Here is a 72,089-nt window from a genome sequence, read left to right as displayed (position 1 = left end):
CTAGTGGGCAATCATTTATCGAGTACAAACTAAACTATCTAATTGCATGAAATGACATGTTTACTTACTCTAAACAACCAAACTAATTACATTAGTTAGCATGGGGGTGATCCTAATTTACCAAACTAATTCCATTAAACACCATTAGTGGATTTTAGGAACTAGATTAATTATTCTTTAAAGAAATGGGGTCATTATTATTAAAAACTTGTGTTTTTTATCAAATAATCAAACCCTAATTCAGGAGTGATTACTAATACTACAAAAACTAGTATAAACAGACCTAATTGAAATAATCTTATCCTTAAATTTTCAGAATTATTTTATGCAGTAAATAAATTAGAAGAAATATTTCAATTAATTAGCACGTTGAAAATGTTTTATTTCTACAGAGCAAACCACTATAGTACTAGAGCTATAAATTTAATTGAGTACTGGTGAGGCTTGAATAAAGGTTCTATAAATTTATCAGAATTTTATCTCCACAGGAACAGTGCTACAAAAATAAACAAACTTGGCACTATTATTTCAAGATCTATTTATATCTAGAGTTCCAGATAGATTTAGGTGCTAAAACTTTATGAACATGTTAAACAACTCAGAAACATTATTCAAAAATATTTTTATAATTTTTCATGAACAGAATCTAGCACAAATTAATTAACCTTAAGATTCTTGATAGACCCCTAGCTTTTCGCAGAAAAGACCCTAACAAGATTGAAATCAAAGCAATCAGATCCTTGGCCGGATTAAAAGGAGACAGGGAGGGCAACGGTAGCGTTCTGGCGAGGCAGCTCACCGGCGGTGGATCGGAGGTGGGGGAGGAGCTTCAGGGGGTCGAGGCAGTTCACAAGAGCTGCTTGGCGGGGGCTAGGATGGCCGGAAAGGCTGGTCCCCACGGCGACCTGGGACGGCGGTGAGAGGGAGCTTGAGGGTGAGGTGGATTCGGTGCTCAAGGGCGGCGATGGAGGGGCGGGTGAGCTTCATGGAAACAAGGCGAAGCTGCTAGAGGGGTTGGTGTGGATCAGGAAAAGGCGGGGCATCCACGGTGGCGCGGAGCGACGGCAACGGAGTTCAACGGCGGGGGTGTTCTGGTGGCTGGAGTGCAGGAAGGCGGTGAAGAAGTGGCTAGGAAGCTTCTTCAAGTAGATGTAGTGCTAGTGGTGAGCTCGGTGAGATCCAAGAGGGGACGGAGCGGCGGGACGACGGTGAAGTCAATCGGCGACGGTGGATAGAACGGCCGGCGCAGCATTCTAGTGGCGCGAGCGTGAGGGAATGGAGAAGAACTCACTATGAAGCCTCAGTGGGGTGTAGTGGTGCCGGTGGAGCACGGAATTGTGGGTTTGGGGCAGCGGAGGCGGCTGACGACGGCGAGCAGAGAGCGCGGCGGTGGTCTGGCGTGGTGCTGAGCGGAGGGGAAGCCGAAGAAGCAAAATGCGGGCGCATGAGCGGATAAAAGAAGTCGAGAAGGACTCCTAGACATGCGGTAGATCCAAGAAGAGGCATGGGCATGCTGGAGCAGTTGCTGTCAACCGGCGGCGTGACGTGGCGGCTTCGGGCGATGGCTGATCGGCGTGGCATGCGCGGGAGAATAAAGCGCGGAGGCGCTAAGGCGGTGCTAGAGCTTCCTGGCGACGCGTGGAGTGGCGCTGGAGTAGGAGTTGGCCTCGGGCAGCGCAGCAATGGCGGCCAGCGGTGGTGCTACTGCGCGGCAGAATGGGGGGGAGATCCTAGGGTCCTATCTGCAGTTACAAGAACTACAGGGACTTCACTGTAAAACAAAATTTTCCACTATTCTAAAGCTCAAATGAGAAAATGGTCAAAATAAAAGTTGTAGAACTTTTTAAAAACTACAACTTTGCTTTAAGGTTCAAGTTCAAAAACTTAAATACTAAGGTTTTATTTTTGAACTCTTGGACTAAATTCAAAATTATCAAGTTTTTGTCCTATTGAAGGCAAATTTTATTAGGTTTTGGACCTAAAGGCAAGTTTTTATGCAAGGTAATGATGACTAACATTCTTACACTTTGACACCTAGTAGAAGTGAGAGTTACATTTGTAATTCAAAACCTTTGCACAAAAGGACTTGTATTTTTGAGAAATTGCACATAAACCCTTATTTTCACACACTTCACTCAATTTCACATAATTCAACACCTACATTACAGCTTCTCCCTCTGTTTGCTACATTCAGACACCTAGGGTGTCACAACCTTCCCTCCTAAAAAGAATCTCATCCCGAGATTACAGAAATGATACAGCTTGGAAGATAGATACCTAAAGAGTTTTAAGGAATTCGGGGAAGTTCTTCTGAAGATAGTCTTCAGTTTCCTAGGTGGCTTCTTCTTCACTATGATGATCCCACTAGATTTTATACATCTTAATCTTCTTTCTTCTACTGGTTCTCTCCTTGGTATCAAGAATCTGAATGGATTGTTCGGCGTAAGATAGATCATGCTCGATCTTGATGGCTTATGGTTCAGGAATCTCAGTAGGCACTTTGATGCACTTCTTGAGTTGAGATATATGGAAGACATCATGAATGGTAGCTAACTGAGAAGGAAGATGAATTCTGTAAGCCACTAGGCCATAGGCTTCGGTGATTTCGAAAGGTCCGACATATCGAGGTGCTAACTTTCCTTTTATGCCGAAACGTTGAACACCTTTGGTAGGTGATACTCGAAGATAGACATAGTCTCCTACTTGGAATTGCAATGGTTTTCTCCTTTGGTCTGCATAACTTTTCTGTCTAGACTGGGCGGCCTTAAGATTTGCTTGGATAATCTTAACCTTATCTTCAGCTTCGGTAACTAAGTCTGGTCCGAAGATTTTGCGTTCACCGGTCTCAGACCAACTCAAAGGAGTTCGACATCTTCGACCATACAACACCTCAAATGGAGCCATTTGAAGACTGGACTGATAGCTGTTGTTATAAGAAAACTCAGCTAAGGCTAGACATTTGTCCCAGTTCGTACCATAGTGAATGATACAAGCTCGGAGCATGTCTTCAAGGATCTGATTAACTCGCTCGGTTTGTCCATCAATTTGTGGATGGTATGCAGAGCTTCGAATCAGCTTGGTTCCGAGAGATGATTGCAACTGCTCCTAGAAGTGTGCAATGAATTGTGCCCCTCGATCAGAAATGATTGTTTTAGGATACCATGCAGATGAACAATTTGATCGAGATAGACTTCGGCATACTTCTTAGCAGTATAAGTTGTATGCATAGGGAGAAAGTGTGCTATTTTGGTGAGTCTATCAATAATTGCCCAGATGGAGTCATGCTTCTGAGATGTGTTGGAAAGACCAACGATGAAATCCATACTGATGTCTTCCCACTTCCAAAATGGAACAGGCAGTGGTTGAAGTGTACCTGATACCTTCAGATGACTGGCTTTGACTCTCTGGTAGATATCACATTCAGATACATACTTAGCAATTTCCCTTTTCATCCTAGTCCACCAAAAGTTTCGCCTAAGGTCTTGATACATTTTAGTACTACTAGGATGAATAAAAAACTTGGACAGATCTGCTTCATCAAGGATTTGTTTACGTAGTTGACGGTTTTTAGGTACAACAATACGATTGTTGAACCGTAGAACTCCTTGATGATCTGTGTGGAAACACCTATATTTTGCTTCTCCCTGAGATAGTTTTTGTTTGATAATTTTAATACCTTCATCATGCAATTGCGACATGATGATTCTATCTTGAAGGGTAGGTTCAATTGATATAAGATTCAGACTACCTTGAGGAATAATCTCCAGATTAAGTTTCTTCATTTGATAGCAGAGGGTTTTACTGAAGACTTCTATGGATAAGCAATGACAATGTGCCTTGCGGCTAAGTGCATCCGCAACCACGTTAGCCTTGCCGAGATGGTAGTGTACTTCAAGATCGTAGTCCTTGATCAATTCAAACCAGCGCCTTTGCCTCATATTTAAGTTAGCTTGAGTGAAGATATATTTGAGGCTCTTATGGTCAGTATAAATATTACACTTGGTGCCCATAAGATGATGTCTCCAAATCTTGAGGCATAAGCAATAACCCGGTTGTTTTGCATAAGCACACAACCAAGTCCGGTTCCGGAAGCATCACAGTAGAAGTTTTCTCAGTATATGAAATGCTTCTTCACATTTATCATCCCAATGGAATTTAATCTCCTTCTTTAGTAGCTCCATCATAGACTTGGCTATTTTAGAGAGGTCTAGAATGAATTGATGATAATATCTTGTCAATCCAAGGAAGCTACAGATTTGATGTACTGAAGTTGGAGGCTTCCAATCCATAACTTCTTGAACTTTAGTTGGATCAACCGATATGCCTTCACTAGAGATAGTATGCCCTAGAAATCTCAAACTATCAAGCCAGAACTCGCATTTAGAGAATTTAGCATAAAGGTGGTGATCATGTAGTCGTTGAAGAACGACACGTAAATGATCCACATGGTCTTCTTTAGTCTTAGAGTATATCAAAATATCGTCGATGAAAACCACGACAAATTTATCAAGCTCCGGCATGAAGACTGAATTCATAAGATACATGAAATATGCCGGTGCATTAGTGAGTCCAAAAGACATAACTAGATATTCATAAAGTCCATATCTGGTCGAGAAAGCCATTTTTGGAATATCACTAGGTTTGATTTTGATCTGATGATAACCAGAGCGTAGATCAATCTTAGAGAAGACTTTGGCTCCAGCTAGTTGGTCAAACAAGATGTCAATACGGGGAAGAGGGTACTTATTTTTGATAGTGACCGCATTGAGTGGACGATAATCGACACATAGCCTTAAGCTATTGTCCTTTTTCTTTACAAAGAGAGCAGGGCATCCCCAAGGTGAAGCACTTGGGCGTATGAAACCCTTGTCAAGAAGATCTTGAAGTTGGATTTTTAGCTTGGCCAATTCATTTGGTGGCATTCAATATGGCCTCTTGGAAATAGGAGCTGTGCCAGGTTGGAGCTCAATAACGAACTCGATGTCCTGATCTGGTGGCATCCCAGGCAAATCGTCTGGAAAGACATCGGGACACAAGAGTAGAAGTACTCTTGTTGGGGTAGATAGAGGGTAGTGGCTCCGTTATATGCTGAGTCAATCTCAATAACTCGGGAAGAGATATCTAACAACACTTTATGTTTCGTCATCCAATCCATCCCAAGTATGATATCCATACCCTCTAAATGGAGCAAAAGCAAATCAGTTTTTATTACCTTACTACCCAACTGTATTGGCACATATCTAATGAGTTGACTGGAACTAATCTTCCCCCCAAGGGTAGAGATCATATACGACCCCTTGGTTTAACAAGAATCAAGTCCCACTCGGGCACCACACTTATCGCTAATGAAGCTATGGGTCGCACCGGAATCAAATAGGATAATAACGGGTTTATAGTCGATAGAAAATGTACCCGTCATTATGGGGGCTCCTTATGGAAGTTCTGCAACAGTGGCGAAGTTGACTCGCCCTTGCCGGACTTGCGCTACTCGCTTCTTGCCCTTACCCTAGTTGTTATGATTAAAACACTACCTTGAAAAGGCTTCTTGGGTCGAGGACAATCCTTGATAAAGTGGTCCGCACTTCCGCAGTTGAAACAGCGATTAGTGGTGCTCCCCTGCTGAAACTGTTGAACATTTGGACTTGGGCCAAACTGTTGCGGCTGTTGCGGAGACACTGAAGGTCTATATCCTCCTTGCTGTTGAGGCGAGCGGAAAACCAATCTGCCAGGTGGGGCATTCCGCTGCGACGCTCTGAACCGTGCATTGAGAACAAAACGATACCTCGGTGACTGAGCACTCGAGGGTCCTGTGGGGGCCTTTCGTTTCTTCTCGGCACGATGTGCCATGATGCAGTCCTCCTAGGTTAGGGCCATATTAACTAGCTCACTAAAAGTATTAGCCTTAACAAGGTTTAGGCGTTCCTTGAGCTTGGTATTAAGGCCACGACGGAAATGATCCTGCTTCTTGGCATCATTGTCAGCGTGATAACTCGCATATTGGCACAAATGATTGAAAGTCTATGCATACTGCAGTACTGTATGGGTGCCTTTGGTGAGTGCCAGGAATTCATTCAGCTTCTACTCCAACAGTCCTTCAAGAATGTGATGTGCCCTGAAGGCAGTTCGAAATTCCTCCCAGGAGATAACATGTCCAGCGGGCTGCATGGCGCAATAGTTATCCCACCAAATGCGGGCAGCGCCACGAAGTTGTTGGGCGGTGAAGTGAGCTTTACTCGAGTCCGCACAAGGTATAGTAAGAAGGTGTAACACCCTAATGTAATTTTCCCTAATTATAATGAATTTATTTGGGCTTAAATAAATTTTCCAGGCTTTTCTTTAATTTTTGTGGCATTTAAAGTAATTTTATAACGCAAGTAATTAAAATTTATTATAAGGTCAACTTGCTTGTGCATTCATGCTGGTGCATTGTTTTATTTGTGCTGGGTTGAATTCAAATTTATTTGAATTCACACGGAATTGTTTGAATAGCTTGAGTGTAGGAAAGGAAAAGAAAAGAAGAAGAAGAAGAGAGCAGCAGTCCAACAGCCCAAATCCCCTCTTTCTTCCCCGTGGGCCTTTTTCCTCTTCCTCCCTCAGCCGGCCCAGCATCCCCGCGCTTCTCTCCCTCTCTCACTCGCTGCCACACGGGCCCGCATGTCGGCGCCACTTCTTTCCCCAGCTGAGCCGCGCCTTTCCTCCCTCCTTTCTCTCTGGCAGCGTGGTCCCGCGTGTCAGTGCCCCCTTTCCTCTTTCTTCTTCCTTCCAACGCCCGACTCTCCCTCCCCTGTTTTCTCCCCGCCGGCCCAGCCGCCCCGTCTCTGGACATGGCCCCGCTTCACTGCTTCCCCTGGGCCCATCCCACCGCACCGTACCCCGCCTAGAACTCTCTGGAAGTTACCCGAGCTCGGATGGGGCCGTGCTGCAACCGCCCGCGGGATGCGCGGCATCCGTTGGCTCGGCGACCCGCACGCCGAGGCGGCTTGGCCCTCCTCTTATCCCCGGCGCCTCTCGGGTCCACCTAAGTTGCAGCGGCCTTCCTGAGCGCGCCCTGAGCCCTGCACCGAACGCCACTGCTCGGATTGGAAGGCACCGCCATTGTTGGCCACCGTCGGTAAGTGCCGCCGCATTTTGGTTCCCCGCCACCGGTGCACTTCAGGCCTTCCTAATCCCCTAGCCACCTCCACAGGGACTCCCCGGATCGGTCCCCGCAACCCAGAAGTCCGGGGCACCCCTACAGCGGTCTCCCCACGATCACCGACCGTCTCCGCCGCCCGCCCGCCGCCGACGGCACTCTTTCGCCGCGTCCTCGCCCGTCTCGAGCCCACGGTGAGGAACACCACCACCTCCCCCTCGGTGATAATCTAACTAGCGTGGTTTGTGGCATGTTTCCGAGGTCGGAACGCTGTCCCGGCGAGCCCCGTCAAGCAGAGCCGCCCCTCACCGTGGCAGGGCACGGTTGAGCCCAGACCAGCCGTCCTGAGTACCCAGACGCGCTCGTCATGCCCCTCCGGTCCTCCCAGGCTCAGGCCCCGCTCGGATAGACCTCCGGAGGATCGGATTTGGCCTGCGCCGGCGAAGCGCCGCCGCGGGATTTGTCACCGGAGAGGCAGCGCCGCCAACTGTGTCCCCAAAACTCTCCAGCCGTCCGATCCAAAGTGGGCAGTCGGGATTAGATCGGGCTGGGCACGAGTCAGGACCACCGGATCTGGATCCAACGGACGGGATCCACGCGTACCCCTTCGCTTAGTGGATCTAATCTCAGCCGCACGATCAAGATCCGAGGGCCCAGAACAGGAGATACCGGTTCGGTCTATTCTTTTTGCTAAAGAGTCCTCGGGTTTTCCGGGAATCAACCCGCGCTCCGGTGAAGTTCAAAGATAATTGCGGATAAGTCCTGTTTCATGCGTTTAGACCCCTAGCCTCTCTGGAAATCTAACCCGCAGTCCGTGCCGTGTGTTTTCACATGCTAGCCCCCGGGTCTATGCTTTATTTACGTTTAAGTCCTCGATTTTTGCGCAGAACCCCTTAGGATCTCCAGTTTTCTTGCAAATAAGCCCCTGGATCCTGTTTTGAGCGCAGTTTTCGCGTTTTAGCTCCGTTTTAGGTGTTCTTTATATGCACGCGATCGTTGTAATGCGTAGATTAGTTCTAGGCTAGTTTTGTGTGCTGTTTTATTGTATTGGTGTACTGTTTTCTTATATTTTGCTATTGTTTGCATGTGTGTGCATGTGTGGCCCATGTATTGTTGTTACGATCATGAGTAGACGCGGAGCCTTTGGACCAGTACCAGGAGCAGCCGTCTTCCGAGCAGTTCGAGCAGCAGCCGGGAGAGTACGAGGAAGGCAAGTATAACATGAATCTCCTATCACTTTTAAATACAATTTCATACTGCATTTAAATTCTGTATGCCTATAAGGATTTCCTAGCCACTTTATATCCTATATATATATCCTTTGGGTTGCATTGTGGTTAGTTGTGCTAGGTTGCTGCGCTATAACACACTTGGTCCTTTTTAATTAATTTGTTAATGGTTATATGCAACTTAATTCTGGAGCCGACCCTCTGTGCTGTGTGCTTGAGTGGTTTGTGCGTCCTTAAAAGATGTTTTTGTTAGAAACATGGTTTAGGGGGCCAGCACGGTGCTTAGTGCTTGGTTGGCCACTCTCCATAAGGACCGGTTCATAGAGCGACAACCTGGGACAACCGCGCAACCACAAGACTGGAATGGGACGGTCTTGACTTACTAATTAGGTTATTTTGGTTCGGGAGTAACTTACCTGCGTGGGCAAGAGGGGTGGTAAGCTTCAATGGTCCCTGCTCCTCCGGCTTGGTCTGTGCTGTGTGTCTTGTACCCCCGGAGGTGGGCCCCATCGTCGCTGATCCAGAATCCTTAGCGGTTACACCTTACCAACGTGATCCTCTGTAACGGTCTCGTAGTGTGCTTGCTAGCCATCTCACCTAAGGAAGTGTGATGAACAACTAGCGTAGCTCACGACTTGTGGGTAAAGTTGTGCAACCTCTCGAGAGTGTAAAACTGATATATCAGCTGTGCTCACAGTCATGAGCGGCCCAGATCCTCCTTTTGATTAGTGGGGTTATCAACCTTTGACGAGGGCGATTCCCCGGGTGGTTTTGGTTTGGATGGTTCTCAGTAGTTCTTAATTAATATTGATTAATTCTTATGCAATTTGGGTTATGGTAACTCATCCACTTGTAGTAATTAGCTTTAATAAAATTTGCCAAGATTAAAAGCTAATGCAGTTGAGTCAGCTAACCTTAGAGCCTCATGCTCGTGTTATACTTGTTGAGTACGAGTTTGTACTCACACTTGCCTCTCTACTCTTCTGTTCTATTTTCGGATATCTTCGACTGCTGCTCAGTGCCCGGCAACGTGGAGGACTACGTCAGCGGCTTCGACGACTTCTAGGCGTTTGTCTCCCAGTCGACGTCCCTGTGGCGCCCAGTTCATCACGTATTCATTTTACGCTTCCGTATTCCTTGAACTGATTCTTGATTCAGTTGTAATAAAGATTTTCATATATTAATTTATACGCTTTTATTCGTGACATGTGTTGTGATATCTTGATAATCTGTTGTATATATGCGTGACTTGATCCTGGCGCATATATGATTGCTCGATTTATGTTCTTATAAATCGGGTGTGACAGATTGGTATCAGAGCCAGGTCGACTGTAGGACGAAGCCTAGGTAGAATTGGTCAAGTTTAGGACTTCTTTTCTCTTGCTTGCCTCCGCAAATCCTCAACCATCATGATTCCGCTTCTATTCCTTGAGTCTTAAGCCCTCGATTTGCTGTTTTCCCCGCCTTTTCTGAGAAATAGCTTGAGTCTTCCGTAGACGTTGGCCTGAGTCGCCTAACCCTGTAATTTATAAGTTTAGGTTGTCCCGATAAAAAAATATATACGCTAGAACGAGTGTGTTGGTCGAGTAGTGTGATAAACTCGACTAAGTTGTGAATATTGAATGATTGTTATTGTGCAAATGTTTGATTTGGATTTTTGGTTGATTGCATAGGCTAGTAGTTAAACTTGTTCATGCAAAATGATCCTAACCCCACTTGAACTAAATAATAAAATTTGATTTAGATTGTTGGGGGTAAAACCTATAATCCTTTCTCTCTGTTATATCCTATCGAAGTTTCATCTCCTCAGCGGCACCATATCTTATTCTCATAAATTTCGTTGTTGCAATCAGATGGTGAACACCAGGCGCACCGGTTCCGGTTCTGACCAGCAGGAGCAGAACAATCAGGGTACTGGTCAGCCGCTGCCGATGCCGCCACCACTGACCCCGGAGCAGTTCTTCCAGCTCCAGATGCAGATGATGGCTACCCTGAACAACACCGTTCAGGCTCTGCAGCAGATCCATGCTCAGCCACCGCCTCCTCCGCCGCCTCAGCCCCGTGACAGGCGTGCGGATTTCCTGAGAGGTCACCCGCCGACCTTCTCTCACGCCACGGACCCACTTCAGGCGGACGACTGGCTTCGCTCGGTGGAGCGCCAGTTGGTTGTTGCGCAGTGCGACGACCGGGAGAGAGTCCTTTATGCAGCAGGGCAGCTGCGAGGCTCCGCTCTCGACTGGTGGGAGTCCTACCCAGCTCGGGATCGTGAGGCCCTCACGTGGGACCAGTTCTGTGAGCGTTTCAGGAACCATCATATTCCTGAGGGCATTATGAAGATGAAGCAAAAGGAGTTCCATGCTCTTAAGCAGGTAAATTTGAATGGAATTCTCTACAGATTCTTTTGAGCTTGATCTATCCTTGATTTCTTTCGTAAAACCTGACCAATTGAGCGATTTCTATCCTTGTTATCTGTGTTCATCATTTCAGGGACCGATGACGGTGACGGAGTACCGTGACCGTTTCCTTCAGCTTGCCCGCTATGCCCCTGCCGACGTCGCTCGTGATAGCGATAAGCAGGAGTACTTCAAGGAGGGGCTGGATGATCACATCCAGTATGCGCTGCTGAACCACCGCTTCGACAACTTCAACCAGCTGGTTGATGCGGCCCTCAACACCGAGCGCAAACGCCGGGAGATTGAGGATAAAAAGAGGAAGATGGCTCCATCCTCTTCGGGCAGCAACACTCATCCCCGAAATCAGCATCCACCACAGCAGCAGCAGAGGCCGCCCCAGCAGTACCAGCAGCGGCAGCAGCTTCCGCCTCGTCCTCAGCAGCAGCAGCAGGCGGGACAGGGTCAGAGGCTTCCGGCGCCTCCGGCTCCACCAGCTCAGAGGCAGGGAGCGCCCACTCCTCCTCCTGGGCAGCAGGCCGCTGCATTTCCGCGAGTGTGCTTCCACTGCGGCGAGCCGGGGCACTACGCCAACGTCTGCCCTCGGAAGGCGCAGGCAGGACAGCAGGGACGTGCAGCACCGCCCAAGGCCCCAGCTCAGGGCAGGGTGAACCACGTGACGGCCGAGTCAGCGGCCGAGGCTCCCAACGTGGTTATTGGTATGTTCATGGTTAATGCCCATCCTGCTACAGTGCTTTTTGATACTGGTGCTACGCATTCTTTCATCACCCAGTCTTTTGTTGAGCATCATGGTATTCCTATGTGACACTCAGGTAATTAGCTAGGTCATACCTCAGCATTTAAGTATGCTCGTATGCTCAAAGTTTGGCAAAAATGTATTTTATGTATGCAATGCTATGGAAGAAGGGATGTTTATGCAATTAATATTGACTAAAGGTCCTTTTATGCAAAATGGATGGAAATGAGGGAAAAGTTTAAAAGCATAAGGGTTATTTTGCAAAAAGTAGTATCTGTGGTCAAATTTCAAAAATATATGTGAAATTACCATAGGATATATGTGCAAAAGTAATTTTACTTAAGGATTTACACAAAATGTGAAATTATTACTAAGTCTATGTTATCTCCAAAACTATTGCTCAAATGCAGGTGAACCTTAAAGAGGAGTTGTAGGGTTTGAAAAACCATGCACTTTTGATTTTTGGACCATCTTCATTTGAGCATTGGTTTAAAAGTTACAAGCCCTTTTCAGTGAGGCCCCTGCCTTTCTCTGAAATTACAGATCAGTCCTTGAGTCAGTTCACCCCCCTTCTTCCTCCCTGCGTTCTGCCCCCCCCTGCTCTGCCTTCTCTGTTTCCTCTGTCGCCGGAATTATGAGCCGCCCTGGCTCACCGCCGGCCATCTCCCCTGCCCTTCCCCATCCACGTGTTGCCCGCTGCTTGGCCCCCGCTCTACCCCCCCCCCTTTTGCTGGCGCCCCGCCCGTGTGCCACGGGTCTGCATTGCTCGCCGGCGCCGCTTCTGCCGCCGCCGCAAATTCCGCGGGCAAGCCTTATCCCCTCCCCTCTCTTCTGCCCAACGGCACCAGTGGGCCGCAATCACCCCGTTTGGCTATAAAAGAACCGCCCGGAGCACCTCGCGCGCGTACAGAAACCGTCACTCCACCATTGCCGCCGCCGTGAGCTCGGGTCACCGTGGGACCTCTCCCTCCGCCCTTTCCCTCCCCAAATTGACTACACTAGCAGCTTCCTCGTGCCCCACTGCACCTTCCCCGCCCGTTCCTCCCCTTCCCCGCACGCCGGAACCACCCCGCCGCCGAGCGCCTCCGGCCGCCGGCCCGGCTCACCGTGGGTAGCCCAAATCCGGCCATCCCAAGTCCCCCCGAGACCACCCACAGGTAGCTTTAGACCTCCTCATGCTTCCCCTCCCTTTTCCCCTCACCGCCGGCACCCTCCCCTGCCGGAATTTGGCCGGACCAGAACCTCTCCCCGCCGGCCATGGCCATGGACCCAATTGCTTGGGAGCCTTTTCTTCCAGGGGGTTTTCTGCTAAAAGTTAAGGGCTGTTCTGTAAAGGATAGTTGTTATTTCATGTGAGAGCTTTTCCTGTCTTGTAAAATCCGTAACAATTCACAGAAAAATTCAAAAATAGTAAAACCAGTTTTGTTAGAAAGTAGATTCCAAACTCTATGACTTTTGTTAATAGAGTTTAGATTGAAACAAAATATTCCTACCTGTATTTTAAATCCAAGATTAAGGGTAATGTACACTTAACATTGTCATTTTATGTTTAGTAACTTAAGCAGTTTGGCATAAAGGTTTCATGAGCTCTAGCTAACTTTGTGTAAAGTTGCAAACTTAAAACTTGAGTTAAAGTTAACTTCTTTTATTTGAACTTTCAAATTTGAAATATTCAATAAACCTATTATATAACCTCTTCTCAATTAACTCTATTGTTAATCTCTAATGTGATATTTTATAAGCAAATTTCTAAAACCTATGATCTTTTAATTAAAAGTTTTGAATATAAATTTTAGTTCATTTTAAATTCAATGTAAATATTTTAGTTGGTATTACAATAAACTCTACTATATCTATATAAATAAGTGTTTGAAATCTAAAACCTCTTTATTTTATGTAGATTTGTGTGTTATTTGAATGAGTTATACTATTTGAAATATGAAATTCTAAATTTAAATTTCACCTTATTAACTTATTGCATTTCATATAGAATCAACGACACTCGACGACGGAGATTACGAACTGGTCTTAGGGCAAGACCAAGGCTTTCCAGAAGATCCAGCGCAAGTCGTCGAAGGGCTAACTGAAGCTCCGAACCCGAGTTCGGAAATCCCTGACACTCCTACCCTCACCCCCACTCCAGAAGGCAAGCCCCGGACATATCCCACTACTTTATTTACACTGTAATCTATGTCTATCTATATTATATCTTGCATTAGGTCTAGGAGTTGAGGTGAAACCCTAGATGCAGGAATCCTAGGAATCCAATGTAATGCTCCCGAGTCCTTATCGGATAGATGCTCCGCTAATAGGACCGGTAGAAGTCGGGTGATTTCCTGTCACTCGCGCGATATAGGAGTTGCATGTTTACATTACTGCAACCACTATAAGGATGACGGACAGGGTCATGTGCAGTGTCATGACCTGGAAGTTTACCCTGTCTGTTTCGGTAAAAAGTTTTAAGGCCGAAATGTTTGGTAGTGGTGGCTAAGTTTTTGAAAGTACTAGCCACATGCCGCGAAATATGGTAAGCGGTAAGCCTAGTACCCGATTGGCCCGGCAAATGGACGCGCTCCCACCAGTCGACTTTTATTTTATGTTTACACGCACCGACGTGTGGGAGTACGTTCTGCAAGGCAGACAGGAATACGGGTTTTGTAGTCGCGCTACAGACGTATGTCCTGTACACATTGGGTGTGCGTACGGTCCTGCAGTCGCTTGTGGTGGCCCCGATCCATAACCCGGAATATGAGGGAAACGGTTGCTTTGGAATGCCCTGTTGGTATTCCAAGCGTGTGTATTAGGTTTACCTTGCAAGGATAAATTCGATTCGAATCGTCCGCCTCTCACGATGCTTGAGACTGCTTATCCCTTTTACCACATTGAGTAAGAAGTGAAACTAATGATGGATAAACTTGATGGATGATAATCACTACCTTGCTTGTTTAGTCTAGGTGCTAACCTAGGATGGCTAATCAAACTAGAATCCGGCAGCTAAAACTTAAAAGTAGTTCATACTCTCTGTTGCTTTTCAGCTGAAAATAAACCCAGAGCCTTACAAAGCCTGCATGGGTCTAGTTACGGGCTAAGTATACCCAGCCCCGGGTAAGCCTTGCTGAGTATTAGAATACTCAGCCTTGCTAATGTCTTTTCAGGTATAACCCACGAGAACCCCACGGACAACCTTGGGTGGCCAACGTCCGTTCCGTTTGGCTGGTCCGTGGAGTGGGACCCGTCCCCGGCCAGCACAGACCCTCCGGAGTGACACCAAGCCCTGGGCTAAGCTTGGCGTTCGCCTTCGCGACGTGTGTAGTCGCGTAAAACTTTGTCTTCCGCTGTGAGTTTAGACAAGCTGTTACGCTTGTCAGTTTGAACATGGTTGTATAAATTTACTTCTCTTAAACTCGTTTTGTAATAATATAAATATATATGGCTGTAAATTAAAGTTGATGAGCTATTCTGTGATGTGAACTCGCCATCGTGCGAGATAAACCTACTTCGATCCTGCTGAACCGTGGTTGAATCGGGCGGAGACCCGACAGACCAAAGGATTGTTCCGTTTGAAGTGCGTTAAGCTGATTGCAGTTGTACGGCGATCAATAGCGCACTTGAGCCGGAATAATTCGAGCGGTTCTGCCACAGCTGGTATCAGAGCTGTAGGTTTATCTTTACATCTAGAATAGCTCTTAAAAGGTGTTTTCTGGATAAAAGTTTGCCAACAAATGAGTTTACAAAATACGTTGGATCCGTCAAGGTTGTGCTTAGAACGTAAAGCCCTAAGGGTTTATATGGGAAAGTATCAGGTGGCTGGTATCTATATATGTATAGATAGTTTTGACTTGCAGCACTACTTTCTGTCAAAACTTAAATTTCTGCACAACCCCAACCTTACTTCCTGTAACGACATCTACGTACGGAGGTAAGAAGGTAAGGATCCTCAGCCAACTGAGGGAGCTTGGCCTTCCCGTCGGTGATGCGAACCGAACGCTGTTTCTCAAGCAGTGGCCTACTTGAGATGCTGCCAATATACCAACTTAGGTTGATTATATTAGGAGTATATGGTTCGGCGCAGGGTATGGCGATCGCTGTTCATACCCCCGCATTTTGCGGTACCCCCCGTGAATACGTTGTTTCGATAACGTATGTTAACGTTGTCTGTACGGCGGTAATTGTACGGATGCTGTTCCTATAGTGAACAGTAATGTTTGGGGACGCTTTCATGTCGTGCTGCCATGAAAGGTTCATGAGATATAAATATGTATATCTGTGTGATCTTTTGCAGGTACACTAACCACGTTTACGCTATTAGGATGCGTAGGGTTTATCGACTAGTTATATATAGTGAGAGACGTATGGTCATGCCACCGGAATTAACTACGTAAGTCCGAAAATATTCGGCAATTGTTTTGGTTGTGAGGACGAGTAGCGCGTGCATGCATCTTTTGTCAATAAAAGAATTTTATACATCATGGACCTGTTGTTTGTTTTTGGAATGGGGTAATGAAGAGTTAAGGACAGCTTTAAGTTGGGTATCTTATATGGGATCTTAGCTTTCCATCTGATTTCCAGCCCTTGCTGTTAACAAAATTGGTTATCTTGATCTGATTATCTTGTACTCTTCTAACAAGATAACAAGTTTTACCATTTGCATCCTGGTCGCAGATGGCAGCACCTTCCAATGTTTTCTGGGATCCGGAAGGGCATCTCCACACTAATGCCCTTCACTGGGAGGGTTTCCCCCGCTTACTATGGGAATCTTTGCAGGCTTTCCATTATACAGAACCTCCTCAGTACGACGCTGTTGAACATGTGGAAGACGGAATCCATAGGGCCTATGTCAGGATGAGTATACCTCAGCATCCTTTCCGTTCACAATGGCAGCCTATTGAGATCAGTACGACGGGCTACAGAATTATGGACGCCATTGAAGCAGCGGCCCTAGAAGCCATTTATGCTTTTTGCAGTCAACACCCCGAGGAAGTTGTAGGACAACCTATAGGTTTGTTTGCCACAACAGATCCTGGTGAAGCGGAGCGAGACCTCGGAACAATTCCTGAAAGTCATAGACTGGAAGGATTCCGGGCAGGACAACCTAGTAGTTCCCAGCAACCACCACCACCACCTCCAAACCTGGCCGAGGTTATGGCCCGGCAAACCGAGCTTCTAAATCAACTTGTACAAGCTCAGATGGGCCATTTCCAGCAGCAACCTGGAGGTCGAGGTGAACCTCTGTCGGCCAACTATCAGGACTTCCTCAGCACCCAACCTCCTTTATTCCACAAGGCCGATGAGCCTCTGGACGCAGATGCCTGGTTGCGGACTATCGAGTCCAAGTTCGCTTTACTGTCAGCTCCATGTTCAGAGGAGAACAAGGTGCTCTTCGCAGCCCAACAACTCCGAGGCCCTGCACGTCTTTGGTGGGACCAGTTCCATGCGATGCAAACCGCTGATCACGTCGTCACCTGGGATGAATTTCGGACTGCATTCCGAGCACACCATATACCAGCCGGACTCATTGAGCGGAAGCTCAATGAATTTTTGAGTTTGACCCAGGGTACCCGCACTGTTATACAATATGCCCAGGTTTTCAATCACCTGTGCCAGTATGCGGGATCACATGCGGACACTGATGCCCGCAAATGTGATCGCTTCCGTCGAGGCCTAAACACCAAGCTCAAAGAATGGTTGAATTTAGTGAAGGCCAACGATTTCAATGAGTTGGTCAACATGGCCATTACTCAAGAAGATTGTATTGCCGCCCACAGAGCGGAAAAGAAACGGAAGACACCCACAGGACCTGCAACTCCACAGTCACCTCGGTATCGGCTGGTCCCGAGTAATGCCCCTCGAGCCCCGCCTCGAGGCAATATATATGGCAGATGGGTAGCCCGACCTCCCCAACAAGTACCATTCAACCGGCCACCCCTGCCACAAAATCAGCAACAACCCCAACAAGGTCCACGGCCGAGCTTTCCGCCAGCTACTCCAGGAAACAGCAATTATCGTTGTTTCAATTGCGGAAGCCCGTCCCACTTCATTAAGGATTGCCCTCAACCTAGGAAATCATTCCAAGGGCAAACATCTAATCCGAACTATAAAGGCAAGGGTAAGAGACAAGTGGTACAGGTCCGACAAGGGAGGGTGAATCTCACTACACTCTCCGAACTCCCTGAAGGGGCACCAATATTAACGGGTACATTTTCTATCAACCATTACCCCGTTACTGTTCTGTTTGATACTGGTGCTACCCATAGTTTTATCAATACAAAGTTAGGGGCTAAGATAGGCTTGGAAATTTGTCCTGTTAATGGGATATATATGATAACAACTCCTGGTGGTAATATCTCTGCAAATTACGTCTGTAGAGGCGTACCGATTCAAATGGGTAACCACCTAATGAGGGCAGATTTATTATTGTTGGATCTAAAAGGAATGGATGTTCTTTTAGGAATGAATTGGATGACCCAGTACCACATATCCATAGGTATCCCATCCCGTATAGTGGAGATAGGTTCATTGGAGCACGAACCTACTTTTCTTTATCTTCCACCACCAAAGTCGTTCAATTCTTACACCTATGCCGTATCTGGGGTCAAGCTAAAAGATATCCCTGTTGTCTGCGAATATCCGGATGTTTTTCCAGACGATTTGCCTGGAATGCCTCCGGACAGAGATATCGAGTTCATCATAGAACTCCAACCTGGTACAGCCCCTATCTCTAAGAGACCCTACCGAATGCCTCCTAATGAGTTAGCCGAGTTAAAAACTCAACTCCAAGATCTTTTAGACAAAGGCTTTATTCGTCCAAGTGCATCACCATGGGGTTGTCCAGCCTTATTTGTGAAAAAGAAAGACAATAGTTTAAGGCTTTGTGTTGATTATCGTCCTCTCAATGCGGTAACCATCAAAAATAAGTACCCTCTACCCCGCATTGATATCCTCTTTGATCAATTAGCCGGAGCTAAGGTGTTTTCTAAAATAGATCTTCGTTCCGACTACCACCAAATTAAGATTCGGCCCAGTGATGTTCCAAAAACAGCATTCTCCACTCGGTATGGTCTATACGAATATCTTGTTATGTCATTTGGTCTCACTAATGCCCCAGCCTATTTCATGTACCTCATGAATTCGGTTTTCATGCAAGAGCTCGACAAGTTTGTCGTGGTCTTCATTGATGACATCTTGATCTATTCTAAAACTCCAGAAGATCATACTAAGCATCTCCATGTCATCCTTCAGCGATTAAGAGACCACCACCTGTATGCCAAATTCTCTAAATGTGAATTTTGGCTGGATACAGTCAAATTCCTGGGCCATACCATTTCTGGTGACGGAATATCCGTCGATCCCAGTAAAGTACAAGAAGTGATGGACTGGAAACCTCCGACCTCCGTCCATCAAATTCGTAGTTTTCTCGGTCTAGCTGGCTATTATCGCCGTTTTATTCCTGACTTTTCCAGAATAGCCAAACCTATGACCGAACTACTAAAGAAAGGTGTAAAATTTTCCTGGGATCAAAAATGCGAAGATGCATTTCATATTCTCAGAAATCATCTTACGACTGCTCCAGTCTTAGCTCAACCAGATGTCTCAAAACCTTTTGACATCTACTGTGATGCATCGGGAACTGGACTTGGTTGTGTACTTATGCAAGACAACCGAGTAATTGCATATGCATCACGAGCACTTAGGGTTCATGAACAAAATTACCCTACTCATGATCTTGAGCTTGCAGCCGTAATTCATGCTCTAAAAATCTGGAGACATCATTTGATGGGCACGAAATGTCATATTTATACCGATCATAAAAGCCTCAAGTACATCTTTACCCAGGCAGATCTAAATATGAGGCAAAGATGCTGGCTAGAACTAATCAAGGATTATGATTTAGAAGTATACTATCATCCCGGCAAAGCTAATGTTGTTGCCGATGCTCTCAGTCGCAAGGCGCATTGTTTTTGCCTATCCATTGAAGCATTCGACAAAACTCTCTGTTGGGAAATGAGTAAGCTCAACTTAGAGATCATTTCCCAAGGTGACTTAAACCATATCTCGATTGAAGCCACACTCAGAGATAATATTGTTCTAGCACAACAGCGTAATGAAGGGGTCAAAATCATTAAACAAAAGTTAATCCAAGGTGAAGGAAAGTACAAATGCTTCCGAGTAGATCCTGAAGGAGTTTTATGGTTCAACGAACGTATTGTTGTACCCAAGGACCATAAGCTCCGCAGGCAAATAATGGACGAGGCCCACTTGTCCAAATTCTCTATGCATCCTGGCAGTACGAAGATGTATCAGGATCTGAAACAGAACTTTTGGTGGACTCGTATGAGGCGAGAAATTGCCAAATATGTGTCAGAATGTGATATCTGTCAAAGAGTCAAAGCCAGTCATTTGAAGACTGCTGGTATCCTTCAACCTCTACCCATTCCCTCGTGGAAGTGGGAGGATATCAGTATGGACTTTATTGTTGGCTTGCCCAACACTTCTCGGAGGCATGACTCTATTTGGGTAATCGTTGATCGATTAACCAAGACTGCACATTTCCTTCCCGTGCATACCACGTATATTGCTAAGAAGTATGCCGAGATCTATTTGGATCAGATTGTTCGACTTCATGGAGTACCTAAAACGATCATTTCTGATCGTGGAGCACAATTTGTTGCCCGGTTCTGGGAGCAACTCCATGATGCTCTTGGGACTAAATTAATTCGAAGCTCCGCCTACCATCCCCAGACGGATGGGCAAACTGAGCGAATAAACCAAATTCTGGAAGATATGCTCAGAGCTTGTGTACTCCAATTCGACAAAAATTGGGATAAGTACTTGTCACTAGCAGAATTCTCTTACAACAATAGCTATCAGACAAGTATTAAAATGGCCCCCTTTGAAGCATTATACGGTCGCCGATGCCGAACTCCTCTGAGTTGGTCACAAACCGGCGAGCGTAAAATTTTTGGACCTGATCTAGTTGTAGAAGCAGAGGATAAAGTCAAGCTTATCCAGAACAATCTAAAAACTGCCCAATCTCGACAGAAAAGCTACGCGGATATACGAAGAAGACCATTACAGTTTTACGTTGGAGACTTCGTATATCTTCGAGTATCGCCTATCCGAGGAGTTCAAAGATTCGGTGTAAAGGGGAAACTTGCTCCTCGATACATCGGACCCTTTGAAATCCTTGAAATTTGTGGACCTGTAGCTTATCGTCTCCAACTTCCTTCTCAATTAGCGGCCATCCATAACATCTTTCATGTATCCCAACTCAGAAAGTGTGTTAAAATCCCCACCGAAATCATCGATTCCCAAGCTATCGAAATCGAACCAGATCTGACCTATACAGAACATCCCATCCGAGTCCTCGACACGAAAGAAAGAAGTACCAGAAGAGAGACCACCAAAATGTACAAGATTCAATGGAGCCATCACACAGAGGAAGAAGCAACATGGGAAACCGAATCTTATCTCCAACATAACTTTCCCGATTTCTTCCAAACCAATCTTCGAGCTTAATCTTTCTGTCCCATCCTGCTTCAGAATCTCGGGACGAGATTCTTTTTAGGGGGGAAGGCTGTGACACTCAGGTAATTAGCTAGGTCATACCTCAGCATTTAAGTATGCTCGTATGCTCAAAGTTTGGCAAAAATGTATTTTATGTATGCAATGCTATGGAAGAAGGGATGTTTATGCAATTAATATTGACTAAAGGTCCTTTTATGCAAAATGGATGGAAATGAGGGAAAAGTTTAAAAGCATAAGGGTTATTTTGCAAAAAGTAGTATCTGTGGTCAAATTTCAAAAATATATGTGAAATTACCATAGGATATATGTGCAAAAGTAATTTTACTTAAGGATTTACACAAAATGTGAAATTATTACTAAGTCTATGTTATCTCCAAAACTATTGCTCAAATGCAGGTGAACCTTAAAGAGGAGTTGTAGGGTTTGAAAAACCATGCACTTTTGATTTTTGGACCATCTTCATTTGAGCATTGGTTTAAAAGTTACAAGCCCTTTTCAGTGAGGCCCCTGCCTTTCTCTGAAATTACAGATCAGTCCTTGAGTCAGTTCACCCCCCTTCTTCCTCCCTGCGTTCTGCCCCCCCTGCTCTGCCTTCTCTGTTTCCTCTGTCACCGGAATTATGAGCCGCCCTGGCTCACCGCCGGCCATCTCCCCTGCCCTTCCCCATCCACGTGTTGCCCGCTGCTTGGCCCCCGCTCTACCCCCCCCCCTTTTGCTGGCGCCCCGCCCGTGTGCCACGGGTCTGCATTGCTCGCCGGCGCCGCTTCTGCCGCCGCCGCAAATTCCGCGGGCAAGCCTTATCCCCTCCCCTCTCTTCTGCCCAACGGCACCAGTGGGCCGCAATCACCCCGTTTGGCTATAAAAGAACCGCCCGGAGCACCTCACGCGCGTACAGAAACCGTCACTCCACCATTGCCGCCGCCGTGAGCTCGGGTCACCGTGGGACCTCTCCCTCCGCCCTTTCCCTCCCCAAATTGACTACACTAGCAGCTTCCTCGTGCCCCACTGCACCTTCCCCGCCCGTTCCTCCCCTTCCCCGCACGCCGGAACCACCCCGCCGCCGAGCGCCTCCGGCCGCCGGCCCGGCTCACCGTGGGTAGCCCAAATCCGGCCATCCCAAGTCCCCCCGAGACCACCCACAGGTAGCTTTAGACCTCCTCATGCTTCCCCTCCCTTTTCCCCTCACCGCCGGCACCCTCCCCTGCCGGAATTTGGCCGGACCAGAACCTCTCCCCGCCGGCCATGGCCATGGACCCAATTGCTTAGGAGCCTTTTCTTCCAGGGGGTTTTCTGCTAAAAGTTAAGGGCTGTTCTGTAAAGGATAGTTGTTATTTCATGTGAGAGCTTTTCCTGTCTTGTAAAATCCGTAACAATTCACAGAAAAATTCAAAAATAGTAAAACCAGTTTTGTTAGAAAGTAGATTCCAAACTCTATGACTTTTGTTAATAGAGTTTAGATTGAAACAAAATATTCCTACCTGTATTTTAAATCCAAGATTAAGGGTAATGTACACTTAACATTGTCATTTTATGTTTAGTAACTTAAGCAGTTTGGCATAAAGGTTTCATGAGCTCTAGCTAACTTTGTGTAAAGTTGCAAACTTAAAACTTGAGTTAAAGTTAACTTCTTTTATTTGAACTTTCAAATTTGAAATATTCAATAAACCTATTATATAACCTCTTCTCAATTAACTCTATTGTTAATCTCTAATGTGATATTTTATAAGCAAATTTCTAAAACCTATGATCTTTTAATTAAAAGTTTTGAATATAAATTTTAGTTCATTTTAAATTCAATGTAAATATTTTAGTTGGTATTACAATAAACTCTACTATATCTATATAAATAAGTGTTTGAAATCTAAAACCTCTTTATTTTATGTAGATTTGTGTGTTATTTGAATGAGTTATACTATTTGAAATATGAAATTCTAAATTTAAATTTCACCTTATTAACTTATTGCATTTCATATAGAATCAACGACACTCGACGACGGAGATTACGAACTGGTCTTAGGGCAAGACCAAGGCTTTCCAGAAGATCCAGCGCAAGTCGTCGAAGGGCTAACTGAAGCTCCGAACCCGAGTTCGGAAATCCCTGACACTCCTACCCTCACCCCCACTCCAGAAGGCAAGCCCCGGACATATCCCACTACTTTATTTACACTGTAATCTATGTCTATCTATATTATATCTTGCATTAGGTCTAGGAGTTGAGGTGAAACCCTAGATGCAGGAATCCTAGGAATCCAATGTAATGCTCCCGAGTCCTTATCGGATAGATGCTCTGCTAATAGGACCGGTAGAAGTCGGGTGATTTCCTGTCACTCGCGCGATATAGGAGTTGCATGTTTACATTACTGCAACCACTATAAGGATGACGGACAGGGTCATGTGCAGTGTCATGACCTGGAAGTTTACCCTGTCTGTTTCGGTAAAAAGTTTTAAGGCCGAAATGTTTGGTAGTGGTGGCTAAGTTTTTGAAAGTACTAGCCACATGCCGCGAAATATGGTAAGCGGTAAGCCTAGTACCCGATTGGCCCGGCAAATGGACGCGCTCCCACCACTCGACTTTTATTTTATGTTTACACGCACCGACGTGTGGGAGTACGTTCTGCAAGGCAGATAGGAATACGGGTTTTGTAGTCGCGCTACAGACGTATGTCCTGTACACATTGGGTGTGCGTACGGTCCTGCAGTCGCTTGTGGTGGCCCCGATCCATAACCCGGAATATGAGGGAAACGGTTGCTTTGGAATGCCCTGTTGGTATTCCAAGCGTGTGTGTTAGGTTTACCTTGCAAGGATAAATTCGATTCGAATCGTCCGCCTCTCACGATGCTTGAGACTGCTTATCCCTTTTACCACATTGAGTAAGAAGTGAAACTAATGATGGATAAACTTGATGGATGATAATCACTACCTTGCTTGTTTAGTCTAGGTGCTAACCTAGGATGGCTAATCAAACTAGAATCCGGCAGCTAAAACTTAAAAGTAGTTCATACTCTCTGTTGCTTTTCAGCTGAAAATAAACCCAGAGCCTTACAAAGCCTGCATGGGTCTAGTTACGGGCTAAGTATACCCAGCCCCGGGTAAGCCTTGCTGAGTATTAGAATACTCAGCCTTGCTAATGTCTTTTCAGGTATAACCCACGAGAACCCCACGGACAACCTTGGGTGGCCAACGTCCGTTCCGTTTGGCTGGTCCGTGGAGTGGGACCCGTCCCCGGCCAGCACAGACCCTCCGGAGTGACACCAAGCCCTGGGCTAAGCTTGGCGTTCGCCTTCGCGACGTGTGTAGTCGCGTAAAACTTTGTCTTCCGCTGTGAGTTTAGACAAGCTGTTACGCTTGTCAGTTTGAACATGGTTGTATAAATTTACTTCTCTTAAAATCGTTTTGTAATAATATAAATATATATGGCTGTAAATTAAAGTTGATGAGCTATTCTGTGATGTGAACTCGCCATCGTGCGAGATAAACCTACTTCGATCCTGCTGAACCGTGGTTGAATCGGGCGGAGACCCGACAGACCAAAGGATTGTTCCGTTTGAAGTGCGTTAAGCTGATTGCAGTTGTACGGCGATCAATAGCGCACTTGAGCCGGAATAATTCGAGCGGTTCTGCCACATCCTACTAGCACATTAAAGAGGTGCATGTTAGTATCTTCACCGGGAGGACAGTTGAGGTCTCATGTCTTCTGTCCCAGAGTCAGTGTGGCTATAAGGGGGGTAGATTTCAGTGCGAATCTGATGGTGCTAGACTCCAAGGGCATCGATGTGATCCTCGGAATGGAGACTCTTGCCAAGTGGGGAGTCCGGATAGATTGTGCTCAGAGGACGGTTCTTCTGTCAGCACCGGATGGTCAGGAAGTCACTGTTGGTGCCACAGAGCCTTCTGGATTTCTTCATCAGATGGAGGCTAGACCCACGGATGGTATTCGCGTGGTGTCTGAATTCCCGGATGTCTTTCCGGATGATTTGCCAGGTATGCCGCCTGATCGCGACATTGAGTTTTCTATTGATCTCTTGCCTGGCACAGCTCCTATTGCTAAGAGGCCCTATCGTATGGCTCCTGTCGAGCATGAGGAGGTTAAGAAGACTGTCGACGAGTTGCTAGCTAAGGGTTATATCCGTCGCAGTTTCTCTCCTTGGGCTTTCCCTGTATTGCTTGTAGAGAAGAAGGATGGCGCGAAGAGAATGTGCGTCGATTATCGAGATCTGAATGCAGTCACTATCAAGAACAAGCATCCATTGCCTCGTATTGAGGATCTCTTTGATCAGCTTCAGGGTGCTTGTGTATTCTCGAAGATTGATCTGCGTTCGGGTTATCATCAGCTGAAGATTCGTCCGGAGGATATTCAGAAGACGGCATTTACTTGCAAGTATGGGCTATACGAGTATACGGTCATGTCCTTTGGCTTGACCAATGCTCCGGCTTTCTTCATGCATCTGATGAACAAGGTTTTCATGGATTATCTGGACACCTTTGTGGTGATATTTATTGATGATATCCTGATATATTCCAAGTCAGAAGCGGAGCATGAGAAGCACCTGAGGCTTGTGTTGCAGAGGCTCAGAGAGCACAAGCTGTATGCCAAGCTCAGCAAGTGCGAGTTCTGGATTGACGAGGTTCCGTTCCTCGGTCATGTTATCTCCAAGGGAGGTATTGCTGTGGACCCCGGAAAGGTGAAGGATGTGCTTGACTGGGTAGTACCACAGACGGTGAAGGAAGTCCGCTCTTTTCTGGGCTTAGCAGGTTATTATCGGAGGTTCATCGAGAATTTCTCCAAGATTGCGAAGCCTTTGACTTCCTTGCTGGAGAAGGGTGTGGATTTCTTTTGGACTGATGAGCGTCAGAGTGCCTTCGAGGAGCTGAAGAAGAGGTTGACTACGGCGCCAGTCCTTACTCTGCCAGACCAGAGCAAGAGGTTCACAGTGTATTGTGATGCTTCGAGGGATGGTCTTGGTTGAGTTCTGATGCAGGAAGGCAGAGTGATAGCTTATGCCTCGCGGCAGTTGCGCCGGCACGAGCTGAATTATCCCACTCATGATCTGGAGTTAGCCGCAGTAGTACATGCTCTGAAGATATGGAGGCATTACTTGTTTGGGCAGAGGTGTGATATTTACACCGATCACAAGAGCCTCAAGTATATTTTCACTCAGAGTGAGCTGAATATGCGGCAGAGAAGATGGCTAGAGTTGGTCAAGGATTATGATCTGGAGATTCACTATCATCCGGGCAAGGCTAATGTTGTAGCAGATGCTCTGAGCAGGAAGAGCTATGTTAACATGCCCGTGGCTTTTCAGATGCCTCAGGAGTTATGCGAGGAGTTTGAGCAGTTGAGCCTGGGTTTCTTGCATCACACCTCGGGTACATCATTCGAGGCAGAACCCACTCTTGAGGCAGAGATCAGGCAGCATCAGAAAGACGATAAGAAGCTGCAGGAGATCCGTGACATGATCAAGATTGGCAAAGCACCTCATTTCAGAGAGGATGATCAGGGTACCTTGTGGTACAAGGGTCGTATATGCGTGCCGGATGTGAATGACCTCAGGAAGTTGATTCTGAGTGAGGCTCATGATACAGCATATTCTATCCATCCAGGCAGCACGAAGATGTATTACGATCTGAAGGAACGATTCTGGTGGTATGGAATGAAGCGTTCCGTTGCGGAGTACGTGGCTATTTGTGACACTTGTCAGCGTGTCAAGGCAGAGCATCAGAGGCCAGCAGGGTTATTGCAGCCGTTGAAGATTCCAGAGTGGAAATGGGAGGAAATCACAATGGACTTCATTGTTGGCTTGCCTCGTACTCAGAAAGGGTACAACTCCATATGGGTAGTAGTGGATCGGTTGACGAAGGTTGCCCACTTCATTCCGGTGAACACTACTTACTCCGGCGCCAGACTCGCAGAGTTGTACATCTCCAGGATTGTCTGTCTTCATGGTGTTCCGAAGAAGATTATATCTGATCGAGGATTTCAGTTCACTTCACGGTTCTGGGAGCAGTTGCATGATTCGTTGGATACGAAGTTGCGCTTCAGTACTGCTTATCATCCTCAGACAGATGGGCAGACAGAAAGAACCAACCAAGTGTTGGAGGATATGCTTCGAGCTTGTGCTATTCAGTATGGAACCAGCTGGGATAAATGTCTGCCGTATGCAGAGTTTTCTTATAACAACAGTTATCAGGCCAGTCTGAAGAAGTCCCCGTTTGAGGCTCTGTATGGTCGGAAATGCAGGACTCCACTGTATTGGGATCAGATTGGTGAGAGGCAGGTGTTTGGTCCGGATATTGTCGAGGAGGCCGAACAGCTGGTACAGCAGGTGCGAGAAAATCTGAGGGTCGCTCAAACGCGTCAGAAGAGCTATGCGGATGTTCGTCGCCGAGATTTGACCTTTGCAGTGGGTGATCATGTATATCTGAAGGTCTCGCCGATGAGAGGAATCCGCAGGTTTAATGTGAGAGGGAAGCTAGCCCCTCGATACATTGGTCCGTTCAGGGTGTTAGAACGGAAAGGTGAGGTGGCATATCGTTTGGAGTTGCCTCTCAATCTCTCGGGAGTACACGATGTGTTTCACGTGTCTCAGCTGAAGAAGTGCTTGAGAGCGCCAGAAGAGCAAGCACCAATAGAAGGGTTAAATGTGCAGGAGGATCTGACCTATGTCGAGCATCCGGTGAAGATTCTGGAGACGTCTGAGAGAGTTACCAGAAATAAGAAGATCAAGATGTGCCGTGTTCAGTGGAGTCATCATACGGAGGATGAGGCTACTTGGGAGCGAGAAGACGAGCTGAGGAAGACATATCCCGATCTTTTTGCTAGCTAGCCTGTTCGAATCTCGGGACGAGATTCTTGTAAGGGGGGTAGGTTTGTAACACCCTAATGTAATTTTCCCTAATTATAATGAATTTATTTGGGCTTAAATAAATTTTCCAGGCTTTTCTTTAATTTTTGTGGCATTTAAAGTAATTTTATAACGCAAGTAATTAAAATTTATTATAAGGTCAACTTGCTTGTGCATTCATGCTGGTGCATTGTTTTATTTGTGCTGGGTTGAATTCAAATTTATTTGAATTCACACGGAATTGTTTGAATAGCTTGAGTGTAGGAAAGGAAAAGAAAAGAAGAAGAAGAAGAGAGCAGCAGTCCAACAGCCCAAATCCCCTCTTTCTTCCCCGTGGGCCTTTTTCCTCTTCCTCCCTCAGCCGGCCCAGCATCCCCGCGCTTCTCTCCCTCTCTCACTCGCTGCCACACAGGCCCGCATGTCGGCGCCACTTCTTTCCCCAGCTGAGCCGCGCCTTTCCTCCCTCCTTTCTCTCTGGCAGCGTGGTCCCGCGTGTCAGTGCCCCCTTTCCTCTTTCTTCTTCCTTCCAACGCCCGACTCTCCCTCCCCTGTTTTCTCCCCGCCGGCCCAGCCGCCCCGTCTCTGGACATGGCCCCGCTTCACTGCTTCCCCTGGGCCCATCCCACCGCACCGTACCCCACCTAGAACTCTCTGGAAGTTACCCGAGCTCGGATGGGGCCGTGCTGCAACCGCCCGCGGGATGCGCGGCATCCGTTGGCTCGGCGACCCGCACGCCGAGGTGGCTCGGCCCTCCTCTTATCCCCGGCGCCTCTCGGGTCCACCTAAGTTGCAGCGGCCTTCCTGAGCGCGCCCTGAGCCCTGCACCGAACGCCACTGCTCGGATTGGAAGGCACCGCCATTGTTGGCCACCGTCGGTAAGTGCCGCCGCATTTTGGTTCCCCGCCACCGGTGCACTTCAGGCCTTCCTAATCCCCTAGCCACCTCCACAGGGACTCCCCGGATCGGTCCCCGCAACCCAGAAGTCCGGGGCACCCCTACAGCGGTCTCCCCACGATCACCGACCGTCTCCGCCGCCCGCCCGCCGCCGACGGCACTCTTTCGCCGCGTCCTCGCCCGTCTCGAGCCCACGGTGAGGAACACCACCACCTCCCCCTCGGTGATAATCTAACTAGCGTGGTTTGTGGCATGTTTCCGAGGTCGGAACGCCGTCCCGGTGAGCCCCGTCAAGCAGAGCCGCCCCTCACCGTGGCAGGGCGCGGTTGAGCCCAGACCAGCCGTCCTGAGTACCCAGACGCGCTCGTCATGCCCCTCCGGTCCTCCCAGGCTCAGGCCCCGCTCGGATAGACCTCCGGAGGATCGGATTTGGCCTGCGCCGGTGAAGCGCCGCCGCGGGATTTGTCACCGGAGAGGCAGCGCCGCCAACTGTGTCCCCAAAACTCTCCAGCCGTCCGATCCAAAGTGGGCAGTCGGGATTAGATCGAGCTGGGCACGAGTCAGGACCACCGGATCTGGATCCAACGGACGGGATCCACGCGTACCCCTTCGCTTAGTGGATCTAATCTCAGCCGCACGATCAAGATCCGAGGGCCCAGAACAGGAGATACCGGTTCGGTCTGTTCTTTTTGCTAAAGAGTCCTCGGGTTTTCCGGGAATCAACCCGCGCTCCGGTGAAGTTCAAAGATAATTGCGGATAAGTCCTGTTTCATGCGTTTAGACCCCTAGCCTCTCTGGAAATCTAACCCGCAGTCCGTGCCTTGTGTTTTCACGTGCTAGCCCCCGGGTCTATGCTTTATTTACGTTTAAGTCCTCAATTTTTGCGCAGAACCCCTTAGGATCTCCAGTTTTCTTGCAAATAAGCCCCTGGATCCTGTTTTGAGCGCAGTTTTCGCGTTTTAGCTCCGTTTTAGGTGTTCTTTATATGCACGCGATTGTTGTAACGCGTAGATTAGTTCTAGGCTAGTTTTGTGTGCTGTTTTATTGTATTGGTGTACTGTTTTCTTATATTTTGCTATTGTTTGCATGTGTGTGCATGTGTGGCCCATGTATTGTTGTTACGATCATGAGTAGACGCGGAGCCTTTGGACCAGTACCAGGAGCAGCCGTCTTCCGAGCAGTTCGAGCAGCAGCCGGGAGAGTACGAGGAAGGCAAGTATAACATGAATCTCCTATCACTTTTAAATACAATTTCATACTGCATTTAAATTCTGTATGCCTATAAGGATTTCCTAGCCACTTTATATCCTATATATATATCCTTTGGGTTGCATTGTGGTTAGTTGTGCTAGGTTGCTGCGCTATAACACACTTGGTCCTTTTTAATTAATTTGTTAATGGTTATATGCAACTTAATTCTGGAGCCGACCCTCTGTGCTGTGTGCTTGAGTGGTTTGTGCGTCCTTAAAAGATGTTTTTGTTAGAAACATGGTTTAGGGGGCCAGCACGGTGCTTAGTGCTTGGTTGGCCACTCTCCATAAGGACCGGTTCATAGAGCGACAACCTGGGACAACCGCGCAACCACAAGACTGGAATGGGACGGTCTTGACTTACTAATTAGGTTATTTTGGTTCGGGAGTAACTTACCTGCGTGGGCAAGAGGGGTGGTAAGCTTCAATGGTCCCTGCTCCTCCGGCTTGGTCTGTGCTGTGTGTCTTGTACCCCCGGAGGTGGGCCCCATCGTCGCTGATCCAGAATCCTTAGCGGTTACACCTTACCAACGTGATCCTCTGTAACGGTCTCGTAGTGTGCTTGCTAGCCATCTCACCTAAGGAAGTGTGATGAACAACTAGCGTAGCTCACGACTTGTGGGTAAAGTTGTGCAACCTCTCGAGAGTGTAAAACTGATATATCAGCTGTGCTCACAGTCATGAGCGGCCCAGATCCTCCTTTTGATTAGTGGGGTTATCAACCTTTGACGAGGGCGATTCCCCGGGTGGTTTTGGTTTGGATGGTTCTCAGTAGTTCTTAATTAATATTGATTAATTCTTATGCAATTTGGGTTATGGTAACTCATCCACTTGTAGTAATTAGCTTTAATAAAATTTGCCAAGATTAAAAGCTAATGCAGTTGAGTCAGCTAACCTTAGAGCCTCATGCTCGTGTTATACTTGTTGAGTACGAGTTTGTACTCACACTTGCCTCTCTACTCTTCTGTTCTATTTTCGGATATCTTCGACTGCTGCTCAGTGCCCGGCAACGTGGAGGACTACGTCAGCGGCTTCAACGACTTCTAGGCGTTTGTCTCCCAGTCGACGTCCCTGTGGCGCCCAGTTCATCACGTATTCATTTTACGCTTCCGCATTCCTTGAACTGATTCTTGATTCAGTTGTAATAAAGATTTTCATATATTAATTTATACGCTTTTATTCGTGACATGTGTTGTGATATCTTGATAATCTGTTGTATATATGCGTGACTTGATCCTGGCGCATATATGATTGCTCGATTTATGTTCTTATAAATCGGGTGTGACAGAAGGGCGAACTTCAATTCAATAGTATGAAGCCAAGCATCGGCATCAAGAGGTTCTTCAGCTTTACTGAACAATGGGGGCTGGGTACTGAAGAAAACTTGATAGCTTGCCACTTGAGGGTTGAGGTCATCACGACCTCCTCGTGGTTGTTGGCGATGCTGGTTCTGTTGTGCCTGCACTAGCAGATTGAGAAGCTCAGTCTGCCGTGCCATAACCTTTGCTAGATTTGGTGGTGGCGGTGGCGGTTGTTGTGAACCGCTAGCCTGATCTAGCCTGAAACCTTCAGGAGTTCCACACGTAGCGCCAACCATCTAAAAAACATGGAAGATGTCCATTACAACAGGTTATTCTTGCTTCCATTATTAGAGGCATGTTGCATGGTACAACATATCGAAACAGCATTAGAACGATGTTGAGCATACACAATGAGTTTGAGAAATGTATACAATTCGCGTCCATGTCATCAAATCAACTCAACAGTCATAGATAGGAAGGAGAAATGGATAAGGACGATGATTGTGAAACCCAACTGGTGGTCACCATATAGTACATAATTCTGGTAGTCTTTAAAGCACATAAACAACTAGAGTTCAACTACTATAAACCACAATGTTACAACAAGTGGCCTTATCCTAGTGGTCATATTACATCCCTCCTATTTACCAATGCTACATCTTAGGATCACAACACCAGCTGCACCATCTTGCCTAAAAGTCATCTAAATTGCCCACAAACGACGCACTCCCTGAGGAAGAGTCATCATCCTGAGGGTTGGGCTCTGGATCTCCATGTTCCGAATCTATCTTGGACACGCCTTCAATTTCCTCGGGTTCTTCTTCTGAATCTTCCTCCTCTTCTTCCAGCTCATTCGGCACAAAAGGAGGCATTTGCTGTTCTTGGAGCATCTCAATATGTCCAAGGGCATCACCTAATTCTTAATTCAATTCATGGACTTGTTCCTGCAAAAATTCAATTACGGTGTTGCGCTGAAGAATTTGAGCATCACTCTCCAAGATCTGCACCTCCAAATGCCCAATAGTAGTATCTCTCCCGACAATTTCTTGACCAAGCGAATGGATCTGGTCATCTTTCAGGGTAAGATCCCTATGAAAATCTTGGGCCAGATTCACCATATCGTCCATACACCTTTGCTTAAGTGACTGGAGGCGGTACTGAGCGTTCATATACCTGATCACTGTCCTGAGGGTCTCCTCAGCTATATCTCCAACTAAATGTCCGAGATAAGTTGTTCTGAAGATCCACTTAGCATCGTGTGCAAAAACTGTTGGAAACAGTCCGATGGGGTAAGCTGCTACCACATTCAGGTGTTGTTCACAAAAAGTGGTGATAGCCTTGAGGGTTGCTACTTATAAAAGTATCCACGAGACGATATCCAACAACCTCTATCTCAATAGATTGCCACTCAAGAGTAGGATGCTGGGGAATAGTAACAGTAGCACGGCATCGAGGGACTCCGACCTGAGTAAACTCATGACCCTTATACTGGGGTGGATCCGGGTAGTGATAAAGATGAAGTGTATCCCACAAAATTCTCGGAAACCCTTCCCAATACAGGCAATCAGTGTGAGCATATCCATCAGCATCCCAATAGATCCTCTAAACATCTGCCATATGAATCAAAAGGATTCAAATGTTAGATTGGTAGAAATTTTCCTAAAGTTTGAAGAAGGCTGTGGAAAAATGTGAGTCAAGCTCATGAAATTGCTAGATTGCATCATAGTATCTATCCGACTAAGAGCTCACAAGATAAAAGGAACGAGACATCTAATTTTGGTAACAGCAAAGATTGGATATCAGATGGATATTATAGATCTTGAGGATGAAACAAAAGATGCCAAGATACTAACCCTATAGTTGTCCATATGACCATTTCAAGATTACACTTGTGAATAACAACACTCTAGGTATCCTTAGGATAACATTAGCACGAATTCTAACTTACAAACAATAGTTCAAAGATGCATGCACGTACTACGTCCTCACAAACAAAAATAATATAGGTACGTCTCTCCCTATAATATCTAGTCGATAAATCCTAACCGTTCAGAACCTATCGAATCGTGGTTAACGTTCCTTATATATATACATATATATATATATATATATACACCCAATGAACCTTTCATGCCAGCATGTCATGAAAGCGTTCCTAACCATTACTGTTCACTATAGAAACAACATCTGTACAATTACCGCCGTACAGACAACGTTAACATACGTTATCAAAACAACGTATTCACGGGGGTACCGCAAAATGCGGGGTATGAACAGCGATCACCATACCCTGTGCCTAACCATATACTTTCAATATAACCAACTGAAGTTGATATATTGGCAGCATCTCAAGTAGACCACTGCTTGAGAAACAGCGTTCGGTTCGCATCACCGACGGGAAGGCTAACTCCCCAATTAGCTGAGGATCTTTACCTTCTTACCTTCACGATGAGAGCATCGTTACAGAATATGAGGTTGATTGTACAAAAGTTTAAGTTTTAACGAAAAAGTAATGCTGGAAGTTAGAGTTATACATATATTTATACTATAGCCACCTCTAATTCCCTTATTAAACATCACCCTAGGGCTTTACGTACTAAGCACAATCCTTAACGAAACTAACGTAGTTTTATAAAATACTTTATTGGTCCAAATTTTATACTTTAAGGCAATTCATATCTCCTGTGTACACTTGTTAGCTCTAATACCAGCTGTGGCAGAACCAACCTAAATTACAATGGCTCAAGTGCGCTGATCCTTTCTCGGAAGGGAGCAAGGACTCAACCGCACTTCAAACAGTGTAACCCCGTGATCTGTCGGGTAAAGTCCCGATAAAACCACCTAACTCAGGATCAAAACAAGGTACCTCGCACGAAGGCGAGTCCAGAGATACAAGCACCGATACTTTTACATTACAGGCATAATATTACATTAGTTTCGGATATATACAGTAGTAAAACCTAACTAGTAAGAATTTATACAAAACCATTTAAAGGAGTTAGTATTAGCAGCGGAAAGTAAAATATGACACTATTAGATGTCGCGGAACGGATATTGAGCTAAGCCCAAGCCCAACATCACTCGGAGGAACCTGTGTTGGCCGGGGACAGATCCCATTCCACGGACCAACTATCGGGGAGAGTATAGGGCCAGGGTACAGGCAGAGCAGCGTTCTCAGGAGGATTACCTGAAATACAGTTAAATTTGCAAGACTGAGTATTCTTATACTCAGTAAGGTTTACCGTTTCATGGTATACGTAGCCATGTAGCTAGACTATGAAGGCTTTGTGAAAAGTTCTGGATTTGTCTTTTGCTGAAAAGCACCAAAGAGTAGGTCCTTAATTTTCAAATTTTAGCTTTCAAACTCTAGTTGATTATCCATTCTAGGTAAGCAATTATAATTACTCAAGCATGGTAGAACTTTTTAACAAACATTATCTTTGATAATCGTAAGGTTGCTCTTATTACTCTATGTGGCAAAGGGATCAAGCAGTCTCGATCTCCGCAAGAAACAGACGATTCAGAATCAAATTTTCAAACCTTGCAAGGGCAAACCTAACTCACACGCTTGGAACATCCAACGATTGTTCTGAAGCAACTGTTTGCCTTTCATTCTGACTCGTGGATCAGTGCCACCACAAGTGATTGTAGGACCATACGCACATCCAATGTGCAGGACGTACGCCTGTAGCGCGACTACATGACCGTACTCCTGTCTGTTGTGCGGAACGTACTCCCGCACGTCGGTGCATGTGCGAAAAACCAAATTACGAGTGGTGGGGGGTATGTCCACTTCTCGGGCTGATCGGTTACTAGGCTTACCGCATTCCCATAATTCACGGCATGTGGCTAGTACTTTCAAACAATTAACCACCGCTACCACACACCGCGACCTTATCAACTTTTATCGGCACAGACGGGGTCTCTGCCAAGGTCATGAATCATAATCGCAATCTCGTCCATTATCCTTACAGTGATTGCAGGAATGTAAACATTGCAACTCCTATAAAGCTCGCGAGTGATAGGCAATCACTCGACTTCTACCGGTCTTATAAGCATAGCAGCTACTCGGACTCAAGTTCTAATATACAATACATAGGATCTTAGGAATATGTGACTAGGGTTTCCATACAACTCCTAAGACTTAGATGCATCAGTACAATAAATTAATATTTAAATTGCAGTGTATGAAAATAGGGTTTATGTCCGGGGCTTGCTTTCGCTGGTGGGGCTGGGGTTAGAGATGTCAACACTAAAACCTTCCGAACTGGGGTTCGGGGCTTCAGTTAAATCTCCGGTGACGTTCCCGGGGTCTTCAGAAATTCCTTCTTCTGGTTCTGGAATTAGCTGATAATCCCCGTCAGTGAGAGTCATCGAGTCTACAGGATATGCAAACATTATAATTTAGGGAATGCATACACTTCCATTTCATTTCACGATAAAATTCCAATCCAATAAACAAACATTCCATTTAGCAAACCTATCATCTACTCTCCTACTGGGCAATCATTTATCGAGTACAAACTAAACTATCTAATTGCATGAAATGACATGTTTACTTACTCTAAGCAACCAAACTTATTACATTAGTTAGCTTGGGGTGATCCTAATTTACCAAACTAATTCCATTAAACACCATTAGTGGATTTTAGGAACTAGATTAATTATTCTTTAAAGAAATGGGGTCATTATTATTAAAAACTTGTTGGAAGGAAGGTTCTATAAATTTATCAGAATTTTATCTCCACACGAACAGTGCTACAAAAATAAACAAACTTAGCACTATTATTTCAAGATCTATTTATATCTAGAGTTCCAGATAGATTTAGGTGCTGAAACTTTATGGATATGTTAAACAACTCAGAAACATTATTCAAAAATGTTTTCATAATTTTCATGAACAGGATCTTGCACAAATTAATTAACCTTAAGATTATTGATAGACCCCTGGCTTTTCATAGAAAACACCCTAACAAGATTGAAATCAAAGCAATCAGATCCTTGGCCGGATTAAAATAGGGGACAGGGAGGGCAACGGCGGCGTTGTGGTGAGGCGGCTCACCGGCAGTGGATCGGAGGTGGGGGAGGAGCTTCAGGGGGTCGAGGCGGTTCACAAGAGCTGCTTGGCAGGGGCTAGGATGGCTGGAAAGGCTGGTCCCCACGGCGACCCGGGACGGTGGCGAGAGGGAGCTCAACAGCGAGGTGGATTCGGTGCTCAAGGGCGGTGATGGAGGGGCGGGAGAGCTTCACGGAAACAAGGCGAAGCTGCTAGAGGGGTTGGTGTGAATCGGGAAAAGGTGGGGCGAACTGTCCATGGTGGCGCGGAGCGACGGCAATGGAGTTCAACAGCGGCGGCATTCTGGTGGCCGGAGTGCAGGAAGGCGGCGAAGAAGTGGCTAGGAAGCTTCTTCGAGTAGATGTAGTGCTGGTGTTGAGCTCGGTGAGGTCCAAGAGGGGGCGAAGCGGTAGGACGACGGTGAAGTCGATCAGCGACGGTGGACAGAACGGCCGGCGCGGCGTTCTAGTGGCGCGAGCGTGAGGGAATGGAGAAGAACTAGCTATGAAGCTTTAGTGGGGTGTAGTGGTGCCAGTGGAGCACGGGATTGTGGATGTGGGGTGGCAGAGGCGGCTGACGACGGCGAGCAGAGAGGAAGGCGGTGGTCTGGCGGGGTGCTGAGCGGAGAGGAAGCCGAAGAAGCAAAATGCGGGCGCATGAGCAGAACCAAGAAGAGGCACGAGCAAGCCGGAGCAGCTGCTGTCGACCGGCGGCACGACATGGCAGCTTCGGGCGACGGCGGAGCGGCGTGGCATGCGCGGGAGAAGACAGCGGGGAGGCGCTGAGGCGGTGCCAGAGCTTCCTGGCGACGCGTGGAGGGGCGCTGGAGTAGGAGCTAGCCTCGGGCGGCGCGGCAACAGCGGCCAACGGCGGCGCTGCTATGCGGCAGAGAGAACAGAGGAAGGAGAAACGGGGGAAGATCCTAGGGTCCTATCTGCAATTACAGGAACTACAGGGACTTCACTGTAAAAAAACTTCCCACTATTCTAAAGCTTAAATGAGAAAATGGTCAAAATAAAAGTTGTAGAACTTTTTAAAAACTGCAACTTTGCTTTAAGGTTCAAGTGCAAAAACTCAAAGAATAAGGTTTTATTTTTGAACTCTTGGACTAAATTCAAAATTATCAAGTTTTTGTCCTATTGAAGGCAAATTTCATTAGGTTTTGGACCTAAATGCAAGTGTTTATGCAAGGTAATGATGACTAACATTCTTACACTTTGACCCCTAGTAAAAGTGAGAGTTACATTTGTAATTCAAAACCTTTGCACAAAAGGACTTGTATTTTTGAGAAATTACACATAAACCCTTATTTTCACATACTTCACTCAATTTCACATAATTCAACACCTACATTACAACTTCTCCCTCTGTTTGCTACATTCAGACACCTAGGGTGTCACACTTGCTGCCCTTTTTGTTGTTCTCGTCGTAGAGTCTTTTCTTCAGTCCATCAAGGATCATGTTGTTGGCGCGCTCAACCTGGCTGTTGGCCCGCGGGTGAGCCACTGAGACATACTTGACCTCAACGGCGCTGCGCTCGTAGAATTCCTAGAACTCATGCGAGTGGAAATTGAATACCAGATCTGTGATGATAGTGTTGGGGAAGCCGAATCGGTGCAAGATGTCGCAGATGAAGCTGACCACTCGATTTGCGGAGGGTTTTCTAATTGGCTTGTACTCGATCCACTTCGTAAACTTGTGGATGGCCACCAACATGTGAGCAAAACCTCCTGGCGCAGTTGTCAAGGGCCCAATCATGTCCAAGGCCCAGCATGCGAACGACCATGAAGGTGGTATGGTGATGAAATTATAAGCCGGGACGTGGTGCTGCCTGCTAAAAAACTGGCAGTTGGTACACCGGCGGATGACTTCTTCGGCTTCTGCCAAAGCTGTCAGCCATTAATACCTTGATCTGAAAGCCTTCCCGGCCAGCGTGCGAGAAGCAGCATGGTTCCTACATGCGCCTTCGTGGATCTCCTATATTATTTATCTGCCTTCCTTCATGCGGACACACTTCATGAGTAAGCCTGATGCTGATACACGCTTGTATAGGTTATCTCTGACTAGAACATACCCTTTGCTCCACCTTAAAATACGTGCAGCCTCAGTGCTCTTCTTATCGACGCCTAGGGGTAGTTTGTGCTCCTTGATGAAGTTGATAAAAGTCATCCGCCAGTCAACCTCGATCATCATAACCTCTCGATCGAGTTCTGTTGGACCCTGAACGATGGTGCTTTGATCTGGTATGTTGATGGATGGGTGATGCAGCTCGTGGACAAGAACTCCTAGTGAGACATTTGCTCGATCGGAGCCTAGCTTTGAGAGCACATCCGCCCCCACATTGTTGTCGTGAATCACATGATGAATTTCCAGGCCCGAGAACTTGTTCTCGAGCTTGCGTATCTCTACAACGTACACGTCCATGGTGTCCTTGTTGATATCCTACTCCTGGTTGACTTGTTCGTCCACCAGCAAGGAGTCGCCATAGACAAGTAGTCGCTTGATGCCCAGGGAGGCGTAGCCTGTGCCGTAATGCCTCGTACTCGGCTTCATTGTTTGAGACCTCAAATACTATTTGGAATACATATTTGAGTTGTTTTCCTATTGGACTGATGAAGAGTACTTCAGCTCCACCACTTTTGAGCTTGAGTGAGCTGTCGATGTACATCACCCAATGCTCTGGCAGGTTGGTTGCAGCTTCCACTTGGTTTTCTCGCCATTCTTCCATAAAATCAACTAGTGCTTGCGACTTGATGGTGGTGCGAGGCTTGAAGTCAAGAGTAAGAGCCCCCAGTTCCACTATCCACTTGTAGATTCGTCTTGTGGCATCCTTATTGTGGAGTATATCCGCCAATGGGGAATCAGTGACAACTGAGATCTTTTATGCGTCAAAGTAGTGGCAAAGCTTTCTAGATGTGATGAGTATAGCATAGAGTAGTTTTTGAATTGATGAGTAATGAACCTTGGATTCAGAAAGGACTTCACTAACGAAGTAGACTGGTCGCCGCACACCGAAGGCATGGCCTTCCTCCTGGCCTTCCACCACGATTGCCGTGTTGATGATGTGAGTAGTCGTGATGATGTAGAGTAGCAGGTTCTCACCTAGTTGTGGAGCTGTGAGGATGGGGGGTGACTGCAGATGATGCTTGAGGTCTTGCAGCACCTGCTCCGCCTGCTCGATCCAATGGAACTTGTCCTGGAGTTTTAGCAACTTGGAGAAGAGTAATCCGTGTTCTCCAAGTCACGAGATGAATCTGTTTAGGGCCGCCATGTAGCCTGTGAGCTTCTTGACATCCTTGATCATCCGCAGAGCCCCCATGTCTGTAATGGCGGTGATCTTCTCTGAGTTTGCTTCAATTCCTCGGTGACTGGTGATGAAATCAAGTAGTTTCCCTTGCTGTATGCCAAAGACGCACTTAGTTGGGTTGAGAGTGCACCGGAACTTGCGCAGGCTATTGAAGGTTTCTTCGAGGTCGGAGATGAACTTGTTGTGGGTTCTGGTCTTGATGACCACGTCGTCCATGTAGGCTTCAACATTGCAATGTAGCTGGTAAACGAGGCATAATTGGATAGCCCACTGATAGGTGGCTCCTGCATTCTTCAGCCCAAAAGACATAGTTGTGTAGGCATATGCATAGAACGGGGTGATGAATGCCATCTTGATCTGATCTTCTTCCTTGAGGACGATCTGATGGTAGCCCGAGTAGCAATCAAGGAAAGAGAGCAGGATGCAGCCAGCCATGGAGTCAATGCTTGGTCGATGTGCGGGAGCGCTAAGGGTTCCTTCGGGTAGTGCCTGTTGAGATCAGTGTAATCCACACACATCCTCCATTCATTATTATTCTTTTTCAAAACTAGTAAAGGGTTAGCTAGCCTGTAACACACTAATGTAAAATTCCGAGATTTATAATGAATCTAAATGGGCTCCAGTAATTTTCTAAGGATTTATCTTGCCTAGCTTGCATTTAATTTAATTAAATTCCACAAAGAATTAAAATTTATTTTAGTTCAACATGTTTGTGCACTCATGCTGGTGCATAAGTTTTATTTGAGTGAGTGCATAGGATTTTGAATCCAAACTTGATTTAAATTAAAATAGATTTGGGATGGTTTGAAAAGAAAAAGGGAAGGAAATAGGAAGGCAACCCTAGCTCCCAGCCCAGCCCGGCTTGCTTTCCCTTTCTCCCCCTCAGCCCGGCCTCCTTCCCCGTGGCCCACCTTTCCTCCCTTGTGCCGCCCCACTCAGCTCCCACTCGGTTCTCCTTCTCCTCCTTCCCGCGCGCAGCCCAGCTCGGCCCAGCTCGCACGGCCGCTTCCTCCACGCGCTCCCTCTCTCTCTCCCTCCTTATCTCTAACCGGCCGACCCCACCTGTCGGTGCCCCGTTTTCCTCCTTCCTTTCTTCCTCCTCGCAGCACCGGCCGCGCAACGGCCGCCGTGATCCTCGCCTGCCTTCCCCGAGCGCGCCCCCCCGAGATCCCTACCTTCCCCTTTAAACGCGCCCGCAAACCCTCTGTGCCCTTATCCCCTACCCCGCAGCCGCCACCCGAACCCTAGCGCCACCGCCCTCTCGCTCCGCCACGCAAAACCCCTGCCTCACCGTGGACCCACCAATCCGCCGCACCCCAGACCCGGCCAACCCCCGCCATCGCTTCGCCTCGGTGCCAGGGAGCATCCCAAGCTCTTCACCCGCGACCCCGGCCCGTGCAACGGCCGGAATTGCACCGAGGACCGCCGCGGTGAAGTGCTCTGCACCCTCGATTCCTTGCCGCTGGTAGCTCTTCGGCCTTCTTAATCCCCGTGGCACCTCCGCAGGAACACCACGAGTCAACCCGTGGTGATCAGAAGCCCGGAGACGCCCTGCATCGGATCCCTCCACAAGCCCCACGCCGCCCCGCCGCATGGACCTCGCCGCCGATCACCCTGCGCTGTTTCTCCGGCCAGTTCGAGCCCTCGGTGAGCACCACGGCACCTTCCCCGTCCTGTTGCGCTAGGTCCGGTAGGCTGTAGCCCACTCTTGTGGCCAGACCACGCACGCCGGCGCTCCGCCACCGCCGCTCCACCAGGGCGAGCCCTCTGCAACTCTGCACCACCGCCACATCGCACTGTTTTGGCTTGCCTTTACACCGCGCACGCGCTCGGCCCTGTTTGCGCCCTTTCCTGTGCCCAGAACAGCACGCACGCCGTGCTGACCCGCCTCCACCGTCGCGACCGCGTCCCCGAGCTCACTGAGCCCCGCTAAGGCCCGAGGTGGATTACACATGTCGCGCTGACCCTCCCTGACGCAAACCCGAGCCTTGTTGACCACCGGAGCGCCGGAATTGGCGAAGTACGTCGAGCCGAGCCGCGCGCCGCCGCGGGAACTCGTCTCCAGTGACCAGCGCTGCCACCCCGCGCGCCCAAACCCCGTGAGCCATCTGATCCTGAGCCAACGCCCACGATTAGATGATGGTTTGTTTAGATCTGAGCCGCGGGATCATGATCCAACGGATTAGATCCACACGTACCGGTTCACGGATCTGTTAGGGTCCGAGCCGTCCGATTTGAGATCAATGGCCAAGAATAGATCCAGATCAATTTAGGTCCGAATCGTTAGATCCAGATCCGGCGGCCCAGAATAGAAGGTACCCCTTCGGCCTGGCAGCTTTGCTAAAGAGACCCTGAGTTTCTTTGGAATCAACTCGCAGTCCACCACCGTTCCAAAGTAATTCCAGATAAGCCTTGTTTTTAGCGTTTAGACCCCTGAGCTTCTTAGATATGGAACCCGCCGTCCAGACCTTGAATTTTGGCGTGTTAGCCCCTGCTTCTAGAGTTTAATTTCATTTAAGTCCTTAGTTTTTGCGCAAGAACACCTGGAAACTTCTGTTTTCTTACAGAAAAGCCCCTAGACCTTGTTTTAGCCCTAGTTTTCGCGTCTTAGCTCCGTTTTAGGTGGTTTTCATGCTCACATGATCGTTGTAACGAGAGCAATAGTTTTAGCTTACTTTTGTATGCTGTTTTATTGTATTGTTTCTTACCTTTTGCCCATGTTTGCATGTATGTGCCTGTGTGGACCATGCTTGGACATTATGATCATGAGTCGACGTTGAGCCACCGGAGTACCAGGAGCCACCCTCTTCAGACGTGTTTGCGCAGTAGCTAGGAGAGTTTGAGGAAGGCAAGTATAACATGAATATCCTATCACTTTTAAATACAATTTCATACTGCATTCTAATACTGTATGCCTATAAGGATTTCCTAGCCTCTTTTATCCTTTATACATATACCTTGGGTTGCATTTTGGTTAGTGGTGCTAGGTGCTGCGCTCTCACACATTATGGCCCTTTTTAATTAAATTTGATTAATGGTATATGCAACTTGACCATGAGAGTGGCCCCCTGTGCTGTGTGCTTGAGCGGCTCACGTCTCGTTAAAATATGTTTTTATAGAATCATGGTTTAGAGGGCCAGCACGGTGCTTAGTGCTTGGTTGGCCACTCTCCTTAAGGACCGGTTCATAGAGCGACAATCTGGGACAACTGCGCAACCACAAGACTGGAATGGGACGGTCTTGACTTACTAATTAGGTCATTTAGGTTTGGGAGTAACTTACATGCGGGGCAAGAGAGGTGGTAAGCTTCAATGGTCCCTGCTCCTCCGGCTTAGTCTGTGCTGTGTGCTTGTACCCCCGTGAGGTGGGCCCCATCGTCGCTGATCCAGAAACCTTAGCGGTTACACCTTACTAACATGATCGTTTGTAACGGTCTCGTAGTGTGCTTGCTAGTCATCTGACCTAAGGAACTGTGATGAACAACTAGCGTAGCTCATGACTTGTGGGTAAAGTTGTGCAACCTCTCAAGAGTGTAAAACTGGTATACTAGCCGTGCTCACGGTCATGAGCGGCCCAGATCCTCCATCTGATTAGTGGGGTTTATCTTTAGTGGTTTGGCTTGGTTTTTAGTAGACTCATGATTAATATTAATTAATTATTTATGTAACTTGGGTTATGGTAATTCATCCACTTGTAGAAAATAGCTTTAATAAAATTTGCCAAGATTAAAAGCTAATGCAGTTTAGTCAGCTAACCATAGAGCCTCATCATTCGTGTTATACTTGTTGAGTACAAGCTGTGTACTCACCCTTGCTTTCTCCACTCTTCTAATCTCTTTGGGATATCTTTGATTGCTGCTCAGTACCAGGCGACGTGGAGGACTACATCAGCGGACTCGATGATTTCTAGGCGTTTGTCTTTCAGCCGACATCCCTGTGGCGCCCTGCTCTTCATGTATTCATTTTACGCTTCCGCACTCCTTGAACCGATTCTTGATTTGGTTGTAATAAAGAATTCATTTAAAATTTATATGCTTTTATTTCATGATATGTGTTGTGATATCTTGATAATTCTGTTGTATATATGCGTGAATTGATCCTGTCGCATATATGATTGCTCGGTTTATGTCCTTGTAAATCGGGTGTGACATAGCCACTCTGGGTGGTAGACTTCTTTAATAAACCAGTTGTGAGTAGTTTTGCTAAGTCCTTCTTGATGGCCTCCATCTTTTCTGAAGCGAAGCGTCGTAGTTGTTGCTTCTTTGGAGTGGCTTTGGGGTCGACTTTTAGGCAGTGCTCTATCAGCTCCTTGGGCACGCTCGGCATATCTGCTGGTTTCCACGCAAATATGTCGCGGTTGGCCCTAAGAAAATTGATGAGCGCCCTTTCCTATTTGTCACACAAGCCACCTACAATCAAAGCTGTCTTGGATGGGTCACCTTCTCTTAGCTTAATGGTCTTGATACCGATGTCGCTAGGGTTGGGTTTTACCCTGGACTGGCTGGGTCTCTGATTGGAGACCTAAAACTCTATGTCAGCAAGCTTCTGTGCAGCGGCAAAGACTTTTATAGAAGGTTCTAGCACGCGTGATGTCGCGGCGTACTTGTTCGCCTGTTGATCGCAGTCATACGACTTCTTCATGTCGCCGCGGAATTTGAGGAGCCTGTTGTCGCCATAATTTGGCTGGGCCAAAGGATGGACCGAGAGTAGTATGGGCTGAAGGAAATCATCATAATGGTTTGCGAATCGGCTTCTGAGCGAACGTGTCGAGGGCCAGGATGGCCGTGTATCTAAGGATAGTTTGAATATAGTAAGTTAGAGATTGTATTGTAATCAGCTAGGATTAGTTAGAAAGATTTAGTCTCCGGACTATAAATATGTATCGTGAGATTCAATAGAATCAATCATCCACAACAAACTCTCGGCACATCACCATCCCTGTCTAAGGGCTTTCTCCAGGTAATCGACATGCTACTCCGATCATGTCCTGCATGGTCGGAGCAGCGTCGTGTTTATCTGTTTATCCTTGTGTTGCTCGTACTGAAGCGTTTTTGATGGCGAGTAGCACTAGTTATCTTAGACGATTATGATGTTGCAATGATTCTGAATAGTAAATCCATGCTTTGCTTGCTGCTTGTAATCATTTAGCTATCCTTAGTTCGATCTCGGGCGTAGGGGTAGCACGTTGCTCTGTTATTACTTAGTAGATCTAATCTGTTATGGTAGTTCTTTGTGTTACAAAGAATTGGTTTAATATCTGTATGATTAGGCCTTTCAAACGGGTTAAATGTTCCGGCTGCATGCTTGGTGCCTTATATAACCTGATAAGGGATTGTTCCGGGAATTGACTTTTTGGGTTTTTAGGCCTCTTTTTGGGTTAGTGTATTGCTATCTTTCATGCTCGTTAGGCTTAACCACACGTAGGATGTTCCGGTTATACGGTGAAAGCTTTTACCGTCGTAGATTGAATTAGCTTGGTAATTACAGAGCATGTTTCTATCCTTTCCATCGGGTTTGTGCGAACGATCGTATGTTTAGTAGATCCGATCTGTTAAACATGGCAATCGGCTTCTTCTAGCCGATTCTGATAAGTACCCGAAGGTTCAACCTGTTGTCAAGAAGGGTCCGACCTAGTACAATGACTCCGTCGGCTTCTTTAGCTGATCTTGAGAGTCATTGTAAGAGCCGATCACGGCTCGGACTAATGTTTAACGTGTCTGTGCATGCAGGAAGATAGCTGACAAACGACTTCTACACCTTCCTGATCAGGTATAGGTCAGGTGGCACGCCTAGCACTTCACCAAGCCAGGGCGTGTGCCGGACTCTTGGGCCGTTGACCGAGGGACCGGGGTCCACCAGCAGTCCCAGAAGCCTCCCGGCTCCTCGTGTTGCCTGTCGCTACTCGCCGGTAGGTTTTGACCGACAACACATTCTGGCACGCCCGGTGGGACCACATCGAGTACTACGTTGACGCATCGACTACATCGACTACATCGACTACTGCGTCAACTACATCAACTACATCATCTTCTTTGGCTTCATCAACTTCCATTATCAAGATGCCGAACGAGAACCCAATTACTTATGAGGAGTTGTCTGAAGAGCATAAGCAGAGGTATGATGAAATAAAGGCTGCTTTTGAGGCCGATCTCCTCGGCTCGTTTGAGAGGACCCGTCACCACGGCATCAGGTGGAAGGGGTTTTCATCTGAAGGGGCACTCGACGAAGTGGATCTATCTACCCCTACGGAAGAACGTACTCGGGCTCTCCGTCAGGAGGTCAATTACATGGTGGCTCACTCATTGCATCAACATTCTATGAGTTTGGTGAATACCCTTGAGCGTGTTGCGCTGCGTGTGGTGCAGGAAATTATGAAAGATCAGTACTCTCCAACAGGACCTGCTTTAGGGAGTCACAGAGGAGAGTTTCCTTCTCAAACCAGGCCACCAGTGCCTTATGCATTTGCTGCCCCAGAGCAACAAAATTCTCCAGGATATGTCATATACAAGGTAGGAGGTGACCCTACTGATCACCAATTCTTCAGCGAACCCCCCAAGGAGGTGCCGCACGGATATATTTGTGCATACATACCAGATGGTGGTCACCCGGCGCAACTCCCGCAGAGAGCAACTGGAGGAACATCTGTAGTCGATGCCGACAAACAGGCATGGCTGGATGCTTACGCAACGAGGCCGAGTCATGAAGGTACGCACTCGGCCCCAGGAATTCATTCTGTAGATCAGATTAGTGCCATTTTGAGGGATCAATTTGGCATCCTCCCAAGTGACTTCGACCTGATTCCTCTGCCGCCCAGGTATTGGCTACCTGAGTTCACCAAATTCAGCGGGGCAGAAGGATCTAGCTCCATAGAACACGTAAGCCGATATCTAGCGCAGTTGGGGATGATTTCGGTGTTAGATCCATTGCGAGTAAGGTTCTTCTCGCAGTCTCTCACAGGGCCGGCTTTTGGATGGTACACATCATTGGGTCCTGATTCTATCCGCACTTGGAAGTAGCTTGAGGAATAGTTCCATATACAATATCATTCAGAAGCTGTAGAAGCTGGGATCGCTGATGTGGCACAGGTCTGCCAGAAGCGAGGAGAAACAGTGGCGGAGTACATTCAGCGCTTCAGAGAAGTCAAGAATCGATGCTACTCGATTCGAATTTCAGAGAAAGAAGCTGTTGAATTAGCAATCTTGGGGTTGGTAAAACCAGTCAGGGATTTGGTTTTCCAGCTAGAGTTCAACTCTCTGGCACATCTGGTACAAAAGATGACAGTATACGAGCAACGCCATCCAGAGTTGTACCAAGACAAGTTCAAGCGTCAGGTGGTAATGGTTGACGTTGAAGACTCTGAAGACTCTGGAGATGACCCAGAGATTGCAGTCGTGGAGTGGGCACGGGGGGCAAAGCCTGTGCCCTGCAAGTGGGTGAAGCAACAGGGTCCTCTAAAAGGCTTCGATTTCGATGTAAGCAAAGTCGAGCAGATATTCGACTTACTCTTGAAGGAAAAGTAGCTGAAGTTCCCTGAAGGTTTCAAGATCCCAACAGCCCAGGAGCTTCAGGGGAGATTATATTGCAAGTGGCATAATTCTTTCACCCACGGTACCAGCGACTGCAAAGAACTCCGGCGACAGATTCAATCGGCCATTGAGCAAGGCCGATTAATTTTGGGGCAGTATGCCATTAAGGTTGATACTCAGCCGTTCCCAAATGTAAATATGGTGGAAGGGTACGATCGATCAACGTGTCGCAGCTTGATTTCATGCTTGGTATTAACATGGCAGCACATACATCCCGTCAACAATCAAGGAGGCAAGAGGCCAACTCCAGCGATCGGCCCCAAAAAGAGGAGAGGGATTATATCACCGAAGAGCAGGTGAGGCATGTCAGGAACCAGCGGCCAGTTTCTTCTCATCTTCTGAGGAAGTACCAGTATCAGTATCAGCAGCATCTCCAACACGAAACAGAAGAAGAAGAATATGGGCGATGCACTGGGAAACGCCTCAGGAGGCGAGAGGATACACGGGATCATTGGCATTGCCCGTTCTTCATGTACTGCTGGGATTCTGGTATGAAAAGACTACCTACCCTTGAAGATTGCCCATAATGCAATTCCCAGAAGAAAGATACGAGAAGCGCCTCAGTTTTTCAGCGCTTGGGGCCAGGGCAATCTCGCTGTGAACAAGACAAGTCGACATATATGGTGGGAAATTCAGAAGATGAGGACGACAAGTATCACCGGCCACGCTGGTGTCCCAATAGGCTCAACCGGTCCCAGAAGCGGAGGGTGCAGCGGCTGCGCAGCCTGGAAGAAGCCGAGGCCCAATACTTGGAAACATTAAGGAAGGTGCGGCCAGATTTGGCAGAAAAAGTTCACAATCCTCGAAAAGAAGAGGGTTCCTCCAAGAAGGTATGGAGGCCCAAGAAGTCGAAAGCAGATGTGAACACATCGGCTGATGCACACATGGTGTTTGTTGTCCCTGCAGAGTTCCATGCACCAGGCCGTGAGGAAGTGCCAGTGGCTCAGCTTGACTTGGGGCCACGACCGGTTATATTCGAGAAGCCCCCAGAAAAGAATTACAAGCACCTGAAAGCTTTATATCTCAAAGGGTACATCAACGGCCAACCCGTCAGCAGGATGCTAGTCGATACAGGAGCTGCAGTCAATATAATGCCGTACTCAGTGCTGCACAAGTTGGGGCATTCTGTCGGAGACTTAATCAAGACTAACATCACGCTAAGCGACTTCAACGGACAAACATCAGAAGCGCAAGGAGTTCTTAGCGTGGATCTAACGGTGGGAGGTAAAACTGTCCCTACATCATTTTTTGTGGTCAACAGCAAGGGCTCGTACACCGTTCTGCTTGGGAGAGATTGGATTCATGCCAATTGCTGTATCCCTTCTATGATGCACCAATGTCTAATTCAATGGGATGGAGATGAAGTACAAGTAGTCCACGTGGATGATTCTGCCAAAGTTTCACATGCTTCCATGAGTGTCTGGGACGCAGAGGACTAGGAACCAATCTCAGGGATTAGCTTGGAGGGCTGCGACCGTGTGGAGGCTACAAAAAATGGGGTGAGGCTAGTCTTATCCACTGGCCTTACAGAGTAGATGAGGTGCGAGAGTCATTTTGCACCAGAGAAACAGGAGAGGCCGATCCCCGCGATCGGCCCCAAAAAATAGAACTTCAGTTGTTTTTGTCATCCATGCTACATTATTTTTTAGTTCACAAGGAGGCCTGCTCGAGCAGCCGGCCATGTATTAATTGTAAAGAAGCACAAGTTAATAAAAAGAACAAGTCGGCCGATCCCTGCGATCGGCCAAATCCTTTTACATCACATTCATTGTCTATTTGCAGTGTCGACTTGATGGATGAAGGGAAACTAGAATACGGGTTTACATCTACTGACGAGCTGGAAGAAGTCGACATTGGTCCTGGGGATAAGCCACGGCCAACATTTATCAGTAAGAAGTTAAATCCAGGGTTACGAGAGGCGATAATATTATTACTCAAAGAATATGCAGATTGTTTTGCCTGGGATTACACAGAGATGCCTGGGTTGGATAGAAGTATTGTCGAGCATCGGTTCCCTCTCAAGCCAGGATTTCGGCCGTTCCAACAACGAGCATGACAAATGAAGGCCAAAATCCTGGAAGAAGTCAAGAAAGAAGTCGAAAAGATGATAGAAGCAGGCTTCATCAGGACATGCAGGTATGCTGAATGGATTTCCAGTGTAGTACCCGTGCAAAAGAAAGATGGCCGGTGGAGAGTATGCGTAGACTTCAGAGATCTTAATAGAGCTACACCAAAAGATGAGTACCCGATGCTGGTCACAAAATGTTGAGTTTCATGGATGGCAACGCTGGTTATAATCAAATTTTCATAGCTCCGGAAGATATCCACAAGACCGCGTTCAGAGTACCAGGTGTAGTGGGATTATTCGAGTACGTGGTCATGACTTTTGGGCTGAAAAATGCCGATGCTACATACCAACGCGCCATGAATTACATGTTCCATGACTTGATCGGTAAGCTGGTTGAAATCTACATTGATGATGTAGTGGTGAAATCTGCATCGGCCGAAGGGCATTTGGGAGATCTACAGTGAGTTTTGGAACGAACTAGGAAGTTCGGGCTTAGAATGAATCCTAAGAAGTGCGCATTTGGTGTATCGGCCGGTCGGTTCCTGGGTTTTCTGGTTCATGAACGGGGAATTGAGATCGGCCTAAAAAGTCAAGAAGCTGTAAAAACAATGGTGCCACCTACTACAAAGAAGGAACTCCAACAACTCATTGGCAAGATCAATTTTGTTAGGAGGTTCATTTCCAATCTGTCAGGAAGAATTGAGCCATTCATGGAGTTGGTAAAAATTAAAGCCAATGATGAGTTCCGCTGGGGGGTAGAACAGCAACAGGCGTTTGAAGATATCAAAGAATATTTATCCAAACCGCCTGTGTTAGTCCCACCCCAGCAGGGCAAGCCATTCTATATTTATCTGTCAGTAGGTGACACTTCCATTGCTTCGGTCATCGTACAAGTGCAGGATGGCAGGGAGAGAGTTGTTTTTTATCTCAGCAGGAGGTTGTTAGATGCATAGACAAGGTACCCTGCAATTGAGAAACTATGCCTTTGTCTATTCTTTACCTGCACAAAGCTCCGCCACATCCTGCTTTCTGCCGAGACAATTGTCATCTGCAAATCAGATGTGATCAAGCATATGCTGTCTGCCCCGGTGTTGAAAGGCCAACTCGGCAAATGGATGTTCGCTCTATCAGAATTTGATATCCGGTACCAACCTGCGAAAGTAGTCAAAGGGCAGGCGCTGGCTGACCTCATTGCAGAAAGGACCAGCACAGACATAGCAGCGCTTTCCATCCGTGCATGGGCGATGTATTTTGATGGGTCAGTCTATGGAGATGGTTCCGGTATAGGTGTCTTGCTCATCTCACCTCGGGGGGCAACATATTCCTTTTCAATCAGATTGCCAGCACCTTGCACCAATAATCTAGCCGAATATGAAGCGGTGCACAAAGGTATGGAGTTACTCCTTGAAGCTGGAGCAGAAGCAGTAGAAGTTTTTGGGGATTCCAAATTGGTCATCTCTCAGCTCACGGAGACATACCGATGTGAGAGCGGGTTGTTGTTTCCTTTGTGGAGACAATGCCAGGAGCTAATGGCCCAGTTCAGATATATAAACTTTTACTGCATACAAAGGGCGCAAAATTCTGAGGCCAATGATCTTGCCCAGATGGCTTCCGGTTACAAGGACACGGCGGATGGAGCTAATTTTCCAATAAACCTGTTGGATCAGGGAGATTGGAGAGCCGATATCTTCAATTACTTGAAGGATCCGGCTCGGGGGGCACCTAAGAAGATACGCTACAGAGCCATGAAGTATGTCCTGATAGGGGACGACTTGTTCTACAGGACTCTGGAAGGATTATTGCTTAAGTGCTTGGGGCCGATTGAATCCAATCGGCTTTTACATGAAGTCCATGAAGGTACGTGTGGGACTCATCAATCAGCTCACAAGATGAAGTGGTTGATCAGGCGCTCGGGATATTATTGGCTTGATATGCTGGAAGATTGTTTCAAGTACTACAAAGGATGCCAGGCCTGTCAGAGGTTTGGAAGAATACAAATAGTACCAGCATCAGTGATGAACCCTATCATCAAACCTTGGCCATTCAGGGGCTGGGGCATGGACATGATCGGCAAGATCAATCCTCCATCGAGTAAAGGCCATCAATTTATTCTGGCCATCACAGATTATTTTACCAAATGGGTAGAGGCTGTTCCTATGAAGTCAGTGACGTCGAGGGACGTCATCAATTTTGTCAAAGAACACATTATTCATAGGTTTGGGATTCCTCAGACCATTACAACAAATGGAGGGTCGGTGTTTATATCTGATGAATTCAAAAAGTTCACTGCCGACATGGGGATTAAATTGATCAGGTCATCTCCATACTATGCCCAAGCAAATGGACAAGCCGAAGCGTCCAATCAAAGCTTGATCAAGCTGATCAAAAGAAAGATTGATGAATACCCACGGTGTTGGCATGAAGTATTGTCGGAGGCGTTATGGGCTTATCGCGTTTCATGCCATGGTGCAACAAAAACTTCACCATATCATTTAGTATATGGACAGGAGGCCGTATTGCCATGGGAGATTACGGCCGGTTCAAGACAAATAGAGTTTCAGAATGAGTTGACTGTTGAAGAGTATGCAGCGCTAATGAGCGACAATGTGGAATACATTATAGAATTCAGGCTTTGGTCGCTGGAAAAGATCAAAGAAAATAAGGCCAAGGTAGCCCGCGCGTACAACAAGAAGGTTAAACCGAAAGAATTCCGAGTTGGGGATTTAGTGTGGGAGGCGGTGCTACCATTGGGGACTAAGGATGCGGCATATGGTAAATGGTCTCCGAATTGGCATGGGCCTTATAGAGTTGATCAAGCTCTGCCAGGAAATGCATACATGCTTGAGGAATTGGATGGGGTTAAATTTCCGGTAGCTGTCAACGGTCAGCATCTCAAGAAATATTTCCCGAGCATGTGGGAAGATGAGTAATGAAGCCGATGCAAGGCATCAGGCTGTGGATTAACCCAATCAGAGTATTTATGAGGAAAGCCAATGTGATACATCAGGCTATAAGTAGAAAGAATCGAGTACCTTGCAGTACATCGAGTTGATCTGGCCGGGTACCCCGTGGCATGGAAAGCTGCAGGACAGTACCTATCGGGTACTTTGGAAGCCGATGCAATGCATCAGGCTATAAGGCGGAATGAGACGAACAAGCTAGATTTGTAAAGAGAAGGCAGTGCCGGTCCATACACGGAGTTAATAGATTGGACAGCCGATGTTGAGCCATCGACTTTAGGAGCAATGATCGGGCCTTGCAAATCCTGGGTCTCGATAAAAGCAGAGAGGATGATCACAGGTGTCTCTTGATCTTAAAAGAACAGGCTCGACTTCTTTGCGGGGTTTCTAGGTACTTTTTAACCTGACTAGGGGTCGAGATTTAACAACAAGCAAAGAAGTCGATTGCGGAGTGAGGGGTACTCGAGTTCTTGGGATAAAGAAAAGTTGGAGATTGGATTTGGCAATTCAGGAAAAGAGGCCGATGCGGTGCCATCGGACTTTAGAAGATTGGATTTTTTGGACCGAAATAAAAGGATTTATTTACAAAAGGGTGATTACAAAGAAGCCGATCTACCGGCTCTGTGCGCAACGGCGGAAGATCCTATGAACTACCACCAGTAAGTCCCTAAGGTCTTGCGGCGCTTGTACAGGGGGGACACGCTGGTGTCGACATCACTGCTGCCATCGCCGCCGCTGGTGCCGCTGCTGTTGCAGCCATCATCGCTGGTATCGTCGCTAGTGTTCCCGCCGTCTTTCGAAGTTGACAATCCATCACGCAAGAACCCTCCTGCTACTGAGTCATCGTCGGTGGAAGTTTCCTTGGCTTCTTCTTCTGAGAAAGAGAAGGAATCATCATCCCAGGACTCTTCATCATCGTCTTCGCCCAGGTCCCCATGAAGGAGAATCTGGAGGTCTTCATCGTCGGTCAGGGGCTCATCATCTTCTGACCAGGTGCTGTAGTCCCACTCCTCTGCGTCCCAATGCGGAGGAGCGAGATCTTCATACGAAGCTATTGGATCAAACTCCGGCGTTGCCTCTCTGGAGGTGTTGGAGTTAGGAGAAGTAATGGAGATTATGGAAGAAGACGAGGGGGAATTAGAGGAAACAGAAGAAAAGGAAGCCATTGTCGGGGGATGTAGAGTGTGCTGATACGTCTAATGCACGGGGAAAGAAGATGGATAGAGACAAATCCACCGATGCCGGTTTATAAAGGCAGAGATGGAAGGCGAAGCGGCATTATCGCGTTTCTCGAGGGAGAAGACGAAGGGTCGCGCCCAATGAGATTGGAAGGCGATGTGTGTGTACAGGCCTTGGAAGTCGAAGGGCCGCATTTGACGGCATTGGGAGCAGTATGTGCGTGCACAAGTCCGAGAAGTCGTAGAAGCAATGGTTTTGAAATTATCATTACCAAAACCAGGGGGGCATGTGTTATCGCCATAATTTGGTTGGGCCAAAGGATGGGCCGAGAGCAGTATGGGCTGAAGGAAATCATCATAATGGTTTGCGAATCGGCTTCTGAGTGAACGTGTCAAGGGCCAGGATGGCCGTGTATCTAAGGATAGTTTGAATATAGTAAGTTAGAGATTGTATCATAATCAGCTAGGATTAGTTAGAAAGGTTAAGTCTCCGGACTATAAATATGTATCGTGAGATTCAATAGAATCAATCATCCACAACAAACTGTCGGCGCATCGCCATCCCTATCTAAGGGCTTTCTCCAGGTAATCGACATGCTGCTCCGATCATGTCCTGCATGGTTGGAGCAGCGTCGCGTTTATCTTTTTATCCTTGTGTTGCTCGTACTGAAGCGTTTTTGATGGCGAGTAGCACTAGTTATCTTAGACGATTATGATGCTGCAATGATTTTGAATAGTAAATCCATGCTTTGCTTGCTGCTTGTAATCATTTAGCTATCCTTATGTTCGATCTCGGGCGTAGGGGCAGCGCCTTGCTCTGTTATTACTTAGTAGATCTAATCTGTTATGGTAGTTCTTTGTGTTACAAAGAATTGGTTTAATATCTGTATGATTAGGCCCTTCAAATGGGTTAAATGTTCCGGCTGCATGCTTGGTGCCTTATGATAACCTGATAAGGGATTGTTCTGGGAATCGACTTGTTAGTTGGTTTTTAGGCCTCTTTTTGGGTTAGCGTATTTCTATCTTTCATGCTCATTAGGCTTAACCACGCGTAGGATGTTCCGGTTATACGGTGAAAGCTTTTACTGTCGTAGATTGAATTAGCTTGGTAATTACAGAGCATGTTTCTATCTTTTCCATCGGGTAACGATCGTATGTTTAGTAGATCCGATCTGTTAAACATGGCAATCGGCTTCTTCTAGCCGATTCTGATAAGTACCCGAAGGTTCAACCTATTGTCAAGAAGGGTCCGACCTAGTACAATGACTCCGTCGGCTTCTTTAGCTGATCTTGAGAGTCATTGTAAGAGCCGATCACGGCTCGGGCTAATGTTTAACGTGTCTGTGCATGCAGGAAGATAGCTGACAAACGACTTCTACACCTTCCTGATCAGGTATAGGTTAGGTGGCACGCCTAGCACTTCACCAAGCCAGGGCTTGTGCCGGACTCTTGGGCCGTTGACCGAGGGACCGGGGCCCACCAGCAGTCCCGGAAGCCTCCCGGCTCCTCGTGTTTCCTGTCGCTACTCGCTGGGGGTTTTGACCGACAACAGAGCCCTATCTTGCCTGACATATTTAGTAGCAGGTAGACGTAGTGGGGTACGGTCATGAACTTGGCCAGAGCCGGTCTGCCGAGGATGGTGTGGTATGACGACTCAAAGTCGGCCACCTCGAACTTGATGTACTCCGTCGGTAGTTGTCTTTGGTCCCAAAGGTAACTGGCAGGACCACCGAACCGAGTGGTGTAGCCATGTTCCATGGGACGATGCCGTAGAATGGAGCTTGCTAGGGGTGAGCATCTTGGTGATGTCTAGCCCCATCTTGGTTGATTGCATAGTTTAGAAGTTAAACTTGCTCATGCAAATCGACTTTAATGCAGACTTGAATTAAGCAATAAAACTAAGATAGATCGTTGGGGGTAAAACCGTACACTCCTTACTCTCTACTTTATCCTGCCAGAGTTTTCTTTCCGGAATTGTACAATATCTGTCTCTTATAAATTTTGTTCTGCTGCAAACAGATGGTGAACACCAGGAGCACCGGCACCGGTTCTGGCCAGCAGGGGCAGAACAACCAGAGTATCGGCCAGCCGATGCCGATGCCGGTGCCTCCACCCCTGACTCCGGAGCAGTTTTTCTAGCTCCAGATGCAGATGATCCACTCTGAACAACACTATTCAGACTCTGCAGCCGATCCACACTCAGCCGCCACCTCCTCCACTGCAGCAGCCCTGCGACAGGCGTGCGGACTTTCTGAGGGGTCATCCGCCGACGTTCTCCCATGCGGCTGATCCACTCTAGGCAGACAACTCGCTTCGTTCAGTGGAGCGTCAGTTGGATGTCGCTCAGTGCGACGACCGGGAGCGAGTTCTGTACGCAGCAGGACAGCTGCCAGGCTCAGCTCTTGACTGGTGGGAGTCCTACCCAGCTCGGGACTGCGACGCTCTCACTTGGGTCCAGTTCCGGGAGTGTTTCAGGAGTCACCACATCCCTGTTGGAGTGATGAAGATGAAGCACAAGGAGTTCCTTGCGCTTAAGCAGGTAAATTAGAGTAAAATCTTCTCTCAGTTCCTTTTTGAGCTCAAGACCACCCTTGTTTACCTCCATGATATAGGAAATGCTGAGTAATTTCCATCCTCTTTTTTTCGGTACTTATCATTTTAGGGAGCGATGACGGTGGCAGAGTATCGTGACCGTTTCGTCCAGCTCGCTCGCTACGCCCCTCTGAGGTCGCCAATGATGGTGATAAGCAGGAGCGCTTCAGGGAGGGGCTGGATGATCACATTGAGTACGCGCTCCTGAACCTCCACTTTGACAACTTCAACCATCTGGTTGACTCTGCCATCAACACCGAGCGCAAGCGCCGGGAGATTGAGGACAAGAAGAGGAAGATGACTCTTGCTGCGTCTGGCAGCAACACTCGGCCTCGGTACCAGCACCCGCAGCAGCAGCAGCAGAGGCAGATTCAGCTGTACCAGCCGCGATAGCAGCAGTACCCACCTCGTCCTCAGCAGCAGCAGCAGGCAGGACAGGGCCAGAGGCTTCCAGCACCTCCGGCACGCTCAGCTCCACCGGCTCCACCAGCTCCGCGGCAGGGAGTGCCTACTCCTCCTGCCGGACAGCAGGCTCCAGCACTCCCACGGGCGTGCTATCACTGTGGCGAGCCGGGACACTACGCCAATGCTTGTCCCCGGAAGGCGCAGTCTGGGCAGCAGGGGCGCCCAGCTCAGCCCAAGGTGCCATCACAGGGCAGGGTGAACCACGTGACGGCCGAGGCTCCCAACGTGGTTATTGGTAAGTTCATGGTTAATACCTACCCTGCTACAGTGCTTTTCAATACTGGTGCTACGGATTCCTTCATTACTCGGTCTTTTGTCGAGCATCATGGTATTCGTACTAGCACATTAAAGAAGTGCATGTTAGTATCTTCACCGGGAGGACAGTTGAGGTCTCATATCTTCTGCCCCAGAGTCAGTGTTGCCATAAGGGGGGTAGAGTTCAGCGCAAACCTGATGGTGCTAGACACCAAGGGTATCGATGTGATCTTGGGAATGGAGACCCTTGTTAGATGGGGTGTCAGAATTGATTGTGCTCAGAGGACTGTCCACTTGTTAGCACCGGATGGATAGGAAGTGACAGTTAGTGCTTCGGAGCCCTCTGGATTTCTTTGTCAGATGGAGGCTAGACCCACGTATGGTATTCGCGTGGTGTCTGAATTCCCGGATATTTTTCCGGATGATTTGCCAGGTATGCCGCCTGATCGCGACATTGAGTTTTCTATTGATCTCTTGCCTGGCACAGCTCCTATTGCTAAACGGCCCTATCGTATGGCACCCGTTAAGCATGAGGAAGTTAAGAAGACCATCGACGAGTTGCTAGCCAAGGGCTATATCCGTCGCAGCTTCTCTCCTTGGGCATTTCCTGTATTGCTCGTAGAGAAGAAGGATGGCGCGAAGAGAATTTGCATTGATTATCGGGATCTGAACGCAGTCACCATCAAGAACAAGCATCCATTGCCCTGTATTGAGGATCTCTTTGATCAGCTTCAGGGTGCTTGTGTATTCTCGAAGATTGATCTGCGTTCGGATTATCACCAGCTGAAGATTCATCCCGAGGATATCCCGAAGACGGCATTCACCTGCAAGTATGGACTATACGAGTATACGGTCATGTCTTTCGGCTTGACCAATTCTCCGGCTTTCTTCATCCATCTGATGAACAAGGTTTTCATGGATTACCTGCATACCTTTGTGGTGATATTCATTGATGATATCCTGGTATAGTCCAAGTCAGAGGCAGAGCATGAGAAGCATCTGAAGCTCGTTTTCCAGAGGTTGAGAGAGCACAAGCTGTATGCCAAGCTCAGCAAGTGTGAATTCTGGATTGACAAGGTTCCATTCCTCGATCATGTCATCTCCAAGGGAGGTATTGCGGTGGACCCTGGCAAGGTGAAGGATGTGCTTGACTGGGAGGTGCTGCATACTGTGAAGGAAGTTCGTTCCTTTCTGGGCTTAGCAGGATATTATCGGAGGTTCATTGAGAATTTCTCCAAGATTGTGAGCCTTTGACTTCCTTGCTAGAGAAGGGTATGGATTTCTTCTGGACTGATGAGCGTCAGATGGCCTTTGATGAGCTGAAGAAGAGGTTAACTACGGCGCCAGTCCTTACTCTACCAGACCAGAGCAAGAGGTTCACAGTGTATTGTGATGCTTCAAGGGATGGTCTTGGTTGCGTTCTGATGTAGGAAGGCAGAGTTATAGCTTATGCTTCGCGGCAGTTGCGCCGGCACGAGCTGAATTATCCCACTCATGATCTGGAGTTAGCCGCAGTTGTGCATGCTCTGAAGATATGGAGGCATTACTTGTTTGGGTAGAGGTGTGACATTTACACAGATCAAAAGAGCCTCAAGTACATTTTCACGCAGAGTGAGCTGAACATGCGGCAGAGAAGATGGCTAGAGTTAGTCAAGGATTATGACCAAGAGATTCACTATCATCCGGGCAAGGCCAATGTTGTAGCAGATGATCTGAGCAGGAAGAGTCATGTCAACATGGCCATGGCTTTTCAGATGCCTTAGGAGTTATGCGAGGAGTTTGAGCAGTTGAGTCTGGGTTTCTTGCATCACACCACGAGTGCATCATTCGAGGCAGAACCCACTCTAGAGGTAGAGATCAGGCAGCATCAGAAAAAAGATAAGAAGCTGCAGGAGATCCGTGAACTGCTCAAGAGTGGCAAGGCACCTCATTTCAGAGAGGATGATCAGGGTACCTTGTGGTACAAGGGCCGGATATGTGTGCCAGATGTAAAGGATCTCAGGAAGCTGATTCTGAGTGAAGCTCATGATACAGCATATTCCATTCATCCGGGCAACATGAAGATGTATTATGACCTCAAGGAACGATTCTGGTGGTATGGGATGAAGCGTTCCGTTGCGGAGTACGTGGCTATCTGTGACACTTGTCAGCATGTCAAGGCAGAGCATCAGAGGCTAGCAGGTCTATTGCAGCCGTTGAAGATTCCAGAGAGGAAGTGGGAGGAGATCACTATGGACTTCATTGTTGGATTGCCTTGTACTCAGAAAGGGTACAACTCTATATGGGTAGTAGTGGATCGGTTGATGAAGGTTGCCCACTTCATTTCGATGAACACTACTTACTCCAGTGCTAGACTCGCAGAGTTGTACATCTCCAGAATCGTCTGTCTGCATGGTGTTCCGAAGAAGATCATATCTGACCGCGGATCTCAATTCACTTCATGGTTCTGGGAGCAGTTGCATGATTCATTGGATACGAAGCTACGCTTCAGTACCGCCTGTCATCCTCAGACCGATGGGCAGATAGAGAGAACCAACTAGGTGTTGGAGGATATGCTTAGAGCCTGCGCCATTCAGTATGGTACCAGCTGGGATAAATGCCTGCCGTTTGCGGAGTCTCATACAACAACAGCTATCAGGCCAGTCTGAAGAAATCTCCTTTCGAGGCCCTGTACGGTCAGAAGTGCAGAACTCCACTGTATTGGGATCAGATTGGCGAGAGGCAGGTGTTCGGTCCTGATATTATTGAGGATGTAGAACAGCTGGTACAGCAGGTAGGAGAGAATCTGAGGGTCGCACAGACTCATCAGAAGAGCTATGCGGATGTGCGTCGTCGGGATTTGACCTTTGCGGTGGATGATCATGTGTATCTGAAGGTCTCGCCGATGAGAGGAATCCACAGGTTTAATGTGAAGGGGAAGTTAGCCCCTAGATACATTGGTCCGTTCAAGGTGTTGGAACGGAAGGGTGAGGTAGCATACCATTTGGAGTTACCTCCCAATCTCTCAGGACTGCATGATGTCTTCCATGTATCTTAGCTGAAGAAGTGCTTGAGGGTGCCTGAAGAGCAAGCACCGTTGGAAGGGTTGGAAGTGCAAGAGGATCCGACCTACACCGAGCATCCGGTGAAGATTCTAGAGACGTCTGAGAGAGTTACCAGGAACAAGAAGATCAAGATGTGCCGTGTTCAGTGGAGTCATCACACAGAGGATGAGGCTACTTGGGAGCGAGAAGATGAGCTAAGGAAGACCTATCCAGATCTCTTTGCTAGCTAGCCTATCTGAATTTCGGGATGAGATTCCTGTAAGGGGGTAGGTTTGTAACACCCTAATGTAAAATTCCGAGATTTATAATGAATTTAAATGGGCTCCAGTAATTTTCTAAGGATTTATCTTGCCTAGCTTGCATTTAATTTAATTAAATTCCACAAAGAATTAAAATTTATTTTAGTTCAACATGTTTGTGCACTCATGCTGGTGCATAAGTTTTATTTGAGTGAGTGCATAGGTGTTTGAATCCAAACTTGATTTAAATTCAAATAGATTTGGGATGGTTTGAAAAGAAAAAGGGAAGGAAATAGGAAGGCAACCCTAGCTCCCAGCCCAGCCCGGCCTCCTTCCCCGTGGCCCACCTTTCCTCCCTTGCGCCGGCCCACTCAGCTCCCGCTCGGTTCTCCTTCTCCTCCTTCCCGCGCGCAGCCCAGCTCGGCCTAGCTCGCACGGCCGCCTCCTCCGCGCACTCCCTCTCTCTCCCTCCTTCTCTCTGACCGGCCGACCCCACCTGTCGGCGCCCCGTCTTCCTCCTTCCTTTCTTCCTCCTTGCAGCACCGGCCGCGCAACGGCCGCCATGATCCTCGCCTGCCTTCCCCGAGTGCGCCCCCCCGAGATCCCTGCCTTCCCCTTTAAACACGCCCGCAAACCCTTTGCGCCCTTATCCCCTACACCGCGACCGCCACCCGAACCCTAGCGCCACCGCCCTCTCGCTCCGCCGCGCAGAGCCCCTGCCCCACCGTGGACCCGCCGCTCCGCCGCACCCCAGACCCGGCCAACCCCCGCCATCGCTTCGCCTCGGTGCCAGGGAGCTTCCCAAGCTCTTCACCCGCGACCCCGGCCCGTGGAACGGCCGGAATTGCACCGAGGACCGCCGCCGGTGAAGTGCTCCGCACCCTCGATTCCTCGTCGGCGGTAGCTCTTCGGCCTTCTTGACCCCCATGGCACCTCCGTAGGAACACCACGAGTCAACCCGTGGTGATCAAAAGCCCGGAGATGCCCTGCATCGGATCCCTCCACAAGCCCTACGCCGCCCCGCCGCTCGGACCTCACCGCCGATCACCCTGCGCTGTTTCTCCGGCTAGTTCGAGCCCTCGGTGAGCACCACGGCACCTTCCCCATCATGTTGCGCTAGGTCCGGTAGGCTGTAGCCCACTCTTGTGGCCAGACCACGCATGCCGGTGCTCCGCCGCCGCCGCTCCACCGGGGCGGGCCCTCTGCAGCTCTGCACCGCCGCCACATCGCCCTGTTTTGGCTTGCCTTTGCACCGCGCACTTTCCTGTGCCCAGAACAGCACGCACGCACGCACGCCGGCGAGCTCCACCGTGCAGACCCGCCTCCGCAGTCGCGACCACGTCCCCAAGCCTCGCCGAGGCTCGCTAAGGCCCTAGGTGGATTACACATGTCGCGCTGACCCTCCCTGATACAAACCCGAGCCTTGTTGACCACCGGAGCGTCGAAATTGGTGAAGTCCGGCGAGCCGAGCCACGCGCCGCCGCGGGAACTCGTCTCCGGTGACCAGCGCCGCCAACCCGCGCGCCCAAACCCCGTGAGCCGTCTGATCCCGAGCCAACGACCACAATTAGATGATGGTTTGTTTAGATCTGAGCCGCGGGATCGTGATCCAACGGATTAGATCCACACGTACCGGTTCGCGGATTTGTTAGGGTCCGAGCCGTCCGATTTGAGATCAATGGCCAAGAATAGATCTAGATTAGTTTAGGTCCGAATCGTTAGATCCAGATCCGGCGGCCCAGAATAGAAGGTACCCCTTCGGCCTGGCAGCTTTGCTAAAGAGACCCTGAGTTTCTTTGGAATCAACCCGCAGTCCACCCCCGTTCCAAAGTAATTCCAGATAAGCCCTGTTTTTAGCGTTTAGACCCCTGAGCTTCTTAGATATGGAACCCGCCATCCAGACCTTGAGTTTTGGCATGTTAGCCCCTGCGTGTATAGTTTAATTTCGTTTAAGTCCTTAGTTTTTGTGCAAGAACCCCTGGAAACTTCTATTTTCTTACAGAAAAGCTCCTAGACCTTGTTTTAGCCCTAGTTTTCGCGTCTTAGCTCCGTTTAGGTGGTTTTCGCGCTCACATGATCGTTGTAATACGAGGAATAGTTTTAGCTTAGTTTTGTATGCTGTTTTATTGTATTGTTGTACTATTTCTTACCTTTAGCCTTTGTTTGCATGTATGTGCCTGTGTGGACCATGCTTGGACGTTATGATCATGAGTAGACGTTGAGCCACCGGAGGAGTACCAGGAGCCACCCTCTTCAGATGAGTTTGCGCAGCAGCCAGGAGAGTTTGAGGAAGGCAAGTATAACATGAATATCCTATCACTTTTAAATACAATTTCATACTGCATTCTAATACTGTATGCCTATAAGGATTTCCTAGCCACTTTTATCCTTTATACATATACCTTGGGTTGCATTTTGGTTAGTGGTGCTAGGTGCTGCGCTCTCGCACATTATGGCCCTTTTTAATTAAATTTGATTAATGGTATATGCAACTTGACCCTGAGAGTGGCCCCCTGTGCAGTGTGCTTGAGCGGCTCATGTCTCGTTAAAATATGTTTTTATAGAATCATGGTTTAGAGGGCCAGCACGGTGCTTAGTGCTTGGTCGGCCACTCTCCCTAAGGAACGGTTCATAGAGCGACAACCTGGGACAACCGCGCAACCACAAGACTGGAATGGGATGGTCTTGACTTACTAATTAGGTCATTTTGGTTTGGGAGTAACTTACCTACGGGGCAAGAGGGGTGGTAAGCTTCAATGGTCCCTGCTCCTCCGGCTTGGTCTGTGCTGTGTGCTTGTACCCCCGTGAGGTGGGCCCTTTCGTCGCTGATCCAGAAACCTTAGCGGTTACACCTTACTAACGTGATCCTTTCTAACGGCCTCGTAGTGTGCTTTGCTAGTCATCCTTAGCGGTTACACCTTACTAAGGAAGTGTGATGAACAACTAGCATAGCTCATGACTTGTGGGTAAAGTTGTGCAACCTCTTGAGAGTGTAAAACTGGTATACTAGCCGTGCTCACGGTCATGAGCGGCCCAGATCCTCTGTCTGATTAGTGGGGTTTACCTTTGGTGGTTTGGCTTGGTTTTTAGTAGGCTCATGATTAATTTTAATTAATTATTTATGTAACTTGGGTTATGGTAATTCATCCACTTGTAGAAAATAGCTTTAATAAAATTTGCCAAGATTAAAAGCTAATGCAGTTGAGTCAGCTAACCGTAGAGCCTCATCATTCGTGTTATACTTGTTGAGTACAAGTTGTGTACTCACCCTTGCTTTCTCCACTCTTCTATTCTCTTTGGGATATCTTTGGCTGCTGCTCAGTACCAGGCGACATGGAGGACTACATCAGCAGACTCGACGATTTCTAGGCATTTGTCTCCCAGCCGACGTCCCTGTGGTGCCCTGCTCTTCATGTATTCATTTTACGCTTCCGCACTCCTTGAACCGATTCTTGATTCGGTTGTAATAAATAATTCATTTACAGTTTATACGCTTTTATTTCGTGATATGTGTTGTGATATCTTGATAATTCTGTTGTATATATGCGTGACTTGATCCTGGCGCATATATGATTGCTCGGTTTATGTCCTTGTAAATCGGGTGTGACATAGCCACTCTGGGTGGTAGACTTCTTTAATAAACCAGCTATGAGTAGTTTTGCTAAGTCCTTCTTGATGGCCTCCCTCTTTTCTGAAGCGAAGCATCGTAATTGTTGCTTCTTCGGAGTGGCTTTGGGGTTGACTTTTAGGCAGTGCTCTATCAGCTCCTTGGGCACGCTCGGCATATCTGCTGGTTTCCACGCAAATATGTCGCGGTTGGCCCTAAGAAAACTGATGAGCGCCCTTTCCTATTTGTCACACAAGCCACCTCCAATCAAAGCTGTCTTGGATGGGTCACCTTCTCTTAGCTTAATGGTCTTGATACCGATGTCGCTAGGGTTGGGTTTTACCCTGGACTGGCTGGGTCTCTGATTGGAGACCTCCAACTCTACGTCAGCAAGCTTCTGTGCAGCCGCAAAGACTTTTATAGAAGGTTCTAGCACGCTTGATGTCGCGGCATACTTGTTCGCCTGTTGGTCACAGTCATACGACTTCTTCATGTTGCCGCGGAATGTGAGGAGCCCTATCTTGCCTGACATATTTAGTAGCAGGTAGACGTAGTGGGGTACGGTCATGAACTTGGCTAGAGCCAGTCTGCCGAGGATGGTGTGGTATGACGACTCGAAGTCGGCCACCTCGAACTTGATGTACTCCGTCGGTAGATGTCTTTGGTCCCAAAGGTAACTGGCAGGACCACCGAACCGAGTGGTGTAGCCATGTTCCATGGGACGATGCCGTAGAATGGAGCCTTGCTGGGGGTGAGCATCTTGGTGATGTCTAGCCCCATCTTCTTCAGTGTACTCGCAAAGAGTAGGTTGAGGCCGCTCCCGCTGTCGATGAGTACTCGGGTCAACTGTGAGCCTGCCATGACAGAATCTAGGATGAGTGGGAATTTTCCTGGCTTGGAGAAGCTGGTCCACTAGTCCTCCCTGGAGAAGGAGATTGGGACCACGCTGTATCTAGGAGGTTTTTGTATGGCCAGCTTGACAAAGAGGATGTCGAGCAGAGTGAGCTTCTATGCACGCTTCGAGGGGAAGCTGTCGTCTCTGCAGAAGATGACGTTGACGACGTTCTTTGGATCTTGGAAATCTTTGGTCCCTGACTTGTCACCCTCATCATCGTCCTCCTGATCCTTGCGCTTGCTGTCTTGATCAGGGAGTGGGGTGTTAATTAACTTGCGGAGGCTGACGCACTCGAAGAGAGAATGCTTAAATTTTGGGTGCATCGGGCATTGCTTGTACAGGACTTTCTCAAACTAAGTTTGATTGTTCCCCGACTTCTTGCGGATTGAGCTCAACAGCCATGACTTCATTGTCTGGCTTGCGTTTTTGGGTGTTTCTCGAGTTGTTCCACTGGCCTTTGTTGGAGTGGTTGTTGTGATTGCCCTGCTTGTCATTGTTGTGCTTGGGAAAGTGCTCGTTCTCCTCGTCCTCCTGGTCGGCCCACCGTGCCCTTATGTCACAGAGTTCCACAGCAGTAGTCCGGCAGTTGCGTCCAAAATCATGGTAGGTGTGCTTCATGAAAAAGCCATTCTGGAAGCAGTGGATGACATCCTCATCGGTGATGTTGGAGATGGTGGCTCGCATATGATTGGATCATGGATCCTTGGAAGTTGTCGATGAAGGCCCTCTTGAGATGATCCCATGAGTCGATGGAGTTCGGCTTGAGACTCTCGAGCCAAGTGAGAGGCGTGGATTCCAAGGCTACCGGGAAGTAGAGAGCCTTGGTGGAGTTGGATCCACTTGACACCTTGATGGTGACGGAGTAGCAGCGAATCCACTGGCATGGGTCTTGCTTGCCGTCGTATTTGGGATGCCAACTGGATTGAAGTCCTTGGGTAGGAACGATCGGTGATGTTTGAGGTGAATGCAGGGAAGCAGTCACTATTGTCAGCGTCGTGGTATCTGTTAGGATGGTCCCTTCTTCTTGCCTCAATGACACGCCGCGCGTTGCGACCATCATTGATCCTCTACCTTAGATCAACCATAGAAGCATTTTGTAGGTTGGCCTCAAGCTACGCTTCGCCCTAAGGCCTTACGTTGTGCTGGCAACGGGGTGGTCGCGAAGGTTGCTGCACCTCTTGGTTGACTCTGCCATGCGCGGACTGTTGGCCTCGGCGATTGCCGTGGCCGCGCTGATTGTACTGGTTGCGCTAGTGGTTGTTGCCCCTGCGGGGTCTAGTGGAACCTCAGGGGGTGCGATCGTGTGGCAGAACCGCCTGAATTAAGTGCACTAACCATCACCATAGAGGCAATCCAGGCTAACACGCACTTAAAACAGAGTAAAACGATAGTCTGTTGGGTAACATTACGATGCAACCACAGGAATTTCGATTGAAAGAATGCATACGTACAACCCACGCGAAGGTGAGCCCAGAGATTACAACAATCCACAACTTTTATGTCATAGAGTTCAACATAAATTATTATTAGAAACTAAGTTTGAATTCATGCATAAACAAGTACTTTCAGAGTTTAATAGTGTAGCAGAAAATAAAACGGTAGTTCTAACGAGGATACATGATATCATGATGAAGCCCACACATGATATCATTTAGCGTTAACATCATTGGCCGGGGACGGATCCCATTCCACCGGCCAACTAGGAGAAAGAGTACACGACCAAGTCAAACTAGCAACCATGTCCTCAAAGGTCTCACCTGAAAACAAAGCCACAAACAAGGCTGAGTAAACCAATACTCAGTAAGGCTTACCCGACTAGTGGTATATACTTAGCCGACTCCAAAACATGCAAGGCTTTTGGCTGAGGGTAGTTTTTCCTAAAAAGCATCTAAGAATGATTCCTTGCTTTCAAGTTTTAGCATCAAGTTCTAGTTGATTAACCATTCAAGGTAAGCAACTATCCAAATCACACATGGTGGAGAATATTTAACTGAGCATCCAACCAGTTTAATCATCATCATTATTCCTCTTCTTACTCTATGTGGTAAAAGGGTTAAGCATTCTCAATGGCTGCGAGAAACGAATGATTCGAATTGAATTTCTTAACCTTGCAAGGGAAACCTAAACACACGTCACGTGGTTACTCACAGAGTCACACGTGCAACTTTTCCCCTTTGTTCCCGTTTCATGGATTAGGGCCACCGTCCTCGAGTACAGAGGTCCACGAACCACGAAATGAAGCTGGGTCGCGGCTGCTCTTGCACTCACCATGCGCCCATGGGAACGATGTCAAGATGGTAGGAGGTATGTCCACGCACCGGTTCAATCAAGTACTTAAGCTTACCGATTACCATATTCTCGGCATGTGGTTAGTACATTCAAAAATTTAACCACCACTACCACACACCGCGACCTTAGCATTTTCGCTAAACAGATGGAGCCTCAATCATCAACAGGAAAATTGTAACATAGCCCCGTCCGTCGACCTTATGATTCAAACATAGGTTAAACAAGCAACTCCTATATCTCGTGAGTGACAGGAAATCACTCGACTTTTACCGGAGTCCTATTAGCATGGCAATCTAGCGACTGATACAGACTAGTGTTCATATCATAGGTACTAGGATCATGCAACTATGGTTTCAATCAACTCCTACAAACTTAATGCACAATGCCATATATAAATATAAGTTGCATAAGAAAAAAATGGGGGTTATGCTTCTGGGGTTGCCTTCCTGAGCAAAACTGGCTATGGGCGCTTCTGAACTTTGGTTTGGATCTTCAGCAACTTCAGTTAGATTAACTTGAGCTTCACGCTGCTCACTCTCGGACTCTAGCACCAGCTCGTTGGTCCCGTCGGTGAGAGTCGTCGATTCTATATGAATGCATATGTATGAGTGGTTTTAATGGTGCAAGATAAATAACTATTTCACTGTAAAGTTGTAATTCAACAAAACTCAAGTTAAGTTGTAAAGCACTTCATTTTATTTTCCTTGGGCAGTCATTTATCGAGTACTTATCTGGATTAACTAACTTCATTGAGTGGTTTTGTCATTTAATAAACGGCCATTATCAAAAGTAAGCATGGATTAAACAAAACTACTCACAGAGACCGTTTTTGGGGTTGACATATTTATGCAAAGCACATTACTTAAGTACAAACTCACTATAAAATTTCCAGCCATTTTCATTTAGCAGATTAATCATGAAAAATAAATTAAACAATGACTGCTAGGATCAAGATCTATTTATACAGAACAAACCATGCAAGAAATGGTGCTCAACATTTTACTGAGTACTTGTAAACTTATGGTGCGTCTACTGTAAATTTCTCAGGTTTTAGTGTGCAAGATACAGAGTATAGAAAATAAGTCAAGATACATCTACATTAATCATGATTTATTTCTACAGGCAGTTCCACAAAGTTCCTGTATCTCAAACTTTTTCAACATGATAATCTACTTAAAGGTAGTCTCTGGTTAAAATTTCTTATTTTTCTAAGCACCAGAACTAGTTTTGTTATTTAATATAGTTTTTCTTAACTAAAAGCATATGAGCAAGTTAGATAGAAGTAAAAACTTCCAAACTTTGTCCATAGCATTTATTCATCAAGGTTATCCTACTATAGAAGTTTCAACCCTAAAATATCAGCAGAGCAGCATGAACAAATAACACTAGCAAAATAGCACATCAAACAAGATTCTACAAAAACTACTTGTAGAGACATGTTCTGGCATTGAAAGTTTTACACAAGGCTTAATAAGCAGAGACTAGCTTACACTCCAAAAATCATTCACAACACTTTCCTATATCAAGAGATACATTTATGAGCTATTTAATACATGATTAATTTTGGATCAAGTTTTAGTTTGTAACTAGTCATTCATCTGTGCAAAAGTAGCCGGATTCATCATGAGGGTCACAACAAATTTTAGTTTGCATTTTTGAGATTTTTCTATGACTTAATATTGATTTTACATGTGACAGCCTCTTGAAAACAAAAAGTACTTGGGTTCTCGCAGATAGGTCCCTGGATCTAACAGAAAAGACCCTATTAGTTTGCAATGTAGCCCCTAGGCGGGCTTGGGCTGTTCTTGGCCAAAATCCGGTGAGGGAACTAGTCGGCGGCGAGGGGGAAGGGGTGGGGGAGTGATGAGGACATCTCTCCTTTGCATACAATGCAAAGACCGATCACTAGAGCACGTGCGCGACAGTTGGATCTCTAGGTAGGTTCTAACCTTGTCAATTGTATTTCAGAACTTACGGTTGGTTCCATGCATATTTTATTGATTAGGAATAATGGAGAGGACCAGCAAGGACTTGGAGAAGGCCAAGGAGTCAAGGAGGAGGCGCTAGGACGTCCACACCAAGGAGGAGTCTAGGTCCAACTCGACTTTGACTCCACCTCGAATTCTGGAACCTAATTTCACCAAAATTGACGCCCCGGTCACATACGGAGTCAGATTTCGACGTTCTATATATGGTTGGAACCAGAATTTGATAAGACTTCCAATGGTACTGGTCCTTCTAAGTCGATAGGAATTGTCAAAATAAGTGGACGTCCAGAATCTGTCAGGATGCTGCATCACCATCTTTTGGGCCGCTGGTCCGTGTATTGTGTTGGTGCCCGTTAGGGTTGTGTCTAGGGGACTTGCATGTCCCTAACTCCTTTTTATTCAATAGCCATCGCTACTTTAGGATTTGGGTTTTGCTTAGATTCAATCTGTCATTAAACAGTGTCGCATTTCATCGGTTTGTGAGACCCCATCTCGTAATCAAGTTTGTTTGATTGCATCTCCTGTTCTTGCTTGTGTTCTTGATTGCGCTTGTAGGGATAAGCCTTCATGGCGAGGTCATTCATGTGACATGGGTGATAACCAATGGAGCAGTGGTGTAGTGATTGCGAGGTTCTATTCATTCGGAGCCTTGGTTCATCAACGTCGAGTTCTCCACCAATCAAGTTTACCGTACCTCTCGGAAGATCGGGACTCATCCTCCTATCAAGTGGTATCAGTTATCAGGTTGCCCGTGAGGTATACTCGTATGCCTTTAGATTCATTTTGTTTCTATCCTATAGTCCACAAAAAAGCCACAAAATTTTTTTACTCTTTCCGACCTACAACCCTCGCTCAGCCTTTTGCACAATTTAGTTTCGGAGTTCATAGTTCTAAGTTTGTGTCCTAGGTTGAGTTTGGTTGCTGGTTTAGATTTGTTTTAGTTCAACTTTGTTTCTTCCATCCACTGCCATCTACACAAAAATCAATCTACAAAAAATTTTCCATCCACTGATCCACCGATTCGCATCCGATTCAGTTTCCACCGCCACAAAACCTAATTCGGAGGGTCCTCCTTAAAACGGGCATAACCTTTCACTCGGTACTCCGATTGAGGTGAATTTTTTCCTAGAAAGCTCTCGAAAAATTGCACATACGATTCCCCCGCTACGCTTGGTGCGGTGATCTCAAAAAAATAAAAAATCAGGAAGGTGCTTGATTCGAGCTTCGAAGTTCCAGCACCAGTTTTTTCAAACGCTCCTGAATCTGTACCGATCACATCATTCATCAATTTGAGCTGATATTTGGTGCTGTTTCTATTCTTGTGCCCCTGGTTGAGAAAAAAATATCAAAAAAACAAAAGAAAAAACAAAAATTTGATTCCTACTAGTGCTAAAATACAAAACAGGGGGCAAGTTTGCTGTTTTTTCTGTGTGAGCTGCTGGATACTTGCTGATACTGCCTTTGTTGTTCATCATCTTTCATCCTTGTTCCTTGCTTGCTGCCACAACTATTCTAATACATTTTTAGGCCAGCAACTAGGTCAAGTTTCTTTGGACACTTATTCAACATTGCTATCTGTTATGAACTTGTATGCCACATACATATACTGCATTTCAGCCTTCCCAACCCCACCTTCTCGCAAGTAGAACATGTACCTTTGCAATCACACCCACTCTCTTCAAGTTATCATACCGGTCACCGTTTGCCACCTGCAGTGCTAGTAAGACACTTGTAAGAGCAGGGTAAGATGCATCTTACTGCTTGTTTTCCACTTCCACTTCAGAGAGTGTAGTCGTAGGGTTCACAACCTTTTGCCTTCATTTCTGTTTTGTTCTAACAATGACAGGAAAGGAGCTGATGGATGAGACCTCTCCTTCTACACCTCCGGATGGTAATGAGTGCGTGTCCCATATGGAACTTAAAGACATGATGCAGGCTATGACTGACGCTTTCAACAAGTACCAGACCACTGCAACAGCCACCTTTCAGAGGATTCATACAAGTGTTGATGGTCTTGCCGCACGGCTGGACGTGGTGGAGGCTTTTTTTCCCCACCATGCTCCACCCCCCATCGTCCCTTGATATGCCCACGCCGACCACACCATCAAGTATACCGATTACATCAAGCAAGATGGAACAATCATTAAGTCAAGCTGCACCAGCTCATGTCTTTGATGGATGAATTACTCGTAGCCGAGCTAAACAGCTACAACAAGAGGTGCACGCGCTACTTTGTGAAATTCCATTTATTAATGAGAATTATATACTTCCTAAATCGTGCATGTTGCTATTACTCAGGGTCACCAAGGAGGATGACAAGGACACGCCGAGACTGAACCAGAGAGGATAACTACGTCGAACCAGTTCGGCCTGGCAGAACTGTCATGCAGAAACAGTCATATCTCTTGATTCATAGAAGCTGTGAAGGTCCATGAGTACTTGTTGGAAAGGTGTTGAAGTCAACTTTCTAATGCCACTAAGTGCCGAGTGCTTTAGAGCTTCCAGCTTGACAGCCGAGTGCTTTTGGTGCAGACTGTTCAGAAGATCAATAGTTAGCCTGATATCCAAGTTTCCATGAGAAACTGTATCACTCTACAATATTTCGTGAAGCATGCTACACATGGTGTGAAAGGTTATCAAATTAGCTTTCCAACACGTCTGGTCCCGCGTCTTTTGGATGTTCCTAGGTGGAGTTATGATTAAAACATTGAAGACCACTCAAAAGGCCAGAAGACACGCGGGAAATTGACGACCACTGCATGAATGATCAAGCGAGTTGGCCTTCCACCTTCCCATGTGGCTCTTTCAGTTCACATCTATTTTTAGAGACTAGTTGTTAGTATAAATACCCCTTATTTGTAAGCCAAGAACAACTTTTTTTTGATGAATTAAGATTATCCCAGTGATATTTGCAGCCGAGCTGCTTGAGTGTCTTACTCAACCCTTGTTCTTCCTTGTTCTTCTTGAACTTGTGGAGAGATCTCTCTGAGATCCACTAATTCGTGCTCTGCGGGTTCCAGTACGGCTGCCCCGTCTTGTGTGGATTAGCTCCGGTTGTGGTTCTGCGGTCGTTCGGAGATCGAGTCGAAGTCTTCGCGGTTTCGGTGTCTCTCTCCCCGTCGCTTGGTCGCATCCAACCTTGGCCAGGTGTAAAGCCTTTTACCCCGCTGAATTTTTTTTCAGCAAGTTATTCCCGTTACCAAAACCTACTGTCGTGAAGATCGGGCCAACCTTCGCTGA

This window comes from Panicum hallii, chromosome 3 (assembly GCF_002211085.1).
Source record: "Panicum hallii strain FIL2 chromosome 3, PHallii_v3.1, whole genome shotgun sequence".
Classification (NCBI taxonomy): domain Eukaryota; kingdom Viridiplantae; phylum Streptophyta; class Magnoliopsida; order Poales; family Poaceae; genus Panicum; species Panicum hallii.
The sequence above is the reverse complement of the archived record's forward strand: the minus strand, read 5'-3'. Positions refer to the sequence as shown.